The sequence below is a fragment of the Microcebus murinus genome, chromosome 1, assembly GCF_040939455.1.
Source record: "Microcebus murinus isolate Inina chromosome 1, M.murinus_Inina_mat1.0, whole genome shotgun sequence".
NCBI lineage: Eukaryota > Metazoa > Chordata > Mammalia > Primates > Cheirogaleidae > Microcebus > Microcebus murinus.
Window position 1 is genome coordinate 102,689,632 of NC_134104.1, and position 72,089 is coordinate 102,761,720.

At 37.6% G+C, this 72,089-nt stretch overlaps 1 protein-coding gene and 1 non-coding gene across 2 annotated transcripts; both read right to left on the reverse strand.

Moving 5' to 3' along the window:
• Positions 1 to 10,167: 10,167 nt before the first annotated feature.
• TIPARP (TCDD inducible poly(ADP-ribose) polymerase) lies at positions 10,168 to 42,664 on the reverse strand. Its single transcript, XM_012786935.2, has 6 exons — positions 42,439 to 42,664; positions 38,733 to 39,691; positions 22,664 to 22,832; positions 20,791 to 20,951; positions 12,899 to 13,177; positions 10,168 to 12,236 (listed from the first exon to the last, which is right to left on the reverse strand). Exons 2-6 carry the CDS (start codon positions 39,650 to 39,652, stop codon positions 11,789 to 11,791), a joined length of 1,977 nt encoding a protein of 658 aa, XP_012642389.1. The 5' UTR covers positions 39,653 to 39,691; positions 42,439 to 42,664; the 3' UTR covers positions 10,168 to 11,788.
• A 22,822-nt stretch (positions 42,665 to 65,486) lies between these two features.
• Positions 65,487 to 65,590, reverse strand: LOC142874947 (U6 spliceosomal RNA). The gene has a single exon (XR_012922533.1). It is a non-coding gene; the product is annotated as a U6 spliceosomal RNA (small nuclear RNA).
• Positions 65,591 to 72,089: the final 6,499 nt, after the last annotated feature.

The following is a 72,089-nucleotide window of genomic DNA, read 5'->3' on the forward strand; positions in this document are numbered from 1 at the left end:
CAATGGCAGGCCTGAGTAGTTGTGACAGAGACTGTATGTTCTGAAAAACCTAAAATATTTACAATCAAACTCATTGCAGAAAACATTTGCAAAACCTTGTCCTAAATAGTTTAATTTTTGAAAAATTTTATAAGATTAGGGGGAAGGAAGATTTTAATCACGAAAAAATCTTTATATCACACCTAGGTTTACTGGTTGGTTCATGACAAAGTTCTTAAAAGAATGGTAGAGTTTAAAGATGAGCTTTTTATTTTATGAAAACACACATCTCAAAGTTGCTGACTTGTTTTTTCTGATGACAAGTAGCTGACTCTGCTGACCTATAAGATATTTTTGGAAAAAAATAGAGATCCACAATTTAAACTGTCTTTTCAAGGTAAAAGGACATTTTTAAACAATGAGTGAGAAATGCTTATATATTTCACGAGAAACTCACTATGGAGGGAGTATTTTGAAAAATAATATTTTGATATGTTTTCATTTATGTGATTCTGTTTCTAAAAAACATTAAAGGTTATCACATAAAAATCTTCACATCTGCATTCTTAGAAAGACTTGAAAGAAGAATGTTCCTATTTAAAAACTATCTAAATGAAGAGTTTCATTGGAATTTAAAGCCATACATTAAAAATATAAAAGTACTCCTTCCTTATGGGGGTACAAACGTTGAGGTTACATATATGCCCATACCACCCCTCCCCCCTCGAGTATACTTCCTTTTAGTCACCCTGTCTGGTAGAAGGGGGATATTTTATTAGACCCAACTATGGCAGTAAAGAAATTGTTCTAGGCTGTGTAATAGGTAAGAAAGAGGTAAACAACTGTAACCTGTCCTGATTTCTAGACTAATAGTGTTTCCTCTCCAACAAATGGTACCTTTTCTCTCAACCCATCCACTATATCCCCAAAGTCTGAGAAAAACACTTGCAAAAAATTGCCAATGAGATATTAGAAATCACAGTGTGCATTCTAGATAAGCAAGAAATGATCTTGTTTATTTTTGCAACTTTTATAAGGGAACAGGATGGAAACTTACCGAGGTAATATTGTTGATAGTTGTGTTGATTTTGTTTTTATAATAAAGGTGTTACATGCTTCTAAAAAAAAAAAAGTACTCCTTCCTATTAGTCTGCAAGAATAACTGATTGACATCTGGAAATATGAATATATTTGCTAGCTCTTTCAATAGAAATCTTTCCTTGAAAAAGTTAAAAATAAGTATCATAATTTAGTAGGCTCAGCCAATGATGGACTTCTTCACTTTATATGTATCTTTGTGATGTTATTTTGTGTACATTCAATAATTTAAAAAACTAACATTTTAAAAGTCTTTTCATCTTTTATTTTATATTATTCACCTTTTGCTTATTCATTTTATTTCTATTTTTGTGTCTGCTTTATAATATATGTACTTTATTAGCAGGGAAGATTATATATATATATAATTTATGAATACATAAAAATACATTGGGGTGGACGCTCCTGAAGTTCTCAATGACAGGATTTATGTATTATCATAATGTTCAGAGACCAATGATTCAGAGTGTGAACTTGGAATTTAGCAGACATAGTTTAAATAGGGCTCTGTCACTTACTGGCTACATTTTCTTCATGAAAATAATTTATTGTATGCCTTATTGTCTTAACTATAAATTGAAATAAGGCACATAAGGCACTTAGTACAGAGCCTAGCACATATATAGTAAATGTTCAATAAATATCAGTAAATATTATTACTGTACCTAAATAGCTCCAAGTTCTCCAGCCTTCTAAGATTACCCTTTTTCTTTACTATTTCAATGAAATAACTCCTCCTCCTCCCATCCCACATATTTATGGGAAGACCAGTATATGTGCCTGAATTTTTGAGGAAAGTGCTGTCATAGTCTAGTCAAGCTGCTATAACAAATTACCATAGACTGGTGGCTTATAAACAAAAGAAATTTATTTCTCACAGTTCTGGAGGGTGGGAAATAAAATATCAAAGTGTTAGCAGATTTGGTGAGGGCCTACTTCCTAGTTCATAGACGGCCATAGTCCTTCTGTGTCCTCACATGGCAGAAGAGACAAAGGAGCTCTCTGGGGGCTCTTTTGGAAGGGTGCTAATCCCACTAATGAGTGCTCGGCCTTCATGACCTAATCACCTCCCAAAGGCCCTACCTCCAAATACCATCACACTGGGGATTAGGTTTCAACCCATGAATTTGGGGAGAGCATAAACATGCAGTCCCACAGCAGTGCTTTAATTCTTCTGGTAGTTACATTTTCCTGGTGGTTGCCTGACATCCCTCTCCTGGCTCAGTTCTCTTACCTGCAGGTTTCAGTTTAATCCTTTATCTGCATGATCCCAAGAGGGGCTGTTGTAAGACACTACTTATGACTGCGGATAACACAGAATAAATACAATTGAGAACTGGAAAGAACTTAAAATTTAGGCATCAGATAATACTCTTCTTAAGTTCATGGACTGCTGCCCATTGCTAGTGATGTCTTACTGATTCTGTCCAGCGTTGGGCCTGGCCTGTCTTCCTGCTATTGGCACTATTCATTCAGAAAACTTTCTGCTTTCTTAGATCTCCCCTGAATTCAAGGTCCAACTCCCAATTCTCAGACCACTACAGGCTACTCTGTTATCCTAGGACCCCTAAGTACAGCTGTAGACTAGGCGTTAAACTTCTCCAGGGGTGCCATTCACACTGACAAGTGAATAATTCTGCCTGGAGTTGTACATTAAGGTAGCCCTGATCCTTTTCATTAAGGGGGGGGGTGAATGCAAACACTTCATTTTCAAAATCAAGTAGCCTATTAACAGAGCTTCCTAAAGAAAAAAAAATCTGCCATAGGTGTGCAGTCTCTCTCTCTCAACAATTAATAGAAGTTTTAAAATGCACTGTTTTTCTGAACTGACTCCAAAGTTATCAGATTGAATTTTTAGGTAGATATCAAGATCAAAATTTTTGTAACTTCTTTACTCCTATACGAGTCTCCAAGATGGAGCTGGGATGATAAAAGATTACCCCCACTTTCTCTTTTTATATCAAGCCCTAGCAGTCTTTATTTCTTCCCCTTTCTACCACCACCACTACCAATAGCAATAATACTCTTGTCACCATCACCACCATCATGATCTACATGACCACCTTGACCATGAACATCACCATCCCTACTACCGCAATAACCATCACCACAGCACCATCTCCACCACCATTGTACAGTTGACCCTTGAACAACACAGGTTTGAACAGCACAGGTCCACTTATATGAAGATTTTCTTCTACCTCTGCTACCCTTGATACAGCAAGACCAACCTCTCATCTTCCTCCTCAGCCTACTTAATATGAAGATTACGAAGATGAAGAGCTTTACAATGATCCACTTCCACTTAATGAATAGTAAACATATTTCTTCTTCCTTATGATTTTCTTAATATTTTCTTTTCTCTTGCTTAAGAATACAGTATATAACATATAAAACATACAAAATATGTGTTACTCAACTGTCTGTTATCAGTAAGGCTCTGGTCAATAATAAGCTATTAGTTAAATTTTTGGGTAGTCAAAAGTTACATGTGGATCTTTGCACAGGGGATTGGTGCTCCTATTCCTCATGTTCTTCAAGAGTCAACTGTATTATCATCACTACCGTCATCAGCACAATGCCATCAACATAAAGGACCACAATCATCACTCACCCCAGTAATTGAGATCACCAACACCATAACTATCACTACCTCCTCATTGGCTTCTCTGAGGCCCTGTGGCAAGTCTATGAAAAGGTGCCAAAGCAATCTAGAGTTCTTTATCTTGGGAACTCTAGAAGCATGTTTGCCAGCTGTCTACTTCCAATTTTTTTCTTTTTCTAGTTTTTTTTTTTTTTTTTTTTTGCTCACCAGATGCCCTTTCCCCTCATTTCTGGAGAGAATGATAGAACTAAACCCACATCCTAGTTCTGATCTATTGTTTCCACACAGCCTAACTACAGGCTCTGACAGTGACCTCTCAGATTTGGCTCTGTTCCTGAGCCTTGTTAAGCATGTGGTCATGATTCGTTCTGTAATATTGTTTGTACCCCCTCCATCCTGTTGTCATTGTCTACAGAGAAAACAAACTCCCTGCTCTATTTCCTGGATCTAGCCCTATCCAGACAACTCTAACTCTAGAAAAAGGACAAGGCAATTATAAGTGACCCCTTCCCTTTATCAGCTCCTTTAGCTCCTTGGCTATCTTGGGACAGAAAACTCCAAAGTCATAAGTTTTCCATTCACTTGGCACCCCAGTAAGAGACTGGCCATCTGCCACTCTTGGAGCCAGTTGGCTTCCCATATACTCTACTCCCTGATGGTAGGTTTCTATTAAACCAGAACAGTGGGGATGGGATTGCCCTTCAACTAGAGGGTGTGTCAGTGCAAAATAGAAGTTTTCTCACAGTAGCTTCATGATCCACTACTACCCCCAGAGTGGAAAATATAACCATTGTAGTACATTGGCCACAAAGGCATAGCCTTCCTAAAGGCTTTTACTTTTCTTTTGAACTGTATAGGGTCTAATATAGGACACAGAGGGAAAGGAAATCATATGTTAAAAGGTAATAATGCTTTCCCTGGAGTTAGGAGCACCTCTATAGTAGGAACTAGAAGCAAAAATTTGAAACAGTACCTGTACATCTCAAGTAAAGCAAATAAACTAACTTTTGGGTTGATAATCCAGATTGAATGAGAGTGGTATATATTAATAGTATAAGTGGCAGCGAGCTATAGTGATTATAAATTCTGGAACCAAACTGCCTAGGTTTAAACTTGGTTCCTCTGTTTACTTATTGTGCGACCTTGGTTATGTTACTTAACCTCTTGGAGCCTTAATTTGTCCATCCGTAAAGTGGGGATAATAACAGTACACAAAGTTATAAGGCTTAAAATAGTTAATGAGTGAACAGTACTTGGAGCAGTGTTGGGCACCTATGAATTCTGTTATCCAAAAAATTGTTTCAGTTATGCCACTTGTCTTTAGATACAACCGTAACAGTAATGTTCTTGTGAGCCCATGTCTGGGTAAGAAAGAGCCCAAACATCTACTTGGTTGTGGAGGGTGCCTCTAGCCTTTTCTTCACACATTCTGAAGGACTTGTATAGGGCTATATATGGGACAGGGTCCTTAATTTGCCTGCTCTAAGAATCATCTGAAATGCTTGTCAAAATTCAGGTTTGAGAAAGGGTCCAGAATCTGTTTTTCACACACTCCCAGGTCATAAGGTGGCTCAGGGAAGTTGTGAACTGTTGCGCTAGAGCAGGAGTTGGCAAATAATGGCTCACAGGCCAAATTTTACAGTCCTTTCTTTTTCCCTTGCTAACAGAACCCCAATTTTGTCAGGTATGGGTGACCACTTGCTTAACGGATCACCCCCATGCCCTAGGGAGTGAATGTTGTTTAGTTCATAGCATTCATAATGATTCTGTCCTCCTGCCAGGGAGTGGTTTAGGCATGGTCTCATTATGCAACCCAGGACAGTTAGACATAAATGGAAGTCCGCTAGGGTGCTATTATAAGGTTTAGCTAACTCTTATAAGAAAAAAAAATACATAAGGATCATCCCTTTCTACATTTGGCTATTGCAGATGAGGAATTTGGTGCCGGAGTAGTCATCTTGCAATCATGAGGGGAAACCAAGAGAATCATACAGAATCCTTGGAAATGCTGCACCTTTGAATTACTCAATCTTGGAATAACCTCCTCTGGATTTCTGTTTTGCGAGAGAAAGAATTCATTATGATTTAAGACACTTTTATGTACCTCTACCAAAACTATCTTATCACCCTTGACCCTCTCCACAAGACTCTTTGGAGGAAGGTACAATAGAGAACAAAGCTTCCATCCTTCAAAGCAAAGCTCCAGGTGAGGTCTTCTAGTAAGAATTCCTGATTATGAACAATAAGAAGCTGCTTAGGGCTAGAGTTACTTTTAATAAGATTTGAGAAATTAACATCTCTACAAAAGACAACGTTCTTTAACAGGGGCTGAAGAAAACCCTGTACTTTGCTAAGCTTAAGAAAGCTACTTTATAACCTGGAACACAATGCCCTTTCAAGAAGGAATTCACTGGGTTCTAGAAACTAATCAATAAATGCTTTTCTAAATAGCTTGGTACCCTTCCATAGCTAAAAACAAAAGATGACCTAAAGGAAGCTTGAATCTGCATAGTAAATCTACTATTAGACAACCTTAATGTTAAAATTTTCCATCCTACATCTTTTTCATCAAGAAGTTTCCCTAATCAATTTGCCTTTTCCCCCATCTTTCATGAGACCCATTGGACTGGGCTAACTGTAGTGCTTGCCATTATTCAGCATTTAAATACCCTTTTGAAGAAACCTTATTTTACATGGTTTGTCTTTAGCATGTAGATACACCACTCTTGGAAAGCCACTGGTAGTTCACTCTATTGGAATTTCACATAACCTTTTAAATTTTCAACAAGCATTTGGAATTTTTCACATTTGGAGTGCTCTATTACTAATTGGGACAGTTCTCTGACGATTCTCTAATATCATTACTATTGTTTTCACTACTTGTGTTAGTTTCCTATTAATATTGGTACAAATTACCACAAGTGTAGTGACTTAAAACAACACAAATTTTTTCTTACAATTTTGGAGGTCAAAGTCCTAAAATCAAGGTGTTGGCAGGGTTGTGTTCCTTCTGGAGGTACTAAGGGAGAATGTTTCCTTACCGCTCTCTCCTAGCTTCAAGAGGCCACCTGCATTCATTCCTTGGCTCACAGCCTCAACCTCCATCTTCAAAGCCAGCAATATAACATTTTCCAATCTCTCTGACCTTCCTTTCCCCTCCTTATTAAGACCCCCATGATTACATTGGGCCCATTAGGATAATCCAGGATAACCCTCCTTTCTTAGGATTCTTAATTTAATCAGAATGTAAAGTCCTTCTTCCCATATAAGGTAATATATTGACAGGTTCTTATGATTAGGATACCTTTAGGGGCCATTATTCAGCCTACCACATTACTTCCTACTCCTGCTGCTGCTGCTACTACTATTGCCATTACTACCACTGGCTAAAATTTGGTTTTGTATGAGCTAGGCACCATACTAACTGCTTTACACTCCTTATCTCAATTGGTCCACAAGCCACATACTAAAATAGCGTAGAGAACAGCAGACAACCTTGTGACTAAGCCATTGCTTTCTGATAAGTAAATAACAGTAATTTATCACAAATTCACGTAATAATTCAGAATATTGTTGCATTCCCACTCCTGTCGAGCACTGACTTGCATTTGCCTACAAGCTAAGCCTGTGAACTTGTAACTTTAGAAAAATATAGTCATAAATCTATAGTCCTATGGGTAAAAATCTGCATTTAGAAGAAATCCGGCTACATTTATGAGTGATTGGAACTAAAGCTTATGAACACTGGGTCCAATTACCTTAGATCACTGAGACCAATGTTAATTAGAGATTTATGGTTGCTACCCCTAATGAAACAACTAATTGTACACACCTTAGAAACTATGGCTTAAACCCTTGACCAAGATAATATAAAATGCATAACTTTTCCTGACCTTTGTCAGGAAAGTGTGAGTTAATGCCCAAAAGCCATCACTCTGTGCAAAAAACAATTTATAAACTCATGGTTGCATAAGAATTTCTTATGATATTGAAGATTATCACATTACCATCTAGTTGAGAAGCACCTGTTTAGTGTACACTTCCCACTCAAATCTGTCAAATGCAGTCCTTAACATACTACATAATGCAGCTCTGATGTATCTAACGTGAGGCCCACCAAATGATGATTTGACACCTAAGACTTGATAAGCATTAGAAGTATTAGAAGCTCTTGAACACTAGCCTGAACCTACTGTTCAAGAGCCTGTTGTAGTATTCAATAGCATGTTGGCTGACTTCATTAAGGCTATTTTAAAGAGATATACCTAGTTATAAAAGGAAATTATTTAAACTTGAATATAGAAATAGTCTAGCCCAGTGGTTCCCAAACTACTATGAAACCCAACAGCATATGGGAATCATCATAAGGAATCCATTAATTCATGTAAGCACCAAATATAAATCTCTGTAGACTAAGTATTAATATACCCTACATATCAAATACAGATATATATGGTAATGATGAGTAATGTAAGTTTGCTTAAAAAGAATCATTGAATTCCTAGTTTTGGCCATTCTGCATTTTATAAATCATTAGATACTTAAGTACAATTAAGTACTATCATGAAGAATCTGTGAAATTCTGACATACTTAAAATGGCTGGGCAACACTCCCTCTAGCTTGAAGAATTTAATTTAGCAAGTGTTCATGAAACACTTCTAACACACAAACCTTTCCATTCATGTAAGATTAAAGCTTCAAAGAGCTCCTACCTGACCATTCCATACAAGAGTTAAGTCTTCCAAAACATATGTGAGGCAGTGAGTTAAGAAGTAAGACCAACTGATTAATGCTAATGAAACCTTTCAATAGCATGTTTTTCTTTCTACAATGATAGTTTATGAGTAAGGTAAGTTAAAGGTAGAAAGCACTGTTTAATTTCATTTCTCTAACTTTTCTGCTACAGAGTACTTAAATCAATAAACTAGACAGTAGTGTTTTAAAATCCCAACACTATTTTTTTCTAAGGAAAATGTATACGGTTTGTTTTTTCAGGCAGTGTCTTGCTCTGTTGCCCGGATTAGAGTGCCATGGTGTCTGCTTAGCTCACAGCAACCTCAAACTCCTGGGCTCAAGCAATCCTCCTGCGTCAGCCTCCCGAGTAGTTAGGACTACAAGTGTGGGCCACCACACCCAGGTAACTTTTTATATTTTTAGTTGCCTGGCTAATTTCTCTTTTTTAGTAGAGACAGGGTCTTGCTCTTGCTGAGGCTGGTCCTGAACTCCTGACCTGAAGCGATTCTCCCACCTTGGCCTCCCAGAGTGCTAGGATTACAGGCGTGAGCCACCATGCCTGGCCTATGGCTTTTAATTTTTAAGTAAATGCTGTTGTTTGTATAGCACTCTACAAAAAATTTTTGCATTGGCTTTCAAAGTTGAAATAGTCTTATTGCATATTCTTTTTAATTCAGATCTTATATAATAAAAATTTTTCTTTAAATTTTAGCATTTCAGGCCCTTGTGATTATTTTTAACTAAATAATTGTTTACTAAAACAGGTTTGTAACAAAAGGTACAAATGATTAGATTCCTAATTCCAAGGGATCCAGTATTTGTAAACTTTGCACACATAAAAAAAATCTTCCTGTCTACAGGATGACATGATACTGAAATATCTCAGAGAATCTATAGACTCTCTTTTCCTAGAAATCTTAACCATAGTTTAAAAGAATAAGTTCTAGCTTTCTGAAATGGTGTACATGACAGCTATAGGAAGAAAGCTACTGAATGTCTTTTAGTATTTTTTAAAATAGATGAAACTATTACAAATTTTAGACTGACTATATAGTTATTGCTTAATTAAAACAATATACTATTACAGGGATTTAAAAATCATTACACTAGGGGCAAAGAACTGTTAGAGATGCTCATATATACCAGATAACATCTAAGGTGCTTGATTGCTGACAAGAATTCTATAATTCCTTTTTATATTTCCTTCACACCTGTGACAACCTGCTCGTGTTTTTTCTCGATCTCTTTATGCTTGCTAATACAGTATCCCTTATTGGAAACAGTTGGGAGCAGAAATCTTTCAGATTTTGGACTTTTTCAGATTTTGGAATATTTGCACTATACTTACCTGTTCAGCACCCCTAATTCAAAAATCTGAAATCTGAAATGCTTCAATGAGCATGTCCTTTGAGCATCATGTTGGTGCTGAAAAAGTCTCAGATTTTGGAACATTTTAGATTTTCAGATTAGGGATACTCAATCTGTATGGTTAAAACTTGTCCCTTCCCTCCAAATACCCGCAAAATAAAATATTCACTCTACTCTTATGACGTGCAGTTGAATGCTAGATAATGTACGTTCTGTGGATTCCCTGGGTACTGAAGTTTAAGCAGTATGTTCTGGTTAGATCTGTTCAGTTAGTCATTCAATCATACATTCATCCACCCAACCAGCCACCATTTTATAGATTCTATTCATTAACTATGTGTTTAATTCAGTTATCTTAAATGGAACCAAAACAACACAAGTATTTTTTAAAGTATTACCATAACTTTTATTTTTGCTTAGTTTTATTAAAAAAATAAATATGTCATAAAGCTTTCTTTTTCTTTAGGGAGAAAAAAGGAACAAGTTTCATAAAATCAAATAAGCAATGGTATGATGTCTTAACTTGAAAAAGATTGGGAATCACTGCTTTACAAGTTATAATTGAATGAAAGAGCTGCAACAGCCACAGTTGGCCGTTTCATGACAATGGCGGCAAACAACAGGATCAACTAGGGCAAAATAAATAACTGTGTGGAAGCCCTGATAAGTGCTTAAACAGACTGATTCACTGAGACATCAGTATAGAAATATCTTGCTTTAAACAACACAGAAGTTCCTGAAAAGTTCTGTGCAAATGAAATAACCACAAACATACTAGGAGAGCTTGGTATCTGAAGGAATTCTACGGTGAATTCTTTTGTGAACAACCACTTCACTTTGTAAATCCAGGTATTTGCTTTGCTTAAGGAGAAGATACCTAGCTGCTACCTCTCTGAACTAAGGTGCAGCATATTCACATACTGGTACTCCAGGCTGGGCCAGTGGCACAATTTCCAAGTTTGTGTTTCTATTAAGTAAGTAGTGTAAGTAAGGTACATTCAGCCAGGAACCCCAGCCGCATCTGCCAAAGCAGGTATAGGGGTGGGATCACCATCTACCAATAATTCCAGCAAGTATTTTTGAGAATCTGCTTTGTGCAAAAGCATGGTAATAAACCTTATCATTCTGGCTGTAGATGTTCTTCCTTTCTATAAAACCATCAGTCATGGGCTAAGTCTGGAACCCCAACAGAAAGTAATTATTTCTAAATCCTCAAATCTGGCTTCAACCAAATTAGCTGTTCAATGCCTTCAAGTTAGTGTACGATAATGGAAGAGAATGAGTTTTCCAAAGCTGAAGGTTAACACAAGAATATAACTATAACTAGTTAGTGAAAAATTTTGCTGGTGACAAAATTTTTTCAAATTTTTTTTTTTTAACTTCCCCTAAATAGAGCTCTGAATTCTCAAACTTTACAGAACAGTTAAAGTCATTGAGGTTCTCTGGTTGGGTGATATATTTCAGTCCTGCTGATAGAAATAATTTCTTTCCACCTATCAGAATTTCGTGAACTTATCCCATACCAAAGCAGTGATGCTTTGGACAGGGAATAAGCATGGTAGTACCAGTTCCAGTCAGTTTTATGAATGTAAATAAATAAATATAATTCTCACTTTGCTCATACCCTCCATTCTGTCTGGCCAAACTTCTACCAAGCCCAAGTCATATTTAATTAGTTAGGCTGTTCAGCTTTTTGTGTGTTTTTTTAATGCTTCTAATAATGTTGCTGCCCACATGTACAGTGTGAATGAAAAGAGTTTGCAATCTGTAGTCTTTTCCACACTGAGTACACTAACAATAATTAGTAAATAAAGAATAAGTGGTTGTTTCAAAACTTGTATTTTTCTTAAAAAAAATTTACGCTTTCTAGCACTTTAAAAAATGGGTCTGAAAAGTGCCCTATTAATGTCCAATGCAGTTCCCCACCCAGTCCCACCCATTCAAAACCTGCTACAAATGCTGGATTGAGTTCATATCAAATAATTTAGCAGTACCAAGATTTTTCAAATGGAAACAGTGTTACTGACTTCTTCATATTGAATAACAAAATAAGGGTAACTCTGGTCATCATTGAAAATGACAAAAATCTGAGGCTCAAAGAAATTATCCACACAAGAGTCATAGAGGTCACTCGTGACACTGCCAGGATTGACTGGAGGGGGCCTTCTCATGCCATGACTGCCCATTGTGTATCTGCCGGTCAGCACTTTGGCCAGAAACATGAAATGGACTCCCTTGGAGGACTTCTTAGAAAAGTTATGAGAGTAGCTTGCCTTCTTTGCAAAATAACTGCCTTGTCCAAACATTGTAGCATGCTTTCCACAGACTCGAGGGTCAAAGTTGTGCTTACAGATTCCATCTACCACATCCTGGGATGTTCCATGAAATAAATGTCTCTCGTTTATTATTCTGTCACGGCCAAACATTTTCCTGTTCATATATTCCTTTTTCCTAATGCAAAAAGTGGGTAAGAAATACAGATGAAGGAAATACAGATCAATGTAACAGGCATGATGTAGTCATAAACTTATCTTTATGGTTTCAATGGGGTGGAAATATTAAAGTATCTATCAAGCGCAAAAGGCCATCAAAGATCATATTAAAAGTTTAAAATCTTTTCCACTGCAGAAAAGCCCTTTTCCTTCTTTCTCTTTCAACTTACTTTCTCTTTCATCCTAAATCTAGTTCTCATGTCTTGTCTTCCTTGGGATCGCTTGTCTAATTTCTCCAATTTGAGTGTCCCTTAATTCCGAGATTTCTCAAATCTGCAGGTATTCCCCTTTGTATTACATTAGTTTGCTGACCTGACAGGCAGCATAGTAGAGCAATTATGAGCAAGGTCTCTGTTGCTAGACTGCCTGAGTTCAAATTCTAGCACCATTATCTTATTAGCTGCATGACCTGTGGCAAGCAAGCAAAGATTTTTGTGACTGAGTCTCCTCCCTGTAAAATGCTGGAATAATTCTATTCATAGATCTGAGTATTATATGTAAATTAATATATGGAAAAATAAGAACATATTAAATTCTATGCAAGTGTTTACTATTATGTTCTGCATTTGACATTTAGCTACATTAAGAAAAGCTCTCAAGCTTTTTAGACCTCTGACTCACCTTTTGTATTTCTCCCAAAGAAACTGGTTTTGGACTCTCAATATTTGCAAAATTCTATATTTAAACTCAGGTACAGTCTTATGAAAAAGATTGTAAATGATCCGATAACTTTTGTCCTCTGCGGATACAGGCACTTGGATGAAGTCCTGAGATGGATGCATATAAATCCAAGTTTCAGGGTAAAAGTTTGCCGAGGTGACCCCATCTGGGCAGATGATTTGTGATGATGAAGTTGCTTCAAGAGGTGAAGGAGCCTGTGTGGGAACCCCACCAAGTGTCCTAAAATGGAGAGGAAGGAACATCAACGTAAAGTACTCAGAAATAAGTACATCTCACATTACAGTGATCTATAGAGCAGTGTCTAATATTATAATTTGTACAGCTTAAATGCTTATTTAAAAAATGAAATATGCTATTTAAGAAAAAAAAGTGTTAGAGCAAGCACATTCTGTACACAGATAACCTATTATTAGCTTCCTCCTGGCCTTCTTGCTGTCGAGAAAACTCTGGAATGTATTGCTGCAAGGCAAATAAGCAAGAGCCAATTCATAAATATCTCTACTTTTTGAATCCTAGATCCCTCTTTTACCTATGTAGTTAAAGAAACTTTGTTTCAAGGGAGGAGCAATAATCATTTATATGCCTTCTCTCTTCAATCTTTGGGGATACTAAGCAGAAAAGATGTCATCACTATAAGGCTATGTCGCGTGGGAGAGAAAGTAGGGCAGCCAGCAAAGAGGGAGCTTATAGGAGGAAAAATAAAAAAGGTTACTTTCATTTCTGTATAAAAACAAATAAAAATCATGGACCAGGCATTGAAAGCTGACAAATATTTGACATTTACTTCATTTCCCAAGATCACATATAATAACAAAACCACTGATACTATTCAATTTTTATAAATTTGGGTGTATTTAAAATGGAGCTAATTATTATAAACTCTAGACACCAGAATGCACATCCTTGAGCCTTTAAATTCACGTCTGTTATGAAGGATGAATTTAGATAAGCAGCAGCTTTGGTAAGTTACTTATTCCTGCCTGGTTAAATGCTTACATTTAAATTATATTTCTTGGCCATTTTCAAAATGGAAAAAAAGGGAAGCAGCAGAGAATAGGGAAATCCTGACCTTGAGACCCAGTTTTAGTACTAGGATACTATAACACTCATTGGCACAAAGTAGTCACAAGGAAGTAATAATGATGTCTGCCAAAATGGATTAGGAAACTGAAATTTTCAAAAGAGCTTTGTGTCACATAGGCGGTAACTGTGTGTGAACATGCATCTAATCTCCAAAGAACATATTTTATCATTGCCCTCATCCTAATCATAGCCACCTAATACCATGCACATAGTATGAGCTAGGCATTTTACACACAGTATCACTAATTGTCACAATAACTCTTTAAGATGGCATGGCTATTCCCACTTTTCCAATAAAGCAACTGAGGTTCAGAGAGATTAAATTTCTGTCCTGCTAGCAAAGAGAGACAGGATTTAAATACAGGCCCATCTAGGTAAGTTTCAAAACTCACACTCTTTCCATTTCTGTATATTTTACAATTTATACTTTTTTTAAAAAAAACAAGGTTAGAAAGTGATAGATGGGAATATCAGGATTCCAATCCAGGTTTACCTGACTCTCCCTCCTCCCCTTCCTCAAACAGCAATATCAAAGATTTTTACTTTCAAGAGATAGTCTGGAAAAAAAAAAAAAAGAGAGATAGTCTGATAAGAAGCTAAAAAGCTACGGAGGGGCAATTGCTTTCTCTCATCCCACGTCCCTTCAAGTGGCTGTGCTTTCAATTTAATGTGCCTCAAAGTCCCTTTGTGAGACAGAGTCCTGGGTGGGTGGATCCAGGCTTACTAAATCTCCAAGTTGTTTTTAAATTCAGGGGCAGATTTGAAGTGGTACTTGTTTCTCCAACCTTCACAATAGAAGGCACAACAGTTCTTGTCCTTTGGAGCATTTTCTCAGAGCCCTGACAGATTCCTTTGGAATCTCAGTACTGGTACATTTTTCTGGTCCAATGGTACATTTTTTACTGGTACATTTTTCTGAAGAGAGGCCCCACTTCTTTAATCAGATTCTCAAAGGTCTGTAACTCCTTAAAAAGCCATCACTAATTCTGGAGGAATGGCAGGGAGGTGGAGAATGTAAGTCTTTTTTTTTTTTTTTTTTAGCCCTTCCCTCTATCCCTGCTCTGCAAAGAAAAAGGCTAAGTTCCAACCCACCAGGTTTTCCATTGTTATCAGGGATTGAAGTTACTAACAAAGGCTCCTGGGTTGAGGAAGGAAGCTAAGATTCTCCCTAAACTCTCTGCCAAAAACAGGTTTTAGACTGCCTCACCCTGTACAGAAAACCTGGCACTGACAACAGATAAGATTCTGTTCCTTTTCTTCCTGACACTACTCCTGGCTAAGAACCAATTCTATAAAATGAAAGCTTCTAATATATCCTCTTTCCTTTTTAGCAGGGGATAGAGGTCTGTTATTTATTCACATGTGCTTGAAGATGAGCCTAGGTAAGTAAATCTTATCCATTCTAAGATGTTAAATTAGATTATATATATATGGTTAGCATCCCTTCCCACCCATACATGCTTACTTTTAACAAGCAAACATTCTAACTGCACTAAAACATAAAAATGCATATATACATATCTGTCTGGTGGACTTCAACATCCTATTTGCCATGGGTTAATATTAATATATATATTCCAAGTACAATTACAGTTGTGCCTTTATTTTTCGAGAATGCTGAGTTTATATTCAGCTCATGGGTATTCCAATGCCATACTGCATGTTTCATAGTGCTATACCAGCCTTCTTTAGATAGGCAAGTCGAGAGGTATTGAGCTAGTTGTTATTCAAGGATCTCTAAAGAATGGATCTTCAGAATCCAAGGTCACTTTTTATCACTCTCCTTCCCTCCTCATATCATTTGGAAAAATATTTCCTAACCCAACTTCAGTAATGAAATAGAAATTCATTTTATCCTTTTGAGAGGAGTCAAAGAAACTGTGTTATTAGGCCTTTCTTTGCATTGCCATGAGGTGATTATATGTGAGAAGTGTCCTTTTAGCTAAAAGAAATGAACCCTCAAACTCCTAAATCTGAGATTTGTTTGCTTATGCAGCCTTAGCTTGAGTATTCTAAGACTCCAGAGTAGGCTCCTTTTTATCAGCTCCATTATAAAGCAGGGAAAACCTTTTAAAAACAGCTGAATTTGCAGGAAATTCATGAATTAAGTCAGGCTCACCCCAACCCCCACCCTCAGCATTCCTAATTCTTTAAGATATTTTTGATTCCCTGAGAATTGTGGCTTCCTTGACACCTATGTTTTTCTTTGACCTTTGCATTTAAATAACACTTAAAAACAAACAAAACTTACTCCCTGGCTAAGGTCATGGGCAGGGGTCCTCAAACTTTTTAAACAGGGGGCCAGTTCACTGTCCCTCAGACTGTTGGAGGGCTGGACTATAGTTTTAAAAAAAACTATGAACAAATTCCTATGCACACTGCATATATCTTATTTTGAAGTAAAAAACCGGGCAAAACCACCTGCATGTGGCTCGTGGGCCATAGTTTGAGGACGCCTGGTCTATGGAATCTAACCTCTGAAACGTGCTTTTAGAAAACAATCCCCTTCCTTTTTCTTCTCATTAGGCCGGTGTGAGTATCATTCGGCTCCAGACTCTACAGTAGATAAGATGGCTGCATTTACCCATCCCACCTTAGTGAACTGGCTTTTTTCCTGCTCTTTTCTCATTTAAGTATTTGCCTAATCTGTTTAATTTGCTGACATCTTGCTTTATACCTCATTATTTGTTCCAAATTGGAAGACTAAAATAGAAAATTCTAAAAAGAAAAAGGGGCCGGGTACGGTGGTTCACACCTGTAATCCCAGCACTGTGGGAAGCCAAGGTAGGAGGATCGCTTGAAGCCAGGAGTTTCGAGACCAGCCTGGGCAACACAGCGAGACCCCATCTCTGCAAAAATAAATAAATAAAATTTTTAAAAAAGGAAAAACAGAAAAAGGAAGAGAAATTAGAATATTTCTATTCTCTTATAAACCTATATTATACACATAGGCAAACCTTATAGATATTACAGGTTCAATACCAGACCACTGCAATAAAGCAAATATCTCAATAAAGCAAGTCACACAAGTTTTTGGTTTCCCAGTGCACATAAAAGCTGTTTACACTATAAAGTTGTAATAGCATTAAAAAACCTATGTTTATACCTTAATTAAAAAATACTTTATTGCTAAAAAATGCTAATGATCATCTGAGTCTTCATCAAGTCGTAATTATTTTTTTGCCATAGGATGGTCTTGCCTGTATGTTGATGGTTGCTGACTTATCAGGGTGGTGGTTGCTGTGGCAATTTCTTAAAATAAGACAACAATGAAGTTTGCCACTTAAATTGACTCTTTCACAAAAGATTTCTCTGTAGCGTGTGATGCTGTTTGATAGCATTTTACCCACAATAGAACTTCTTTCAAAATTAGAGTCAATCCTCTCAAACACTTCTGCTGCTTTATCAATTAAGTTTATGTAATATTCTAAACCCTTTGTTGTCATTTCAACAATGTTCTAGCATCTTTACCAGCAATTGATTCCATCTCAAGAAACTTCTTCCTTGGCTCACCCATAAGAAGCAACTCCTAATCTGCTCAAGTTTTATCATGAGATTGCAGCAATTCAGTCATATCTTCAGGCTCCACATTTAATTCTAGTTGTCTTACTACTTCTACCATATCTGCAGTTACTTCTTCCCCCTCAAGTCTTCAATCCCTAAAACTAATCCAGGAGAACTGAAATCAGCTTTTTCTAAACTCCTATTAATGTTGATATTTTGACCTTCTCCCATGAATCACAAATGTTCTTAATGGCATATAGAATTATGAATCAATCCTTCCCTGAAGATTTTCAGTTCACCTTGCCCAGATCCATCAGAGGAATAACTATGGCAGCTATAGCCTTACAAAATATATTGTTGAAATAATAATACCTGAAAATCAAAATTACTCCTTGATCCATGGGCAGCAGAATGAATGTTTTGTTAGCAGGCATGAAATCTCCTTGCATATCTGTATTAGAGTTCCTTGGTAACCAGGTGCATTGTCAATGAGCAGGAATATTTTGAAAGGAATTTTTCTGAGCAGATCTCAACAGTAGGCATAAAATATTCTAAACTATGCTGTAAACAGATCTGCTGTCATCCAGGCTTTGTTGTTCCATTTCTTAGACTATAGGCAGAGTAGATTTAGCATAATTTAAGGATCCTAGAATTTCTGTAATGTGAGCATTGGCTTCAACTTAAAAGTCACCAGCTACATTAGTCCCTAACAAGAGAGTCAACCTCTCCTTTGAAACCAGGCATTGACTTCTCTCTAGCTATGAAAGTCCTAGATGGCATCTTCCTCCAAAAGAAGGCTGTTTCAACTGCACTGAAAATCTGTTTTTTAGTGTAGCCATCTTCATGAATTATCTTAGCCAGATCTTCTGGATAACTTGCTGCAGTTTGCATCTGCTGCTTTACCTTGTACTTTTCTATTATGGAGATAGCTTCTTTCCTTAAATTTCATGAACCAATCTCTGCTAGCTTCAAACTTCCCTTCTGCAGCTTCCTCACCTCTCTTGGCTTTCATAGAATTGAAGAGAGTTAGGCCCTTGTTCTGAATTAGGCTTTGGTTTAAGGCAACATTATGGCTGGTTTGACCTTCTAGCCAGACCACTCAAACTTTCTCCATATCAGCAATAAGGCAGTTTTACTTTATTATTTGTGTTCACTGGAGTAGTCCTTTTAATTTTCTTCAAGAACTTTTCCTTTGCATTCACAACTTGGCTAAGTATTTGGCAGAAGAGATCTATCTTTAGGGCCAGCTCAACTTTCAACATGTGTTCCTTACTAAGCTTTATCATTTCTAGCTTTTTGATTGATAATGAAAGAGGTGTGAGTCTTCCTTTCATGTGAACACCTTGAGGCTGTTGCAGGGGTATTAATTGGCCTAATTTCAATATTGTTGTGTCTTAGGGAAAACGGAGGCCCAAAGAGGGGGACAAAGACAGGGAAATGGCCAGTTAAGCAGTCAGAATACATATATCATTTATTAAGTTTGCCATCTCATATAGGTATGGTTTGTCGCACTCCAAAACACTTATAATAGTAATAAAGATCACTGATCACAGATTGCTACAGCAGATATAATGAAAAAGTTTGAAATATTGTGAAAATTACCAAAATGTGACACAGAGACACCAAGTAAACACATATTGTTGGAAAAATGGTGCTGACAGACTTGCTGAAAATAGGGTTGCCACAAACCTTCAAATTTATAAAAAAAAAACCCACAATATCTGTCAACTGCAATAAAGCAAAGCACAATAAAATGAGGCATGCCTGTGCAGTAAGACATTAATACTACTACTGCTTATATTATTTTTATAGTTCCTAATTTTAGAAAACAAATCCAAGTTTTAAAAGGAAAAAAAGAGAAGAGAGTATTCCATACCTGTCTTAGGATTGAAACCAACTTATCTTCACCATTCCTTAAAACTTTCCCAACAATGTAGTACTCAAATGAGCATTCTTACCCTCACACAGAAGCTACATCTTGCTTGATTGACTCAGCATGCCAAGCTGCTGGTCTCACTAATGAGTTCCATTGTCTCACCAGGAGGAAAATATATTCCTAACTACTGGATGCTGACACTATCTTCAGCTGGGCTAGTCAAATCACAGAAATGGTATTTTTATTAGTTCTAATTTTAAAAAACCTTAGAAGGTAAAATTTTTTACACTAACACTTGGAAGAAAATACACACTTAACCCAGACCAATATATATTTCTAAAATTGACCTTACTACAAATTTCTTTTGGATACCGATCATTTCAGAGACATTTATTTGTATTTTATTTTTAATGTTTCCCTTGCAATTCCAGAATTATAATCATGAAGATTCTATTATAATGACTTGGGAAAACATAGGTTTGGGCTTGAAATAAAAACAGAAGAAATATAAAAAGAGTAGGAAAATATAAAAACAGTATTTTCACCTCAAAGTAGAAGAGACCATTACGCTAGACCTCCAAGTTCATTAAACCAAGTAAACCTAGTATTTTCAATAGGAGGCTCTAAAAATGGGATATCTGACTAGAGTATATAGTAATTTCCTCAAAGATACTAACTTTAATGGTAATGTGCCCCACCTTTTAGTATCTATAAAGATATGCCAGTGGTTATCTGAGAGGGAAGGAAGAAATAGCTCCTGGAATGGAAGAGCTCACCTACAATTCAGAAGGGTGAGTTCGGTCTTAACCTTTTATTAAGAAACTGTATTCCTAGTAAGTATGACAAGTAATTTTAGTGAATATCACAAGATAATGTGCCTTACTTAGCAAATGAGAATATAAATATTTGAAAAGGTGACTTTTCCCTTCACATTCACTCAAGAATAAAGAACACTACCTTGTATAACCTTTCTTCACTTGCCCTGGCAGTTTACCTGGACTGGGAAGTAGTCCCATAACCCAGATTCATCTCCTTTTGAAGTCCATCTCATGGAAAGGGAAAAACTATTATATTTTCCATAAAGGAGGCAAATACAGACTCTGTGCCTCATTCCAGACACAATTACTTTTAGCTGTGGAAAAACGTTAACTCTGCTTTTCAGTTCAAAAAATCCCAGAAGATACTCTTAGTGTTAATTGTAGCTTATTGAACTCACTTGTTGAAGAATTAAATACAAAGAATAAGTCAGAATTTTACATTCTAGAGGTAATAACCAAGACAGCCTCTTAGTTTAAAATCTTCTCTCTGGTAATCAGTAGTGCATTTATATAAAAAACAGTAAAGAAGAGACTTTCCATTGGACACTTACTGTAAATAGGGAAGCAGTATAAAACAGGAGCGGAAAAGGGGTCTTCTTTTTATTTCTCTCCTGAAGAATGAATTATGGAGGATGTAGTGGTTATTCCACATCATAAATCGAACTTCTTTCAGACCCCGAGAGTTGGCTTCTTCTATCAGTCGAATGACAGACTACAGAGTAGAAAACAGAAAGAAAAAAGAGTTTTAAAAAAAGCAAGTTAATAATAATCACTATGAAATATGAAAATATAAAGGCAAAAATAGCTAATCACACTATTAACATCAGAGGAATTTCAATAAAGCACAGTGAGTCAAATTAATTCCTTTTATGTGTTAAATTTTCTTTCCCTCTAAAGATGCAGAGGGCCAGGCGTGGTGGCTCATGCCTGTAATCCTAGCACTCTGGGAGGCCTAGGCAGGAGGATGCTTGAGGTTAGGAGTTCAAAATCGGCCTGAGCGAGACCTCGTCTCTACCAAAAACAGAAAGAAATTAATTGACCAACAAAAATATATATACAAAAAATTAGCCAGGCATGGTGGCGCATGCCTGTAGTCACAGCTACTCAGAAGGATGAGGCAGAAGGATCGCTTGAGCCCAGCAGATTGAGGTTGCTGTGAGCTAGGCTGACGCCACGGCACTCACTCTAGCCTGAGCAACAAAGTGAGACTGTCTCAAAAATAAATAAAGATGCAGAGAGGAAGCTCCCTGTTCAGAAGAACATGGATTTCCACCTTATGAAACGTATGAGGCCCAGGGAATTACTCTATTATATTTTGAGCCCTAATGTTGTCCTAGAGATGTTGGGTTTTTTTTGGGGGGGCGGGAAAGGGAGGGTATATTTCTTGAGGGAATTTTCATAAGAGGAATTAAAGATGGTGGTATATAAAGTTCAAATAAACCAATTAAGTTCCAAACCCAAGAAACTTCTCAGAGGAAAAACATAGAACAGCCCAAGTATCCTGAGAATACATTTTGGATTGCCTCTTATTTTCTTTGGAAGGTAGATACTAGTGATTACTTAAAAGAGAGCAAGAAATTTTAGTTTAATATTGTATTTTATAGCAATTAACATACTAGGTTGTCTTCTTTTGCTACCGTCTTAAATCAAAGTAAGGTAGATAAGTTAGTTCTCCCTTTTTGTAAGGCTAGAAATGAATTTAATCAAATTGAAGAAATCTAATCTCCTTGGAATGTGAAATTAATCTCTGAAGTCCATTTTCAGGGTGTTTAAACTTGACTCAGGATTGTCATTCAGAGGCAAAGTAAACCATTATCATTTTAAAAATCTTGCTTTTTTGTGATTGATGAGCTATTCTTGCTATCTCAGGCTAAGGATGTAAGTGCACATATAACAAAATTTTAAATAACTGATTTGTCTGATCACAGCTCAATAAACATTTTCAGGTACTCCTTCCCAGGCCCTGAGAGTGACTGTTTTCATTAGGCTTCTGAAATGCTAAGAGTAACACATGATCCCACTCTCTATAAGCCCCGGAGACAGATAAAAACCCAAAGTTATATCAGTTCTCATCTCATTAAAATTATTTCCAAGGTGGCAACAGGTTTAAATATTTCATCTCTATAAGATAAGATTCTGAGGAAAGCATTTTATTTCTCTGATAATACTGATATTCTATTTATGGATTTCAAATGAATGGAAAAAAAAATTTTCAGAAAAACAGAGAAAAATTTTACTTGTATCAACAAGATGTAATTTTCTATTCCTAAGCTCTTTGATAATATTAGTAGTTCTGCCTAGTCATTGTTGGAAAAGTAGAACAAAGGAACAGAGAAAAAAATTTAAATATACTTTTTCAAAAACAAAAAAGTATATTTTAAAAGTTAACTTGCCAAAAGGAAAAAAAGAAAAACTTGTAAATACCTCAGGATACTCTCTCCATCCAAAGTGGTCCCTACAGAAGAATTTCCAGACTGTGTGGTAAATAGAGTTGACATTGCTAGAGGGTGGTGTGGACAGCCTTCGTAGTTGGTCAAATTCAGTTGTTTCATACACGTTCATGGCATTCAAATCTGCCCAAAATTCTTGTCCTCTGAAAAGACCCCCCCAAAAACCCTGTTAATATATTTACAAAATAAAAATATCTAAACATCTCACCAGACATTAAAAATATCTAGTATAGCTTATCACAGAAAACTTGCTTTAACTTGGAGTATAGGATATCACTGGTTATTTCCATAACATCCATTCCCTATGTGCCCTTTCTTACTAAGACCAAAATTCCCAGGCCATTGTGTTATGGTAGGATTGATTTAAACCCATACGCAGCACCACTGGCCTAACCCAGTCAACATAGTCCCAAACTCCATTCCACAGTGGGATAAGACACATTCTGGTCTCAGCCAATCAAGGAATCAGTTTTAGAATGAAGCTGATATAGAAACCAGACATAGAAACCAAAGAAAAGTTCTCTTGAAGCTTGCCCCTTTTTCAGAGGCATCAGTTTACCTGGGCCAATACAGGAATACACAGTATTGCCTGATGAAAGACAGAAAAAAAGAAAAGAAAGGAAAAATAAAATGACCTCAGACAGTGCCAGTACTAATCCACCCCAAATCAATAGTCTTTTATCCTGCGGGTGAAAAAATGTTGGCAAAACATGAAGAGAAAAATAGTTTGAATTATTATGAGGTTTATCTATGAGAATATTTTTGTCATTTTTTTTAACCTGGTCTATTGTTGCTAAAACAGCACCTTACAAACATCTTCATACTGTTGGGGGCAGAGGTGGGGAGGAATCCCAGTATATGAATCAGACTCATTTGTGGTCCAATTAAAACATTTGTTTCCTTTTCAATAGAAATTCATCTACTGTTTGAAACATATGATTATTTTAAGTAACTGGTATAATGTTCATTGTACTTTTCTCTCTTTCTCTTGTGTTACATGTTTGAAAATTTCCCTAAGAAAATATAAAAAATTAAATATATCATGAAATAACATCATATATGTTGCAGAGTAACTAGGTTCCTGAATACATTCCTCAATATTTCCCACCTTTTCCATCACAATGGATTTCTAAATGGATGTCTATTAACATGAGATACTCCAGATCCAGTGGCATTCAGAAAGACTGGTACATGTGAAATCCAGAGACTAGGACAGATTTTCCCAATAACTAACTTATTTCCTTGCTGTAAATTAGGATTTTGAAAAGGGTATTAGTTTTGCTCTATGGGTTTTGTTGGTTAGTGCAACATTTTCCAAACTCTGCTCTTGGAACACTTGTTTCAAGAACTGTTAATAAATATTCTATGCACAAAGGCTTCTGCAGTCAAATGTTTGAAAAATTGGTCATACAAAGTTAAACAACTTATTTCCTATAGCCTTTCTGCAGTCCTTTTAATACTAAGGTAGATACTGAAGTACCTTGAAGAGGTCTTTAAAAGATCCTTCTAAACCTATGACAGCACTTTCCCTTTCCCCCCACAAATACCAAGTAACACCCCTCAATACACCTCTGGCAAATGTCAGGGAAGAAAAATCTACTTCCCATCCTCCATCCTGATGTTTGCCAATTTGTGAATCAGGTTCTACTCTTTGAAAAAAATTCAAGTTATATACCCAATTGCTGGTGCCAAGCATATAACTTGTAAAAAGCAGTATGTTCTCTTAAAATTTCCAAAAGATCCTTCCCCCAAATCCAAATTTCTTGCTTAGAAAGAATACTAACTAGTAGTGGGATGTAGTCTTAAAAATAACATAATTTTAATTAGGCACGAAATAGGAATAAGACATAGTTTAAAATCACATTTGGCTTCTGTTTTGTTTAAAATGATTTATGGTAAATAGAAATATTTAATTCAAGAGGAAAAATGTTTCTGGGAAATCCTTGGGAAAAAACCCAGAAAATTAGAACTCCTATGCCTAAGTTAAACTTCATATCAAGTTGCTTTAAAGAATTTTCACTTAATTTTAGGAGATTCTGATGCTATGATTGGGAAGAGAAATAGATATAAACCTAGACTATTTCAAGTTTCTAAACATATTTTCCCCCCTTTAAGCTTGTCTCCCAACAACTGTTCCCAATTATGAGTTAACAAATCCTCAGTATTTCCTTTAAGGAGTTCTTAGAACAGCAGTCATTATGTTAACATGCATTATAATATAAACAGCTAATGCTTTTTGCCGTTTAAGTGTCAGATTTTATTCTGGACATCACTCTAGCAATTTCTGTTTAAGCCTTATTACTGAGACTTTATGGATAATGATTTGCATGAGAAAGACATCTACAACTGCAGCTCAGCTTCTGCTACATTCTCTGTGCATTTCAGTCCTTGGGGCATTATGAAATTTCTATGACAAATTCTAATTTACTACAATCAACTGTTCTTTGGATTGATGTATCAAAGTACTGTTTTAGCTCTATTTGATTTTCAATATGCTTTTCTAGACTTGACAGAGACAAAATAACAAATTTGAAAAACATTAAATTATCTTTTTATAAGATTAATTTTACCACCTGCTCTTCCTTAAACAGGGAATGCTTTAAAAATCCAAAGCCAAGAGTTTTTTTCCTCTACAATCTGCATCAGTATGAATGTGTATAAAACGGATGCCAAATGTTCAACATCCACCACTCTTCTTTATCAAACCATTGTTTCCTATTATCAGAAAGCAGTTATGAGTCATCTGTGTGTGATGGTGATGGTGGGCTGTATTAGGCAATACACAAAGAATTAAACAGATGTAGTCCCCATTTTTCCAGGAGCTTCAAGAGAGGAATAACTAACAAAACGTAGAACCAAAGAAGCAGGACATCTGCCTATCTAAATTCATCAGTGGCAAGTACATTCAGGAAATAAGAGGACAAAGAATAGACATGCAGCATTATAGAAGAGGAGGTTTAGGAGTTTAAATAATAGGAAATATTAGTAAAGAGTTTGTGTAAGGAAAAAGTCTCCAATACTTCCCTTCTAGAAGGGTGGAGACAGAAGGCAGTACAAGTAGTTGGAAAAGGAGACCTTTAAAACAGGGGTATATAAGAGATGAAGAAATGTGAACCAGGGGGTAACAGGCAATGTAAGTGATGTCAGGCCATGAGCTAAGGAGGTAAATTCTTAGAGCCTTAAAGTATAAGGGTGTGAATTTAGAGTATTGAGCAGATGAAGAAAAAGAGTCAAAGTAGTAAATACTAGCTGTGTGAAAACTGAGCAAGAGAGACAATGACAGAGACTTGGGACTTTGGGGAAGGGAGGAGTGTCTTTGTAAAAGCAGAGTACTATAATCCTTGTGGATGAGAACCCTATCTGGCCTAAGGGCATCCCTACTGAGGGATGGCCAGAAAGAAGTATGAGAGATAGCCACTGTGTTTCATAATTTATATTTTGCTAAACATTATCAAGTAGCTAGTAGATCCGTCAGTATTGTCTGATCAAAGATATAACCTTATCATGAGCCAGAAAAATAAAAAAACTTGTGAACAGGTTGTTGATTTTTGCTATAAAAAGAAGAATGAACTTTAACTGCTGAAATATTAACAATTCTGCTTCACATGTTTTGCCAACAAACACAACACCACACATACCAGTATAAGAATCCAGATACAAAACTAATTTAAAATTCTGAAAAGGACACTCATTCTCATAATTTAGATGCTTTGTAACAATGGTTCTCTTCTTAATAAGAATCTATACATACCAATTAAGCCAACATTTTCTGACACATATTAGCAATGCACAGAGCACCAACACCCACACTAAGTCAGAAAATATGCCCTACACATCATTTCCTCTATATTATAAACTTACTATTATCTTAGTATATTTCAGATACTAAAAAGAAAGTAAAAAAGAACTACAGCATGAGCAATAAACAGAGCTGGAATGAAAACCAAAACTAATATAGAAACAAATGCTAAATGAAATAGAAATTAGTAAGAACAGGATTTCTTTCTCAGATAAATAGCTTTTCAGTTTATGTATTTGGGAGCTTAGTAAAGAGCACAACCATTTTAGGCAATTTCTCTACTATAAAAGGTTTGAAACCAAGAAGGAAATGTGACAATAAAGGAAAAAGTAATCTTAAGTAGGCACATTGATTAGGTATGGGGTTTTGCATTGGGGATAAGAACATGAAAAAGACAAAATGCCACAGAGAACCAATCTAGTGGGGATAGTAAACCTTGTGGCAGTGTGAAATGTGGCACATAGGTGGTCTGGGAACAACTCAGAAGTAGATGGCCTACCTCTGCTGGGAAAGGTGTCAGGAAAAGCGGTCAAGGGAGGTATCCCAGAGTGGATGAAATGTGAGCCAAGTCCAGTCAGACAATGGGAGGCAAGACACCACATACAGATTGACTGCATGTGTAGAAGCTAAACAAGCAAGGCACGAGGAAAGGGTGCAAAGAAGCACATGCGGTTCATGTGGGAAGTCAGGGTGTATGTGTCTATGAGAGCTGATAAGGGATAAGACTGAACTGGATAGGCTGGCTGGGGCCAAATAATGAAGTGCTTTGTATGCTGGGTTAAGAGGTTAGGACTTGACTCATCAGTGGATTTTCAGTAAGCTCCAGTCTTGCCTCTATAAAGGTCACTTCACTAGTACTTGTATAGAATAATTTATTTATTTTGGCAGAGGAGGGTGGGGAAAGGTGGGGGAGAGGTAGCTACAAGCATTCGTTTGCTAAATATTTATTAACATATTTATCAATATTTATTATTCTATGATTAACCATCTACAGATTTTAGAACTGCACAAGACAAATGATGACAGAGGACTAAGGAAGCAAAGTAGGGATGATGTGAGAAGTATTTAAGAGTTAGAATCTAGCTACATGAAGGATGATTACGTGTGGATCAGAAGGAAGTAGAAAGAGTCCAGGATATGTTCCCATGTTTTTGATCTGGATGACTGGATCATGGTGCCATTAGAGACAGAAATTATAAGAGGTGGAACATATTTAAGTGGGAAGAGGATGTAAATAAAATATAATCTCAGACTTCAGCAAAGTCAATTCAAGTTTTCTGAACCCTACTCTGTACAGTTTTAACTAGATCAGATACACTTTGGAACCTTGGCTTCCTGCCTTTAAGAGTTAACTAGGTTTTGCAAGGATAAACCTGTGACCTCAAAACTAATTAACACCAACCCTAACTGGCTAGACAAACCACACATAATTAGTAGGCTCTCTTATTTTTATGATGTAAAGTGAAAATAACTCCCAAAGTGATGGTCATAATGATAGAAAGATAAAGATTAAATGCATTTGGGAGAGTATTTAGGATCTTCTGCTACTGGCTTGAAACAGGCATGACAGATGGGATATGTTTGCTGCTGCTAAAGAAATTTCACAGGCGCACAAAATATAGCTGGCTTTTGATACCTGGCTTTGATGTTTCCAGGAACTCATTTAGCAATGCTGAATATCTGGCAGCTTATATCCCTTCAAATATGTTACAAGGTGATGAGAATAAAGCCATGGCATTCACAACACCAACATTATTTTGTGAAAGTAGTGTAGTTATAAAACTTCAGAGAACTATATACTAGTAACTTGCTGCTTTAGCAGCACAGTAACTGTCATTTATTCTGTTCCTAATTAAGATTTGTGCTAACACTGCCTCAAGTAAATAGCATAGAACTGTTGGGTAAGGCAATAATACTTATGTATAAATGCTTACAATCAAAGCAGTATCTTTTAATAGTCACCAGAAGTTAAAATACTATACTTAATTTCTAAACTATGACATCAGTTATGATAACAACTGATTTTTCGTTTCATATCCAGAAGTAGCTATAGACACAGATATACTCACATATCAAAATTGAGAGTTTACATTATTATGCATATGGTGCTCAGTAGTTGTGCACAGACTAAGAACCAATTGTTGACTCTAAATTAAATCTACCCACCTCTAAAGAAATCCTGACCTAATGAAGGCAGAATTACCGAGGCTTAGATCAGTCTGTAAAACTATCAATATAAAACTTGGATCATGAACTTATCTAACGGTTCCAAATACTTCAAAAGAGTTTTGGGTAGGTAAAAATGTTCCCCATTTTAAGACACAATGCACTTCTTGGGATCAACTCTTCAAAAGTGATTATCAGGCAAAATTCTGTGTGTTCTCCTTTGGTCTCTCCTAAAACATCTTGGAAAAAGGTGAATTTCTGAGAAGGCAGCAAGTTAGTCCGACGGATGCTGTCTGGAATCATGTTTATCTGTGTGCCAAACCCCATGTTTGATTTACAAATTATTAGACATCTAATCTGTGGTCTTAAAGTCATTCTATAACTGATCATGGTGAATTGACAAAGAGAATAAGAGAAAGGAGAGGAAAGAGTGGCAGGTAAGTTAAACAAACCCATACCACAGCTTACTCTCAAAAAGTTCTGATACTAAGACATGATCATTTGAATACATCTACATGTTTGCTAAACCACTAATAAATAATACCATACACTGAAGTTCCCTGCCCCAATGCAACCACTAAAAGCAAATGATGACATTCACATAAAAAAAAAGAATCTACTAAAATACTGTTATGCTGACATTTTTTGTTTTGTATTACACAATACAGATCAAAACAAAAAACACAATAAAACTTCCCAGTAATATGCGGATAAAATCTTTCATAAATAAAAACTACACTTATGAGATCAGAAGATCTCACTGTTATCTATTTATGGAGGCATGGGGTTAAATTTTACACCCTGAAGGTACCAAAAATGTCACACTGCCTTAACTTTGATCCAAATTCAGTCACATGTCCTGAGAATCACAGACTCACAGAAGGTAACTATAAGTGAGACATACTTCTCAATCACAGCCTGACAACTGAAAACTTAAGTTATTGAAATTAAGTTAAGGAATTGAAACTTAGCTTTTATGAGAACAGCTGAGATAGAAAGCACAGACTAGTTTTTAAAAATTGTGTAGCATGCCTTATATACTGCATTAAATTATGCAATTACTGATTTTTATGAAGATGAGTACATATCCCTTCTGTTGAAGGAAATATTTTTAAAACTAAGGTTTCTATCTTACCTCAAAGTAGACAATAAAAAATGTCTGCCATGTGGTCAAGGCACAAATATTGGTTAGTTCAAATTTTTGGATACAAACTTGGTAGCATTTAAAGAGGGATAAAATAAATTTGTTCATAAAACTTTTCTACATAAAGTCAATACATATATGTAAATCCTAAAATTACTTAAAAGTTGCTTTCAAAAAACCTCAAACAATTTAGGACTTATTTATACATAAATAAAATATTAATTATAAATAATTATCATAAAATACTAATAATCCCTAATAAGATATAATCTATTAGCTTCATTGCTGTTCTGACTTTTAAATTATAAATGACTCCCTTAAAAAGGTTTTTATTCAGCATTTTCTTTTAGTTAGCCTTGGTTTTTCCCCCAATTAGTCCAGATGAACTAACTAATCAATAAAGAATTAGAAATATACTCACTGATGGCTTATGATGTATTTGGTGCTAAGAATCCAGAGATGAGTAAGCAGCTTTCAAGCAGACTAGAGATTTGAATGCATACAAACTACACAGAGAGTTCATCAACCTGATAGTTCTTTAAACAAATTTCTGGAAAAAAGATTTTCTACAGAAAAGATATTAAAAGTTTTTTATTGTCTAAATTTTGTAAATTATGACAGTCTTAAATATTATCAACAGTCTTAAATCAGTAACTTTTTCTGGGGGAGATGGCTTCTACAAAGCCCAGTTTCTCTGATAGGTTCAAATTAACTAATTTATCAATTAGTTAAGACAGTCTAAATTATTTTTTAGTAACAAATTAATTGTAGAACACTTTACACAATGCTTCTGATGTCTGGCAGCACTGGGATAATCCAAATGTCAGAAAGCAAGCAAGCAAATTTCCTTCTGTTTCACATATTCTCCCTAGATTCAAGGATGTCTTTCTTTCATTAGAATGAGTAATTAAACCCTAGAAGGCAAACCTGGTATTTCTCTTGTGCTTATTTTTACTCTCTAAATGCCTGGAAATGAAAGAGCTAAGCCAGGTGACAGTCAGAAACCAAACACCAACCACAGCAGGAAATTATTTAAGAGTATTTTGTGCTGTTTGCCCTCTCTACGCCCTGATCAGCTGCAGGAACTATGAAGATCACAGGGTGTAGACAAGATTCTGAAAGCAAATGAACTACTGAAAGCAAAGTTCACCCTTGGGCCCCAACTCATGCCATTCTTCACTGATTATTCAGTGCTGGTAAAAATTTAGACCAAAGAAGGTCCCCCAAACTCTATAGCTATACATCAAATGAGATGGCAGAGTTTAAGAAACCATTAATTAGTCCAAAAAGAAAAAAGCTAATGTAATAGAAATTCCTGTAAGTGTAGCCTAAATTAAACATTCTCCAATCATTATGAGAAGTGCAATGTTTCAACATAAGACTATTCACAAATCCTCCCTTATGCTCAGAAGCAACAGAACCAAAACAGGACTTCCATTTGCATAAAGAATACAAATTTACTGAACTCCTTCTCAGATAACTTAGTCATGGGACATTCTAATACATTTTTACACAATTTTTTGTGGTACATATTACTGGTTTCTGTAGAATGTGAAAGGGAACAGTCACTCTAACATTCTCACTCTTGTAAGTGCTTATCCTTTCATTGTGATGACCATGCAAAGGTTCTTTACTGGTCAAGTGGGTGTTACCAGTAAGTAAACATCACAGAGAAGATCAAGGAGACAGACACATTTTGTTGTGTGGAAACTGCAAATAGGAATGCTTAGTTGACCTCTTTTAATGCTTGTCTTAGCAACAGTAACTGGGTAGGGTCAGCGAGGAAAATTGGAAGTTTAATACATGATAGTTAAAAGTTTATTAATACCAACTTCTAAAATTGAGTTCCTGATCAGAATTGGTTGTATTTATCTCAAGTCTACAATACTGTTTTTGCACAGATTGAATATAAATCTTTACAAGATACCAAGTTGAATAAGTGCAATTTATGTAAAATCCTTAATTTTCAAAATGTATTTCAGAACGTACCACTTGTAATTTCAGATTCCTCGATTAACAAGAAATTATCTATATTAAAAATCTGAGGGCCAAGCACAGTGGCTCACGCCTGTAATCCTAGAGTTCTGGGAGGCCGAGGCGGTGGGATGGGAGGATGGTTCAAGGCCAACCAGCCTGAGCAAAAGCACGACCCTGTCTCTACTAAAAATAGAAAGAAATTAATTGGCCAACTAAAAATATATAGAAAAAATTAGATGGGCATGGTGGTACATGCTTATAGTCCCAGCTACTTAGGAGACTGAGGCAGGAGGATCACTTGAGCCCAGGAGTCTGAGGTTGCTGTGAGCTAGCTAGGCTGATGCCACGGCACTCTAGCCTGGGCAACAAAAGTGAGGCTTTGTCTCAAAAAGAAATTGAGGCTTTTATAGTTCATGTGTCAAACTGGGCTAGATTAGGTTTAACACTTTCAGGGAGAAATTTTAAATAGGGGAGAGTTTGTGTGCAGTGTAATTCCTGGTCCCCAGAAAGCACAGCCATGAATTTAATCTATAAATATAAAAATAAGCAATACTTAGTTTTGCTGAAGAAATTCCTTCACATCTACAATATGGCTTGTTTGCTCCTAGAAATGGTGAACTTCAGAAGTATTTTATTTCTTTGTACAGTTTGTGGTTATGGTACTACAAAGTAGAGCTCAACCCAAGATCTCAGGCCAGTACATAACAATTTTAAACCCAGAATGAAACAGAATATGGTTCCACCTTCAGCACTTTAAAGAAACAAAATCATTCACACATTATCTTAAGACTCCCAGACTTATAAAAGAGAAATTCTACTACTTTTACCAATTTTCTTTCACTTAGTGTTCAATTTGAATCAGCCTTATAGAAAGTTGTGCCAGAATAATCATCTTGCAATTCAAAATATATTTGTTTTTTCCTTTGCAAAAATGATATACACATGTACTTAGGTTTCCTTCCACAAAAGGAGGTCCTCATTTAAATGCAATCCAGAATCATCATCAAATCAAGGGATAAGAAATAAAAAAGGCCATAGGAATAGTCATAATCTCAAAAGGCTGGTTTTAGTAGCATTCCTTGAGCAGTCAATGCTTGAATGGTCCTTTAGAAAAATAGCCCCCAAACCCAGAATAAAACTGAGAATCACTGACCATATTAAAAATACAAAGAATTTATGAAATTTACCTTTGCTTTATGAAAGACTGTAAAACTAGAATCTAAAAATTCTAGTGCAAAAATAGGAAACAGATTTACAGGGACGCAGAGTTATCCTGTCAAAAGCAGCATTTTTGTTGCATGCCCATTATGTGTAGAGGCTTTTAAATGCTGAATGGAGTTATGACTACAGGCTGAGCATCCCTAATCCAAAAATCCAAGATGCTCCAACATCCAAAACTTTTGAGCCCCAAGATGATGCTCAGAGGAAATGCTCTTTGGAGCATTTCAGATTTTGGATTTTGGAGGTTTAACTGGTATAATTCAAATATTCCAAAATCTGAAAAAAACTTGAAATCTGAAATACGTCTAGTCCTGAAAACACTCTGGATAATACTCAATCTGTATTTCTTTTTTTTATTGTTGTTCGTATTTATAATAAAAGGGTTCTGTTTTCAAATTCAATGATAAAGGACATAATGTATAATGCAATTATTTTTAGGGACTGCCAGATAACCTTATAAGGCATTTCCTCCAACTGTCTAATTTAAAAGTTATAAATCTGTGCCTTTTTGGCAAGGTTCATTTTCATTACCATAAATACAACAGTAAAAAGCTGACCCCAACCTGAAGACAGGTGACAGATGCTTCAAAAAGTCTATTCTGTTTGTTGATAAAAACCCAGAAAGAGAATAAATGAATGATTGCCATTGATTACCATGATAGCTCTACACAGACCCAGTAACTCCTCTGGATTAGTATAGATAGAAGCCAATTAGTTTTATTTCATATGTAAATAGCAGCATAAAGAAGTACCAAAAAAAAAAAATTCACTGGATTGCTTTATCCTAAAGCACAAGGCACACATTTTAAAAGTCACTTCAAACATAGTTCTTGCTTATGGAACTCTCTCTTAGGCAGGAATTTTTAAAATAAATTCAAACTCATCCAGCTGTGTATATTCAAGAAATACCAAAAAGTCACAAGGCATAGTAAGTTTCAGCTGTTCTCCCCTCTCCAGTGTTATCAATAACACATAATGAGTTGGTTCATACATCATCACAGCTGTGCAGGCCAGAGTTAACTTGGCTAATTTAACTATTCCAGTAGAGTTCAGTTAGGAGCTTGTTCTAGTTAAGATAATTCACTCTGCAAGTCATATAGAATATAATACTATAGGCTTTTTATTATCATGAATACGCATTTCTCCTTGTCTTCTTACACAAGAGTTTCTGTGAAGTCATCTAATGGTATTGTCACTGGGACAAATTTAAAAAAAGACTTCTTACAGCAATTGGCAATTAAAATCACTCAGCAACTAAGATTATGACAATACTCTAGGCTTCAACCTTAAGCAAATGAAACTCCCTCTTATCAATAAGGATTAATTCCAAAAGAAGAGAAAAGAACACTGTCCTTTGAGAAAAATTAACCATAGATTCAGAGTTTGGAACTTTCTTTTTCAATTCCACCTTCTTTCGATACATTCAGAATTAGAAATAATCATTAGTCATATTTTCATCTGTAGCAACCTCCAAAAAAATAAGGTTTGCAGAGTATCTTTTCTTGATGAGTGGCAATAACCAGAAGACTACTCTGGATCACTTTAAAATGAATGTAATGTGAAACCAATGGTGATCTTGGATGCTTGAGAGAGATTTGCACAGCCTCCATAATTTCAATTATCCACAACAGTATTCCACACAGTGAGCGAGGCTCTTTTAAAACTGCTTAGTTCTGCTATTCAATATCATTATCTATTAAGGATGAGTGCCTACTGTTAGAGACTATGTTTTCTTAATCGAAAACACAACATTCAATGTTGTTTTCTCAACTGCATATTTGGAATTTGGAAATTCTCCAAGGCCCATCCCATGTACAGAAAAGAAGCCTCAGTATCTGTATCTAGGGAGTTCATACACACAACTCATATACAGTTGATGTTAACAATAAACATTTATAGATGTGCAAAAGCAGAATAACAAAGCAAAGTAGGATTATATCATAATTTCATTACAATGAACCAAGTAAGCATTTATTATTGAAATCCTTTTTAAATGTTTTTAGTATCTAAACATCATGACTAAAAATTTGGAAAGGACCTGTGAACTTATCTAGCTCAACTTCCTTTCCAACTCCATTCCTAAGAACAAAATGAACACTACATATCTAATTTAGATTTAGTTGGTAAATCCAATACACTTGCAAAGCAAAATCAAGAATTGTATCTGCACAGTTTGAAACTATGCTTTTGTCTCTCCTATGGACCCAGAACTATGAACTTTCTCCAACTTGCACAAAATGAAGATGTTATGGGTATGGAATATAATGATTTACCAAGTCATATAAACTAATGAAAACACAGGGATAAACAACTGTCATTCATTATTCACTATTCCTGAATCCAAAGACTGCCAGGTCTGACTTGGACATATACACAGCTGAACACACACTTCCTGGTTATATGCAATCTGAACAGATAGACCAGCTTTACAGGCCTGACCACAGAGATTAATAGCTTTAGCCAAATAATGTGGTAACCATGTGAACCTGGGCTGCTCCAGCTTGTTTGTGAATCTCTCAGCAAGGCTCAACATGCCGTTATCTGCATCTTGTTGCCAGGAAACACAACATCGCTTTGGAATACAAGGAAAACCAGGTTGCAATGACCACAGGTCAACTTCCCAAGAGCCTAATTTGTGACACTTAGCTATCTACAATATTGCAAAATTTTTTTCCTGTAGTCCTGAGAGAAGTTCACTTTACTAGTAATTTAACAGTTAATACTTTTTGCTATTTTATCAGGGCAGGGCCACTTATTACCACACTAACAATGTAGTGGCAGCAATAGTAATTATAATAATAACTTACTGATACTTTTTTTCTTCCAAGTCTCAGGTAAACATTAGTTTACTTCATTAAAACTGATATGGAAATCAAACACCCACTGCAACTACTTTATAACTGATCCAACAATGTATGCTTATGAGCCTTTCTTTATCTGTTTATTCTTCAGCAAAATAATCTTACCAAAGGATAAATACCCAATATGCTGCTGACCTAAGAGTTCTTCGATTTTTCTAGGATCAAAATGACTATTTTTCCTTGCTCACAGTAACAGAATGTAATGTGTTGGACAATAATCCTGCTAGTTTCTTCCTGACCAATTCAAACAGATAGAAACTTAATGTACCAAGATGCTGAAGTACTCAGCAGACTGAAAATTTGCTTCATAGTGAAGTGGAAGGCCACTGTTCTGCAGAGTTTTGCAATCTGGAGTTGGAAGGATTAGAGTGGCTTTGAGAGTATATAAAATTAATTACCCTTGACATAGCAATTAGAATTGCTAGCTTATGGGCAAGAGAGATTGTGGACAATACCTTATTAAGAAGATGTTTAAAATAAAATGTAAAACATTTTTCTTTCTTCCAAGGCTGTTTTAAAAATGTACTCAGTTTTATTGTAAGTTTTGCTACCCAAACAAGGTAGAATCTTTTCTTTTCTTTTTTTTTTTTTTTTTTGAGACACAGTCTCACTTTGTTGCCTGGGCTAGAGTGCCATGGCTTCAGCCTAGCTCACAGCAACCTCAAACTCCTAGGCTCAAGTGATCCTTCTGCCTCAGCCTCCTGAGTAGCTGGGACTACAGGCATGCACCACCATGCCCGGCTAATTTTTCTCTATATTTTTAGTTAGCCAATTAATTTCTTTCTATTTTTAGTAGAGACAGGCTCTCGCTCTTACTCAGGCTGGTTTCAAACTCCTGATCTTGAGTGATCCTCCAGCCTCAGCCTCCCAGAGAGCTAGGATTACAGGCGTGAGCCACCGCGACCGGCCAAGGTAGAATCTTGAATGCATTATATTCTCAAGATAATATATTTATAGCCAGGAAAACTACATTCTTGATATGACCTTACTTTTATCCCAGGGGATTCTCTATGTAATACCCTTGAACTTAGGCTTTATACTGTTTCTCTTCATGTTCCACACTTCCCCTTTGAAACACAAGATGCAAAGTTCTAGTTTCATGATTATTAAAGTATTAATAAGACATATGGACCTATGTACTATCTGAAATATTGAAGTACTGAAAGAAAACCACTCACCCAACACTAAAAGGGAGCAAGAGAAGTTAAAAAAAAAAAAATCAGATTTCTGTAATGCCAACAATGCTCTGGCACTAATCAGAACACAGAAGGCCAACATCAAAACTAACATAATAAAACAACTCAGAATTGGTTTATAGCCACCATTTGCTGACTCTCCAGACATCTGGGTACTGTAAACTATCTATGAACAAAGATGACTCTCAAGGAAGTTTCTCTGAGTTGGTACAGTCTGTATTTTCCCCCACATATAGGTCATATCTTTCAGTACTATACCCGGCCATTCATTATCTGTGAAGCTGTCAGGTTGCCTTCATGGTTTCCCAAGTCAGGTAGCAAGGAAAGAAGTGCTCTTCTCTTCCATATAATTTTAATCCTCACTCTTGGTCACACATAAATAGCTATTAAGTATTATGTAAACATTTTAACTCCTCTTACATTATAGGAGAAATAGAGATTAATGCTTACTATATAGCCCTTTTTGTACTAGCAACTTTACATGTGGCAACTATCATTTTCATTTTAAAGTTCAATTAAAGAAGAATTAGGATGTGGAAATATCAGTTCCCTGTCAGTAAATATTGCTTATAGACATCCATACTAAGAGAACTGAGTTTATATATATATATATATATATATATATATATGTATATATATATATATATATTGCATATCAAAAGTCGAGAATAGTTTTTTTTGTGTGTGAATAAACATATCCATCAACATAAATCCTCCCTTCACTCATTGTTAAAACTTCCAGGTTTAAAAAAATACTCTGGGCTGGGCGTGGTGGCTCACACCTGAAATCCTAGCACTCTGGGAGGCTGAGGCGGGAGGATGAATCAAGGTCAGGAGTTCAAAACCAGCCTGAGGAAGAGCAAGACCCCATCTCTACTATAAACAGAAAGAAATCAGCTGGACAACTTAAAATATATAGAAAAAATTAGCAGGGCATGGTGGCGCATGCCTATAGTCCCAGCTACTCGGGAGGCTGAGGCAGGAGGATCGCTTGAGCCCAGGAGTTTGAGGTTGCTGTGAGCTAGGCTTAAGCCACAGCACTCTAGCCTGGGCAACAGAGTGAGACTCTGTTTAAAAAAAAAAAAAAAATACTCTGAATTGTGGAACTATTTATTTTATCTATAAGATAAATTTAATAGTAAAAAGCTTCAAGGAAACTAATAAAAGATTGAAGAGTATAGGAGAAACTTGTGAATCACTCACAAAAAAAAGTGTTTAAACCATTTAAAATGAAAAGGGCCACAAAAATCTCCCAACAATATTACTTTCTTTTAAGAAATAGCAGCTACTCAATATTCAAAACTTTAAATTTAGACAAATTAGGTATTCATTATGTTATACTAATATTCACCACGGACTTTCTTTTAAAAAGCTCTCCTATGTGATTAATATTTGATTCACAATAGTCAATGTACGTGCAACTTCTCAGTCACACACATATTGAACAGAGTGACATCTGAATTGTTCAAATCATAAAACCTTCATTGTTTGGTTGGGTAAATAGCCTGCATTCAACCACCATGAAAAATCAGGATAGCGTAAAGCCCAAAGAATAACAGTGGAAAAAAGAATAAAACCTGTTACTACTGAAAGAAACTACTCCACACTAAGCTTTTAGCTTCTTTACCTTCTCTACAACATTTAAAAAGTTTTACAAGTTGTTATAAATAAATACATACCCATACTTCATTCTCATTCTATCATTTTCTGGGTTACAGTAAAATCTTTCCAAGTGCTCCTGAGAATCATTGGATACACTCTGCCACTTTTGAGTAGTTGTCCTTTTTATCTGCCAATGATATGGCAAGACTGTGTGGTGCTTCAAACAATCCCTGCCATAAATACAAGTGCCTTGCAGAAAGTCCATGCAGATTTCAATTCCATTTTCTTGGTGAGTGTGGTACTGTAGCTGGTTCACCAGCTCAAACACGAGGTCAAGGGAAGCCTCCTCACTTTTGTCCTGGAAGAGCTCAGTACTCAACTTATCACTGGTGTCCAAAATGTACTGGATTGTAAAATTGCTATCTTGGAAAACCCCTGGAACATAATCCATGACTTTGTCTATGCAGTCAGGGCTAGTAGGAACATCACCTGACACTGGGTGCAAAAGGTCAGTCTGGAAGTGCCCTGGTGTAGAATCTGCCACTGTCCCACTGATGGTTTCTGGTGAAAAGCTGTGATCCTGGATTGGAACCACTTGTTCTGGAGCATCGGTGGAAGGATGGGCTTCTGGTATCTGGCCCCCAACATTTGTTCCATCAGGAATCAGGACAGACATATTGTTTTCTGCTGGTGGGCACGATGTATTGATTTCCAGGGTTTTTTTCACCATAGGTTCGTGTAAGCTGTTCTCATCTGCACTCTGGTTCCTAGATCTAAAAACCCCATCAAGTGAGCCAGATTCTAATAAAGTATTTAATATTGGCCTCAAAGACCTCAGGGTTCCAGTTCCCAATCTTTTCTGATCCTGCTTTTTCTTAAAACAAGTCTTCAATGGAGTGATCTTCTCAGAAAGTCTCATTTGGCATGAAAAGTCATCAGGAGGAGAGCGAGGCTGCACTACACAGTCTGGCTCAGATTCTGTGGTTTCCATTTCCATGATGTGGATTAGCTCCAATTGCTCCTCAGTCTAAAAATCCTACCAGGAAAGGAAGGAAGATGATCATTTACACACTGACAACAACTGGATCACATTCATTCATTAAAAATGTTTTGTTTTGGTCTGTGATAGAGGCCCTAAAATCACTTCCTCTTATACTATATTTAGCCTCTCCAGGTCAATTTTAAATTTTATTCAGAAATCAAGGCTCTAAAGTAACCAACAATATTCAAAAGCCTACAGCAGATAAAGGTAGGGGAGAGAGAGAGTCTTTCGATAGGCCTTTGGCCCTTATTTGTGGACTTAACATATGAGTCTATAATTTTGCTAGGCTATGAATTTTTACTAAGGCTAGAGTAGGGTAAGAGATAGGAGGTAGAAATAACTGTGTCTAGATGATGACAGCAGGGAAGCCACATCTCTACTCAGCTTTGTGGTTCTCTTCACAGTTATTTATGTACCACCTGTCTCGTAAGTTGACAAAAACTTAAGTTTCTTTGTGGGGAAAAAAAATTTCAACAAATGAAGGTTAAACTTCAAAGTTAAATAGTGAGTGAATTTGGGGTGTAAGAATATACACAGGAAACAGGGCTCTCAATTGAAATATATGAGAGAAAGCCAGGAGGAGCCTGTTAAGCATTCTTATATTCAGAAAGTTCTAACATATTCCTGAAGAATATTAAGGGTCTACTTTTGAAATCCCCAGAAACATTACCACTACAGAAGGAACACCAGGCTGGGTGTGTTTAGCAACAGAAGCCACATCAGCAACACCCACTGCACACTGTGTTAGAAACCAAACACAACTTCATAACACAGAAAGGGCCTCTAAGTCCGAGTCTTCAAAAGTTATGTATATGCATTTTTAAAGAGGCAAATGAAGGTATATATAGAAAATTAACACGAGAATATAAAACACACTCCAAATTTCAGATTCCTAATGAAATACTGAAAGAGATTTTAAAAAGCGCTTTCTTTCAAGAATCAGACCCCTTGAAAAAAATTGAAACTTAAAAATATTTACTCAGATTGTGCCAGGTGAGAAACAGACAGAGAAGCAATTAACCCTTTTCTCTCTTGTCCAACAAACCAAAAGAGATCCTTGAAGCAAGAGGACATGACTTAATCAAGTATGCATTCTAGATGCCCAGTACAGTGCCTAGCACAATGCACACTGCAGGTGTTCCACAAATATTACTGAAGGCACATATTATATGTTTAGTTCTTTGTTGTTTATGGGTCAAAGTCAACAAAAAAAGATAAAACTGAGTGCCTCCCCCAAAATATTAAAGATACAACTGGAGAAAGTCATAAATCTATGTGTAAAAAGTGCACAATCACTCAGGAAAATAAAATACAAAGCATAGCATATAGCAAAGTGTTAGTGTATATGTAAGCACAAAAGGAAAAGGTAGAAAAAGGAGAGTTCACTTTGAGCTGGCATTGTTAGGGAAAGCTTCACGAAGAAGGAGAGACCTGACATAAGACATAAATCAAGTGGAAAGCAGCCAAGCCAGGAGTTATTATTCATCATTCAGTGCTATTGCCTCAAGGCAGAATTGGCACAGATTGTGGTATTCCCTCTCCACCACACCAAACCGGCCTATGCCTTCCCCCACGCACATACACACCAACCACTCCTATCATAGCTTATTAAGGCAAAACAGACACTAAACCAAATTTACTTATACGTGTGTGTACATACACACGAGAACACGCAACTTTTCCTATTATTATTGCCTTTCATCAAACTCGGAAACAAAACTGGGAGGAAGAAGCAGAGAACTAGAGAAGTGGCTAAACCACTAGAACCTACTTCCCTAATTAGTTTGCATAACAGAAAAATAAAGATTGGAAGGACACTTCCTCCGGTCCCTCGCTGCAGGCGACCCACTGCTAGATCGCTCACCTAGGGACTCCGGGGACCTCCGACACTCCTGGACCATCGCACATTCCAAGGAAACCGCCCGCTCCACACTCAGCGACCCGGGTCCGAGAGACGCCTCCTGCCGGCCGCGACGGTTTACGCAGCTCCGAACCCCGGGCCGCGCCAAGAGCGGCCGAGGCGCCGCCGGGCCGGACAATTCCGGGTATTCCCGGGCATCCCTGGCCCCTCCGCAGGCGCCGGGACGCCCCTCAAACCCACGGTCCAGCCTTCTCCTGACCAGCGACCCCCGGCTTCCCACTCGCGGCTCTACATTTCTTCTTCACCTCCTCAGGAGCGTCCGGCGGGTCTCGGAGGCTCGCAGAACCGAGCCGCGAAGCGCCGGGGAAAGGCGGCGGGCGCTCCTCGCGGCGGCCGGGAGGAAGGCGAGGACTTGTGCGCCCTCAAAGTTAACGTGAAAACAGCCTGCAAACTTCTCGGCTGCAGCCCAGAACGCGGGGCCGGCCGGAAGTCTCCCGCAACTGCCGTGCCCTCCTCCCGGGTCTGCGAAGGGCTGCTCCGCGCCTCAGGAGCGCCTGGGGTCTGCTCCGGGGGAGGCCGCATAGACGCGCCCCCGCCCTGACGAAGAGGGAAGGGGCAGACGCCAGCGACCCCAGCTAAGTCCTTCAGCGTCTTGCTCTGACTTATACACCTGCCGCAGGCTCTAAGTGACTAAGGAGTGTACACTAATCCCCTATTGATGGGATCCAGGTGAATTTGGTACAAAACGCAGTCTAAAAATCAATCGCCCTGATCTGCAAGACCCGGCACACTCCCTGTGCGGGGCCGGCACCGCGAGGCAGGCTCCCGCCACCCCGGCGAGGGTCCCTCGGCCCCTCAGCGCCCACTCGGAGCCGTTTACCTGAACGAGAGCCTGAGAGACCGGATCACAGGAGTCGCGTTGCGGGCAGCGTCCGCGCCGGGGCTCGGCGCCGAGGGAGGGCGCTGGCGTCTAGGGGTCGCAGGCCGGCGCCGCGGCTAGCCGCGCACGGGCCATTCTGCCGCCGCGAGCGCAGAAAGCCTCAACCGCGCTCCAGGTACAGCTAGCTCGCCTGTCACCTCGAGCTCTGCTTTAAGTGGCTTCCGGTCGCCTCCTCCCTACGGCCCCGTCTCGGAGGCGGAGCCTGGGCGCCAGGGGGTGGGGTGGGGTGAGGAGGCCGGGCGCTCAGTGGGTGCCGGGAAGGAGCCCCACCCCCTCGCGCGCGTGCGCGCTCGCTCTCGGGGAGGCGCGCGGGGTGTGCGTGCGGTGGCCTGGTGCTCCCGCGAGGGGGCGTGTCCTCTCGCGGACGGCCGGTCCCCGGGGGTCCGCGTCTACGCGCGTCTGGGAGCGCGCGGTTGTGAGAAAGGGAAGCGTGCGCGGCGTGGGGCGGGCTCCATCTGCCTGCGGACAGATGGAGGGTCACTTTGTTCCGAAGAGACCCAGGCACTCGAGGCAGGTTGTGAAACGGAACGACCCGTTTTCGGTGCGGTTGGCTTTGTTTATCTGCCTCCTTCCAGGCGCCTCCAGCCCTTGACGCCGCCGGTCCCTGAGAGAAGGCAAACGGCTGCCTCCGCCGCTGCCGCCAGACGGGGTCGCCTGCCCCGCGCCAGACGGGCAGGACAGTGCTCACCTGGCCGGCGCCTCTGTATCCGGCCGCGTAGGCCGCCTTGCTGAAGGGAAACATAGCTTAGGGGTTTGATGATAGAAACGCGTATATATGGGATGTAAAGACCACAGACACCGTAGTGACTAATGTATTCATTCAGCAAATATATCAGAGCGCCTGTTACGTGCCTGGCATGTACTAGTCTTAGGGCTACAACCTCAATCAGCCCAGAGCTCATACCTGTCCTTGTGGAGCTCGCAGAGCACCATGTACTCACCTCTAAAATATATACCACATGTGAAATAGACATATTTTCTGGAATGTAAAATACCTTGAATTCTCCATATGTTGAATAGATTTTCAGTGGCTCATGTAATCCCTACATATGGTGGGGGGAGGTGCTGGTAATTCTGGACATAGAAGCCTGTAAAAATAGAGGAGAGGCGACAGTAATAGACATTGTGGTCCTAAGCCTTTATTGAACATTGTAAACCAGACTAGGCGAGCACATCAGCAAAGAATAGGTTAAGGGTGGTATCTCCCAAGGAGGCTTATCATTTCAAATATCATCAAGGCAGGGCCATTAAACTAAGGTGAGAATGATATGGGGGTGGAATCAGGAGACAATAGGTAAAAGACAAGAATCTTTACATTTAAAAAATTATATTGAGACAAGATCTTGGTCTGTGTCTACTCACACATAGAATTGCCTAGAAGTAAATACTTGAGTTTAAATCTACCATCTTACTGTTCGCTTCTATTTGTCTCATCTGTTTTATGTTCCTTTCTTTTTTGTGGGGGGAGACAGTCTAGCTCTGTTGCCTGGGCTAGAATACAGTGGCTGATCATAGCTCACTGCAACCTCAAACTCCTGAGCTCAAGCGATCCTCCTGCCTCAGTCTCCCTAGTAGCTGGAACTAAAGGCGCCCACTACCACACCTTGCTAATTTTTCTACTTTTAGTAGAGACAGGGTCTTGCTCTTGCTCAGGCTGGTTTCCAACTCCTGGCCTCAAGCAATCCTCCTGCCTCGGCAAGTGCTAGAATTACCAGCATGAGCCACCACACCTGGCCTTAGAGTATTTTTTAATTCCGTTCTCTTCCAACAATTATCTGTTATACATTCTTTATTCTTTTAGTAGCGTTTCAGTTATTTATTGCTATGTATGTACATAGCAATACCACCCCAAATACATACCACCCCAAAATATAATGACAAAATAATTCTTTTATTTGCTCATGATTCCAGATTCTGTATCTCAGTTGTTCAGTCAAGGCATAGCAGAGATGGCTCACTTCTGCTGCATGATATTTGGAGCTTCAGTTAGGGCGGATCAGATGGATGGGGCCTGGCTGGGATGGCTCGACTAGGGCCCTATATCTTGGGACTTAAGGATGTAGATGGAATTTCATGACAACATGAAGGTAAAGATGATGTGGAAAATATGAAGATGGAAGCCACAAGTTAAGGATGCTGATGCAGAAAGATAGAAGGCTGTTGGCTGCATGGCTTCTCCACGTGGCTAATTTAGGCTTCCTCACAACATGGTAATCTTAAAGTTACAAGAGGGAACATTCCAAGGGGACAAGCTTCAATGTGTAAGCCTTTATTTGCATCATAACTACTAGCATGTTACTAGCCAAAGCAAGTACGTGGCCAAGCTCAGAGTCAATATGATACGGTATTACACAAGACTGGATATTGGGAGTTGTGGTTCATTAGAAGGTTCCTTAGGGGCAACCCTAGGGGCATATCACTTTAATGCAACCAGGGAATAATGAAAAGTTTACTTCCACAGGGTAGCTCTTTGGGGTTCCACCTTAAAATCTTTCCTCTTCAGGTCCTGGACTCTTTACCTCCCACCCACTCCCCTTGAGGCAGTCAAAAAATCTAGTTAGTTTCTCAACCCTCTCCACTACTGCTTTCAAGTGTTAATTGCCTCAAAGGGGAAAATGGCACCAAATTCTGGACTCCACACTCTTGGATTTAGGCTCCTCAGACTGCCAAGTTTTATTGTTGCAGAAAAGGTATCCTTCACACTGTTTACAATCAGATGTGGCCCATCTTTTTTTGAAGGAGAGGTGGAAATGTACCTAGCTGAAAAATTCATTTCCCTATATCCCATGCAGTTATGGTGGCCATGGGATATAGTTCCTTTCCTAATATAGAGCTACCCCTTTCATTTATTCCTTTTTCCTTCTAGACTACTAACATAAGGATGTAGATAGAATCTCATGACAAAAATGAAGTTGAACATGATGTGAAAAATATGAAGATGGAAGCCACAAGCTAAGGATGCTGGGGCAGAAAGAGAAGGAACCTGGGTTGTTCATGATATCTTGAAGCTGCTGCAGCAGTCCTAGACTGGCTACCTCTGGACTTATTATGTCTAAAAAAACCTCCCCAATTTTGTTAAACTGTTTTCTGTTATGTGTAACTGAACATGTTCTTGGCTAATACATAAACTATCATAAGTTATTTCCTAACTAGTCTTCTAACTTATAGGCTTTAACAAGTAACGTGACTTGGTATGTTAGAAATACAAGAACTGTCACAAAGCAATATATCAATTTTTACAATATTTCCTGCTAGTTCCATAGATATACCAGATTATCATAAGATTTAAAAACATGTTTATTTATTAAAGAAAAAATGGGAAGTAGAGAGAAGAAATAACACCAGTGGTTGAACCTTCTAAAGTTTCATTCTAACATTATATAGTTAACAGATATGGTTCAACAGATATATTCAGTCTTATTTAAAGTTTTTTTTCTATCATTATAACATTACTGACTTTTTCTAACATTATAACATAACTAACAGGGCCAGGCGCGGTGGCTCACGCCTGTAATCCTAGCACTCTGGAGGCCGAGGCGGGAGGATCGCTCAAAGTCAGGATTTGGAAACCAGCCTGGGCAAGAGCTTGAGACCCCTGTCTCTACTAAAAATAGAAAGAAATTAATTGGCCAACTAAAAATAAATAAATAGGCCGGGCGCGGTGGCTCACACCTGTAATCCCAGCACTCTGGGAGGCCGAGGTGGAAGGATTGCTTGAGCTCAGGAGTTCGAGACCAGCCTGAGCTGGAGACCCCATCTCTACTATAAATAGAAAGAAATTAGCCAAACAACTAAAAATAGAAAAAAATTAGCTGGGCATGGTGGCACGTGCCTGTAGTCCCAGCTGAGGCAGGAGGATCGCTTGAGCCCAGGAGTTTGAGGTTGCTGTGAGCTAGGCTGATGCCACAGCACTCCAGCTTGGGCAACACAGTGAGACTCTGTCTCAAAAAATAAATAAATAAATAAATTTAAAGAAATAAAAAAACATTACTGTACTTTCATATTATTTTACCTAACATTATATCATAAACAGCTTTCCATGTTAACATAGTCTTTTAAATAAATAGCTGGGGTTGTGTGTGTGTTTTTTTTTTTAGAGAGACAGGGTCTTGCTATGTTGCCCAGGTTGGAGTGCAGTGGCACAATCATAGCTCAGTGAAGCCTCAAACTCCTGGGCTTAAGTGGTCCTCCTACCTCAACTTCCCAGGTAACTGGGAGTATAGGTACATGCTACCATGTCTAGCTAATTTTTTTAAAATGTTTTTGTACAGATGGGATCTTACTGTATTGCCCAGGCTAGTCTTGAACTCCTGGCCTCAGGGATCCCTCTGCCTCGGCCTCCCAAAGTACTGGGATTATAGGTGTGAGCCACCATACCTGGCCTCAAAGAACTGTTTAATATTCCAAATAACTAGAATATATTTTGCTTATCTGGTTCATTGTCATTGAAGATGTCAGTTCACTTTTTTTTTCATAATTTATTCACTGAGCATCTGCTATTATACATTCAAGTCACTGGATTAAGCCGGGTGTGGTGGTTCAAGCCTGTAATTCCAGCTACTCTGGAGGCTAAGGCAGGAGGATCACTTGAGCCTAGAAATTCAAGGTTACAGTGAGCCCTGCACTTCAGCCCAGGTGACAGAGTGAGGCTGTGTCTCTTTTAAAAAAAAAAAAGTCACTGGATTAAATATTATAAATATACATATATAAATAAAGATGTGGCTCCTCCCTGAATACTCTTCAAAACTACAAAAGACCACATACATTATACATTTAATATATACAGCATATATGTGTATACTTCTTATATATATGGCCCTAAGCCATTTTATTCTTTTTAAATACACCTATAAGATAAAAATATTTTAATTTCCAAATAATCTATTTATTGCTAATTTCTGTTATTCTTGTCTGCTGGATTTTGCTTAGCATGACTGATCAGTTCAGCAAAATGCTTCCAATGAATAATTTATTAATATATAATAAAAGCCAGTCTGAGACTACAATGAGCTATGATAGAGCTACTTCAGCCTGGGTCACAGAGCAAGACCTTGTTTCTCTAAAAAAAAAAAAAAAAAAAAAAAGCTAAGACTTGTTACATTAATTTCAAGTGACCCAAGGCCTCCAGTTTTCATTTTCATTAACAGTAAATGATATCAAGTGTAAATATCATATACTGCTGCTTTCTATTTTCATAATTATTAGTTAATTCCCCAACATCCTTCTGGTAAAAAAGCAATCATTTTTGGTTACTACACCAAGAAGAAAACAGTGACTCACATAATTCAGAGGGCACAGTGGAAGACCTGAGATTTGAAAACAGAGGATTTGTCTTTTAGCAATACTGTACTGAGATTATGTGGGGAATCCAACCAGCTTGCATAAATGGCAGATTGGGAAGTTCTTATCTATGAGTGCTAAGTCTGAGCTATAATGTGTATGTAAGGGTAATTTATTCTTTAACTCAAAAGTTCATATATGCATATATCTAATATGTCTAAAGTGAAAGAAAAGTCAAACTGTTATTAGGCAACTGAATTACTGCTGTTTTTAATCATGTAGAATCTATTACTGAAAATACTGTCTTGATGTTGTTACTAATGAGCCAACTCCTGGAGCTAACCTAAAGATCTTTTATTTCCCTGAGAGGGAGTTTTTGTACTCTTGGGATTCTAGAGCTAGGTAAGATTTTGGCTGTAATTTATTTACCTCAAGTCGGGTTTTAAATATGGTGTTGGTGGAAGAAGATTGGAAAATGCTACTGGAAAATGTGTCAGAGCAACTAAAGGTAGGGAATTTAATCAGCATGAATTAAGGATAAATTAATTCAATGTTCAGAAGTAGGTTGGTTTAGAGCTTGTCATGAACATGCTTTGATAAATGTAAACTTAAAATTCATGTTTTCACAAAGTGATGTAATATTCACTTTGCAGACTATTTCCAAGTTTAAAAAATATTTGTGAGTTATAATCATCTCTCTCTTGAAACTCATTTTTTTCCTCTGCCTGTCATGAGGTAGCAGAGCACCTCTGGGAAAGGTGAGGGTACAAGGCCTAGGAGAAAATGAAACAGACAAAGCATGGATAGGATGTAAGTTCTAAAATGCTTAAGCAAGATCACATACTATTCTGGTTGGCTAAGATTTGCATTTGTAAATTTCCTAATTGTCTGCTGGACTGTTCTTGTTTTCACACAATCCGTAACAGCCAAGTAGGCTCTTTAATCCCCTTAAGCTTTAAACCTATTGAGTAATTCTCACAACACATACTGAAAGTGCTGTCTGATCTAACTGGTTTGGTGCCTATGTGAGATGATTCCCTCAAAGACATCCCCAAATGTTTTCCTGGTCATTCATTCAATTGATTCAACACACATTTATCTAGCACTAGTTATGCAATGGTGACTAAGACAGTTTCCATTCTCTGTCAGTTTCTTGTGGTAAAGGCTGTGAACTGGCCACCCAGAATCACCCAGGAAAGTCTGCTGCAGATTCCCCAGCCCCACCCTAGGCCTCCTGAATCAGCATCTCAAAGAACAGGCCAGAGGATTCTGTACTTTGAAGAAATTCCCTAGGTACTACTGCTTTAAGAGCTCATAGTCTTTTAAAACACTTGGGGATAGGAAGGTGGCTTAGGCTTGCAGCCAAATAGGAAAACAATAAAAACACCATAATGTGTCAAGTACCCAAATAGAAATATACATACAAGGTGCTAAGTATATAGTCAGCTCTCAGTTTCCGAGGGTTCTGCCCATCCATGGATTCAACCAACTATGGATCAAAAATATTTTGGGGGAAACAATAAAAAATAACAATACAGCAATAATAAATAACACAAATAAAAAATACAGTATAACAACTACTTACATAACATCTACACTGTGTTAAGTAGTATAAGTAGCGATGATTTAAAATATACATGTGTGTAGGTTATATGCAAATACCATACCATTTTATAAAAGGGACTTGAGTATTCATGGATTTTGGTATCCTGGGGGCTCCTGGAACTAATTTCCTGAGAATACCAAGGGATCAGTGTACAGTGAGGGGGAAGTAACCCTAAGTGTATTGTCAGAGGAGAGGATTACTGGTAACAGATTTCTTAAAGTATCTAGTAGTATTATTGCTTAGAATGTTAAGAAACTCAGTTGTTACTACTTGGAGTACCTCTAAAATTTAATAGGAAAAACCCTCAAAAATTAGAAACCTCTTCAGTGAAACCTTTACTTCTGATCTGGCAGAAAAAAAATGTAAAAACTCTACTTTGACAAAAAGTCAATTCCCAAGTAAAATTAAAGATCTTGATAATCACATGAAGAGATCATGGAGTTAACAGCACTTCTACCTGTGTGAATTTAGCTGAAGGATATAATTAGAGTTTATGTGCACAGGTTTGGTTACAAAGCTCTTCCCTAAAGCAAATAAATTGTGTCTGAGTGCACATTTTAATCCAGGCCCAGACCCAGTTCTCTGTGGAACAACTTTCCTTTTCCTGCTTCTCATACTGTCATGAAACATTCTGGGCCATAAATAGTTCCCATTTTTGTTGTTCGGGCTCAACAAATACTCTATGGTAAAGATATTTTTTCCCAGCACTGGCCAGCCACACTGCCCAGGCTCATGTACACAGCATACATTTTCATGTTGATGTCCAAATTCTGTATGGTGATTTTGGCAGACTTGACATCCTAATCATTCACTTAGGAGAGATTGTTCTGATGCTTACCTGCCTTTCATCTTTGATTCCTCTGCTACACAGGTAGCTCTTAACCACAGGTTTTTAAATTGGCCTGTACATGAGAATCACTTGATTCCCTTCGAATATATAAATATCTCTCTCTATATATATATATAGATATATTTCACTCTCTACACAAGAGCAATCAAATCAGAGTTTCTCAGGTGGGGGCTGTGCATTGAATAGAAACTGTGTCTTATTTGTCTTCTCCTCAGTTCCTCCTAGAGCCCTTGACATATATCAGGTAATCAATAACCCCTTTTATTTATTCAACACATATTTATTGAGCATTTGTGTTCTAGATACTTTTAAGTGCTAGGGATACAGCAGAGAATAAAATTAATGGTCAACTCTTATCAACATTCTAATGGGAGGAGACAGGTGGTATCAGGTGGCAATGAAAGCTATAAAATGAACATGGTAAGGATAGGACAACCACATACTTTATTAAACAAGGACACTTTGAGAATAATCATTCACAATTATGTCAGGATGAAACCAGGACTGTCCTGGATAAACCAAGACGTGTGGTCACTCCACATAAGATGTTAGAGAGTGCTGTGGGAAAGGGAATGAGGAGCTTTAAAAAAAAAATGATGTACTGTTCAGGGAAGACCTCTCTAAAAAGGGAACATTTAAGCAGAAGCCTCAGGAAAATAAGGGAGCATATCATGAGGATGTTAAGGTAAGAGCATTCCAGGTAGATAGAACAGCACATGCAAGGCCTCTGAGTATGGGCAACTTTGGCGCATTAGAGGGAAATCACAGAAGCAGGTTTGATTGGAGTGGAATGAACAGAAGAGTGCTGCTGAAGAGGTTGAAGAGGTGGCCAGAGGTCAGATCTCATAGGATCTTTAAGCCCATGGTAAGGACTTTAAATTTCACCTTGAGACAGAAATCTATATAATTTATGTTTTAAAAGGATCACTCTGGCGGCTGTGTGTAGAAGAGCCTTATATGATGGAAAGAGTGAAAGCGGGAAGATTAGTTGATAGTGGAGGCAAGAGATTATGGTGGCTTGGATTGTGACAATGGTAAGAAGTAGTTAGATTCCAGACACATGCTGGGGGTAGAGCTGAGGGGGTTTGCTGTTGAACTGAATATGGAGCATGAGGAAAGCTGGAGACCCAGGGATGACTCCTCAGTTTTTAGCTTGAGCAACTGGGAGAAGGGGGTCCTGGTGAAGATTGTGGGAGGAAAAGACTTTTGGGAGCAAAGAGAAACAAGAATGTAGTTTTGGACAAGTTAAGATTGAGACCCAGTAGGTATCCAAGTGGAAAGGTTGGTAGACAATTGCATAATGAAGTCTAGAGTTTAGAGGAGACATTGGAGCTGCTGTCCCCATTTCTAAAGCTACATAGCAAACACATGGGTTCCTTCATTTGCCATGTAGGTTAATTAGGAAGTCTTAAAAGTGTGTCTTTTAAAAGAGGAGGAGTGGGCTGTATTCTGCATTTGCAGAGGAGGGAGATTTATTTTCACTAAGTCTGGAAGTGGGGTGTTGCCAAGTAGTGTGTCCAGCAGAGGCAAATTGTAATCCCTATAAACAAGAGCTCATTTAAAGTTCCCATTACCCAACTGTGACCTGATGACTCCATTCGGGGAAGTTGACTGAATAAGAAATGACTTTGAGGCTAAAGAAGTGAAACAGTTGACATTTATACAAGTCTAAAGAAAGAAAAACAGCCAGATCAAGCATATTAAAATATGAAAATAATAAATTGGTAGAGGCTCATGCAAGTTTCTAGTAATGTAAGCCTAAATTTGGCCTTAAAACCAAAACTTACAGTATCAATTAGAGTTCTCATTATTTATTATCTTCTTGCCTACAGACTTTAAAGACAAAAGCAGCTGTCTTTTATTTTCCAATGCAAAACAGATGGAAATTTACTATACCAAGAACATCTATATTAAGCAAAAGAAAATATTTGCAATGTTATATACTGCATGCATTATTTTGACTTCATCACCTGGCTAAGTCTCTAGCCTTTTTTTTTCTTTACTTTCTAAAGCGTTAGCTAAATTAGAAATCAAGGATCTGAATGGCTTTTTCTCAATTATTAGTGTGTTTACATTGAAACTAAGGTAACCTCTTGATTTGAAAGTTTTGCAAAGTCACCAAAAGACAATGTTTCTTTGGTTAAAAATAACTCTCTCTTGAAATGAAATCAATGTGAACATGAGAGAAATGGAAACCGAAACTGTTTTATCAGACTTCAAAGTTAAAAGCCAGAACATTTTGGCTGCATCGACAGAACCCTGAGTACAGACCTGTTGGGGGAAATAAATGGGATAGTAGCACAGATAAGTGACTCTGAAAAGAACTTGTCGATTGACATCTTTTTTATTCGTTCCTCTATTTTGTTGAATGTCTGTGACAAGTAGTTGCTGGGAATGCATTGGTGAGCAAAATGGACATGATCCCTATCTTCATGTAGTATATAGAAGAAGACATATTACTCAAATAACCACTCAAATCAACATATAATTATAAACTTTAAGAAGCACTTTGAAGAGGTGCAGGGTGCCATGACTGAGACTGACCTAGACTGGGGGAACCATGGAAGACTTTCCTGGTGAAGAAACATTTGGCTGAGCTCTGATGATTAAGTAAGCATCAACTAGATCAAAGGGAGATGGGTGGAAGCAGTTAATAGTGGTCAGGGATAGAACGGCAAGTGTAAAGCCAGAATTGTGAAGCTGCAGTGTTCAAAAGAGAGCCAGAGTGTCTGGAAAATAGAAAGTGAGAGGGAGAGTGGCTGGAGTTGATTTGAGAATGTAGACCTTCAGGCCTAATTAAGGATTCTAAAGAAAAATGAAAGTTATTGAAGTATTTTAATGAGAAAAACAATATGACCATATTTTGTTTGTTAAGTCAGTCTATAAAAAACCACTCAACATTTCTAATCATCAAAGAAATGCAAATCAAAACCACAATGAGATATCGCTTAACTCTAGTGAGAATGGCTTTTATCAAAAAGTCCCAAAAAAACAAATATTGGTGTGGATGCAGAGAGATAGTAACACTCATACACTACTGGTACACTAATGTAACAAATATTGGTGTGGATGCAGAGAGATAGTAACACTCATTCACCAGTAATGTATGAGTGTTACTATCTCTCTGCATCCACACCAATGGACTGCAAGCTAATACAATCTCTATAGAAAGTAGTATGGAGAGATCTCAAAGAACTAAAATAGAACTACCGTTTGATCCAGGAATTCCACTACTCAATATTTACCCAAAGGAAAAAAAAAGACATTCTATAAAAAATCTGCACTCAAATGTTCATAGCAGGATAATTCATAATTGCAAAGATGTGGAAACAACCCAAGTGCCCATGAATACATGAGTGGGTTAACAAAATGTGGTATATGTATACCATGGAGTACTACTCAGCCATAAAAAACAATAGTGAACTAATGCCTCTTGTATTATCCTGGATGGAGCTGGAGCCCATTCTTCGAAGTGAAGTATCAGAAGAATGGAAGAAAAACAAGTATCACATGTACTCACTACTAAATTGGTACTAATTGATGAACACTTATGTGTCCATATGGAAGTAACATTCATCGGGTGTTGGGCAAGAAGGAGGTGGGGAGAAGGGGATAGGTAAATTCACACCTAAAGGGTATGATGTGCACTATCTTGGGGATGGGCACACTTGTAGCTCTGACTCAAGTGATACAAAAGCAATATATGTACCCGGAAGCATTTGTACCTCATAATATTCTGAAAAAACAAAACAAAACACATATACACAAAACAAAAACAAAAACAAAAGGTCAATCTATAGTAAGGGGAACTTTCACTTCCAGTAATGGATTAGGTGATTCAGGCTAACACTCCTAACCAAGAACAACCACAACAATTGGACAAAATATTTTTAAAATCACTCTGAGGCCAGGCGCGGTGGCTCACGCCTGTAATCCTAGCACTCTGGGAGGCCGAGGCAGGCGGATTGCTCAAGGTCAGGAGTTCAAAACCAGCCTGAGTGAGACCCCGTCTCTACCATAAAAATAGAAAGAAACTAATTGGCCAACTAATATATATAATGTAAAAATTAGCCGGGCATGGTGGCGCATGCCTGTAGTCCCAGCTACTCGGGAGGCTGAGGCAGCAGGATCGCTTGAGCCCAGGAGTTTGAGGTTGCTGTGAGCTAGGCTGACGCCACGGCACTCACTCTAGCCTAGGCAACAAAGCAAGACTCTGTCTCAAAAAAAATAAAAAATAAAAAAAATAAAATAAAATCACTCTGAGAGCTAACATGATAATGAACAAGATCTAGAGAAGAAAACTTGGAGAGGTGAGAAGAGCATTTAGAACCACTTTTCCCAAGAGGTGGCTGAGAAGCTTAACAGAATTTTTGATAGACTAGCAGGGATAGGAATATAAAACTGAAATTCGAGGAAGCTCAAGGACAGTGAGGATTACATTGGAAGTAAGGGTAAACTAGAAATAAGCCAAACTCCAATTGGATTGAATTAAGGTGATGTAGTATTGCTATTGGCCTTAAACTCTTGCCAAAAGCAAATGTAAATACTCTTTGGAGAAAGATAGCATTTTTCTTGGTATCAAATTATGCAATAATCCAAATGCATATATGCAAATATCTAGCCCTCAATGAAAAATGACCAGTAAGCATTCACAAACTGATGGGACAAATTATTGGCTTCTAAGCATGTGGTAAACAGATTGAAGGTCCTCCTACTGGCCAAAATAGGGCAATTTGAATGATAAAAAGAATAACGATGGTAACTCATTATAAAATTGCAAATTAAAAGGAAATCCATAAGTCTATAAAAATACTCAAAAAGGGGGTAGAGAGAGTACAAAAAGGAGGGAAATCTCTTCTTTTTTTTTTTTTTTTTTTTTTTTTTTTTTTTTTTTTTTGAGACAGAGTCTCACTTTGTTGTCCAGGCTAGAGTGAGTGCCATGGCATCAGCCTAGCTCACAGCAACCTCAAACTCCTGGGCTCGAGTGATCCTTCTGCCTCAGCCTCCCGAGTAGCTGGGACTACAGGCATGCGCCACTATGCCCGGCTAATTTTTTTTTTTATATATATATATATATATATATCAGTTGGCCAATTAATTTCTTTCTGTTTATAGTAGAGACGGGGTCTCGCTCTTGCTCAGGCTGGTTTTGAACTCCTGACCTTGAGCAATCCGCCCGCCTCGGCCTCCCAAGAGCTAGGATTACAGGCGTGAGCCACAGCGCCCGGCCGGGAAATCTCTTCTTTATGGAAGAATGCTAACTAATAAATGTGGACAGATTAATAGAATTAGAAAATCACAATTTTGTAATCACCAAAATAATAATTGATAATTAAAGGAATATCAATGGATGCTATTATAATAATACCAGGTGAGAGGTTAGAAAATATACACATAATCTCCAAGTATCTTCTTGTGCATTACTCATTAATAACAGAAAGAGTTAATCTGATGATAGAGAAATCTGACACACAATCTTAACCAAATGATCAAACTTAAAATGACTATTGATGGGACTAAGGAACATTATGTGCCTTCTGATATTGATGAACAGAGGGGGACAAACCATCATCTATGTAGTATTGCTGCCAAAAATATTTAATCTAAACCAAAGAATGAGGGAGCAATCAGACAAATCCAAATAGTGGGATAATCTACAGAACTCTAAAAATTCAATGTCATGAGAGGAATAAAATGCAGTGGAACTATTCTAGATTAAAGGAAACAGAAGACTATGTCTAATCTTTATTTAGATACTGGACATTTAAAAATGCTATAAAAGCTATTATTCAGATAACTGGTGAAATTTGCATATGTATTGAATATTAGCTATATTACATCAATGTTAAATTTCTTGAGTGTGTAATCATAGGAGAATGTCCTTGTTCTTAAAAAATAGACATACATATTGAAATATTTAGGAGATGAAGTATTTAATTTTATATGTACTTTCAAATGGTTCAGGAATTTCTATGTCTATATTTACCAATATATTTATAGATATAGATATAGATGCATATGCATGCAGTCCTTTCTTTGCAGGACCATAAAAATTATATGGTGATCCAGGATCATAAAAATGGCCATACAAGCTGAAACTGTGTAAAGGGATCTTAATAAACAGTGGGGAAAATTACAATTGCTCTGTGATCTTTAAAAATTTTTATCAAAACATTAAGAACTCTCTTATAATCAATTACAAATGCAGAAAAATGGAAAAAACAGAAAACCTAATTTTTATTTAGTACATTATAATTTAAAACATTAGAAACACTAAGGATTAAACTGTTTTATTTCTTTGTTAAAAACTTACCAAGAGTAGTTTGAACAGTGCTGCTTCTTCTGATCATATAATTTATCATATGGATCAAGCATCTTTTCTATGCCTTTGCAAATTGTCATATTGCTTTCTAAGTCTGAATTAGCTTGCATTATTTTATCTTTTGCACTTTCAATGTTGTGTTGTGCCACAACAAGTAAGATGTGCAACATTTGGGGGATGGACACGCTTGAAGCTCTTACTCGAGGGGGAGGGGGCCATGGGCAATATATGTAACCTTAACACAAGTACCCCCATAATATGCTAAAATTTAAAAAAAATGTGGTGTTGTGAAATAGCTCCAAAGATATTTTCTAATTCTATCAACTTTTCTACATTTCTGTGAAGTTTTTTGGCAATATCACTTCCTCTGGGACATCTTCATCTTTATTGTCACCACCACTTTCTTTATCAATGTGCATAAGCTAGCTCACTTTCCTTAAGTTCCCCTGACTGCATAGGTAGAGCCTTTCTAATAGTAGCAGTGTCAACATTTCTGTAGTCAGCTACGTGTTCTATAACTCCATCTATGCTCGGTTTCACTTCCAGCATTATCACTTTTTATTATATTTCTTTTCTGCATTTCCATCTTTCTTGACCAATTTCCTCTTCCAAATATCCATTTTTATAAAATATGTGTGACTTTATCACTGGGAGACAACTTTGCTACTTGTATTAATTAATGAACCGAACAACAGATATGTAGTGACCAATCACTGACAGATTTTAAAAGAAGTGCCATAATCGGTCACTGTTAATTATGTAGTGATTTGCATACTGAAGTTCTAGCCATGAAGTTTGTACTTCATGCAATAACAGTTAGCATAGCATAGTAACTGAAATTTGAATCATGTAGTTAGGTAACTGCCTTCGTGTGTGTGTGTATGTGTATGTATATGCATGTGTGTGTATATATAGTTGTATGTGTGTGAATCTAGATAAAGGGTATATAGACGGCCCATTGTACTATTCTTGCAGATTTTCTGTAAATTTCAAATTTATCATAATAAAAGTTGGGGTGGTGAAAAGGAAGCAGATCATAAGGAGATAAGAGTGCAATAGAAAATCTAGAGAAACAATAGGCAATAAAAACAGACCAACAGGGAATCCAGAGACTAGAAAAGCTATGAAATCAAACTGCCTAGATTTGAAACTCACTTTAAGTCACAAGCCATATAATCTTGGGCAAGTTATTTAATCTCTCTGGACCTGTTTTCTCTTACAAAATAGTGCTAAAAATACTACCTACTTCATAGGGTAATATAGATAAATGAGTTGCATATATGAAGTACTTAGAATAATAGTGGTATATAGTATTTATAAGTGTTCAGGTTTGTTTAGATGGGGAGACTTTAATATCTTTGCATACTGATGATAAGAATTCAGAAGAGAGAGGTTGAAGATAAAAGAAAGGATAAGTAATGATATGTGCTTTGGTTCTTAAGAAGGTGTTGGGAGGGAGGGATGCAAAGAAGAAACAGAGGAGTTGGTCTTGCACCAAAAAAGAGCATCTCTATTTTAACAGGAGGGAAAAATAATAGGATGGGCAAGAGTGTCAGTTTGGTAGTAAATTTGCTAGAGAGAAGGAGTTATAGTGAAATGACTTCAGTATTGTCCAAGGAGTAAAAGATGAGGTATTTTCTGAGAGTGATCGACATAGTAGGTGATTAGAAATTGAGACAAGTGTAGAAGACTTGAGATGGCCCTTGCAGAGAGAAGAGAGCCAGTTGGCCAAAGAACTATAACAGGATTGTTGACAGTATTGATGGTCCAGAGTAGGTGACCTTAAAATTATAGTCACATCAGCCTGCTCTTTTGTGTTTCTTAGCTGTGGTACTCAGCCGCCTTGGTGCAGACATAGAAAACGTGGGCTGTTGAGTTCATCCAGGATTGAGGTTATTCCAGATTGATGTGAGGAAAAGATAAAGAGACAAGGGAATTTATGGTATTGGCAAGGGAATTACTGAAAGGATGGACCATGAAATCTAACCTGGGAGGGAATTAGAAGCAGGAGAGGGCTAGTGATGAGAGAGAAAGTAAAGGAGAGGGAGAATGGGGGAAGGCCTTTGTAATGATCCTAGTGAGAAGTGTTTAATAAGCAAGCTAACTATTTCCTAAATTACAGAGCAATGTGCTATGTGAACAGGATGTTCAATTAGGGCTCTTTCTGTTTTAGCCTGAGAGGAAAACAATAGGTGCCAAAGTAAGGAGCTATTCACCTAAGCAGATACTTGCAATGGGAGGGTTAAAGTGGTTTGTGACCCTTAATCCATCAGCCACCTGGTGTATGTACAGGTATTGGAGCTGAAAAATTGAGAGATATGTTTTCTTTAGAGAATTTTTCAAGCGCCTTGGCTTTTTCTCCCCCTCTGTCCTGGGGGAAGGGAGTGGTGCTCCGCGCTCCTTAACTCAAATAAGAATATTTAATGGAAACTACCTGATGGGTTTCGAATGTGCCTTCAGAGTTTGAAGAGCATTAAGGACTGGTAAGAATAGCTCTGAGCAAGTCTCCCAGGGTGGGGAGGGTGCGGGCTGGGGGAGGAAAGGGGTGGGGCCATTGGGAGTGAGCTGCACACACCCAGCAGTGGAGCAAGAGCCGGACTGTTTCTCCTGGGCCAACTGTGGGCTTGTGGAGGAGCCAGCCTGAGGCTGTCTCAGATTCCAAAACTGGCAGGGTCATATGCCCACAGTGGAGAGAGTGGCCTCCAGATGGCCAGGGGGGCTAAGGAAGGAATTGTAGGGGGCCAGCAGGAGGAGAGGCCTTGCCTCCATCATGGGAGCATAGGTGGATGTTCTAAGGAGAGTATCACCCCAAAATTCACAAAAATACCCAGGGAAAGAAAGAGTGAGCAACAGGACTCTGTCATACCCGAGGCTGCCGTGGTTGATTGTGTCTGTGCCCAGGGAGTGGGACGTTGACAGCCTCTCCTCCTTCTTCCTGATCCAATCCTGGAGGATACAGAGATAGTCGAACTAGGGGTAAGATTAAGGAGAGAGAGCAAAGAGAGGAAAGAGAAGCAGCCATCTGTACTCTCCTCCCCCATAGGCTTTCCAGCCTGCTTCACTAATGAGATGGGGAAGGGGAAGTTTAAATTTTATGAGTGTGGTTCAAATTTTATTAAACATTTTAATTATTGAACTGAGACTATTCTTCTGACTGAAGAGTTACCAAGAGAATTTTTATGACCTGAAAATATTCAGGAAAGTTAGTGGTCTGCCCTAGGGACAAGGAAAAAAAAAAAAACACAACCCAAAAACCCAACTAGTCTATAAAGGAGGCAGAAAAGAGAAAAGAGTAATCAGGAGGAAAAAATAACTCATGTTATAATTCTGCTCTGTAGAATGCAGCTCATTTGCTATAATACTGGTTATACCTGATTAGTGAAGTAGTGATGACAAGGTCCAGAGTGTGGCTGTGGGAGTGGCCAGCTCTGATGGGACGGACTGAAAGGTCGCTGAGGGTGAAAGGGTCAAGGGATAAGAGGGCTTGGTGATGGCAGAGTCATCGCTGTAGATAGTGAAGTTTTCTACCATGCTGGCAAAGGTCGGGGTTGAAAGACTGCAAGCCATGTGCCCACGGCCAGCGGTTATCAAACGCTGGAGAATATTAGAATCACCTAGAAAGCCATTAGAAGATACCAAGGCCCCAATTTGTGAAAGTAGGGTAGGGCCTGGGCTTCTATGTATTTTCACCAAGTTCTCAGGTGACCTGGAATACACAAGAAAAATCTAAGAACTAATGCCCAATATTTAATGGAGAGAAGTAGCTGGTTGATTGGTACATAATAATGCCTACCAGAAGAAAGTGAGAGAGGGTAGTTTAGTCAAATTGCAGGAGCTCCGAGGAAGCGATTTTTTTGTTCTATGAGTGTAAGGAAGTAGTAGTCTGAAAACAGTAATGGGGACCACTAGCCTCCCAACCTGTTATCCATAATTGTTGCTTTTCTTTTCTTTCTTTCTTTTTCTCTGTGAATATGAGTGTCATGGGTTGCATTGTGTCTCCCCTCAAAACAATATGTTGAAATCCTGACCTCTAGTACCTCAGAATGTGACCTTATTGGGAAATAGGACCATGATAATTTGGAAATAGACACAATTAGTTAAGATGAGGGCATACTGGAGTAGGGTGGACCACTAATCCAATATAATTAATGTCCTTATAAAATGGCCACATGCAGACACAGAGACATACAGGGAGAATGCCATGTGATGATGAAAGCAGAGATTAGAGTTATGCAGCTGTGAGCCAAGTAATGCCAAAGGTTGCTGGCAAACCACCAGAGCTATAAAGAGGCAAAGGAGGATTCCTCTATGGGTTTCAGAATAACCATGGCCCTGTTGACACCTTGATTTTGAACTTCTAACCTCCAGAACTGTGTGAGGCAGTAAATTTGCCTTGTTTTAAGACACCAAATTTGTAGTACTTTGTTACAGTAACCCAAGCAAACTAATACAATAAAGTTGAGATATTCCTTTTTTGGTTTAATACAAACCATCTCTCTTATATTCTGCCTATGTTGTGTCCTTGTTTCCTTTGCAATGAACTTCCAGTCTCTCTCAGGACCGAGAAAACATGTGTAAGTCAGTGAATGCCATTAGAACAACAAGAAAAAGAAAAGTTCACTCCTTCCCCACATGCTGAAGCTGAAAACACAATATACTTTAAGTGTTCTTGACGGAGTAGTCAGCCCCCACACTGGCATCTGCACTTATTATTGACAAATGAGTCAGTTCATACGAGACTGGTAGCTTATTTGAGTAGGTGTATGTTAAAGTTATTTTGAAAAAAGGAAAAGAATCCTGTAAAATATACCCGTATGCTACTCTCACAAAAAAGCACTTCCCATGAGGAATCAGAAAAGTTTTCATAAAATACATAATGCGTTCCACTTCCCAAAATCCTCCCAACTCCTCTCACTTTCATAATTTCTCTCTTCTTCCCAATGTTGAAGGAAAGTTTTGTGCCACAGAATGACCCAAGAAACCACACTAACTGACCCCAAGAAAAATTAAGTTCCTGCTCTATTTAGCAAAGGCTACAGAAACCAAGCAGAAATGAGATGCAACTCAGAGCAGGGACAGAGAAACACAGCACATCTCACTCAGCTTCCTCCAGTGGTCCCAAAGAGGGTACACACATGCCTCTGGCACATCAGAACAAGATATACCTTGTGGTCCAGAAATGCTATTTCCAGAAATTTAGCTTACAGGGGAAAAAAAAAACACAATCAAAGAGTGAGGTAAAGGACTAAGGTGGTTTGTAGATTCTAGAGCGAGGATAGAGTCAGTGGTTGCTAGCTGAGCTGAGTAGTCCAGGATTTGTGTCTAGAAGAGAAGTTATGTAATAAATGTCCTCTTTGGTGTCAGGACCTTGAGCATGGACTATAGGAGGAGACAGGGTATGTCAAAAGGGCTTCCAGGCTGGACTTGTCTCTTGACCTCTGGTACATTACACATCTGGTCTCCCTTCTACTTCTTTGGCTGTTTCTTCTCTATTTCTTTGCAGTCTCCTTCTCTTCAACCAACATCTACAATCTGAAGTTCCTCTAACATTTCTTTAAATGCCATCAATACATGCTGGTAAACCATATCTCTAGTAGGCTTCAGACTTGTAAACGTAATTATTAGCTTGACATCTCTCTCTTGATGTCTCTCAGGCATCTCAAATGTAACATGCCCTCAATCAAACTCTTGATTCCCTTCAAAGCCTCCCAGCCCTGTCCTTCCCAAGTCTTCCTAGCTCAGTAAATGGTACCCTATCTCATTCAAGCCAGACACTCCTCCCTTTCCCTTTCCCTTATCTCCCATATCCAATTTATCTGTAAGTTCTATGATCCCACTTTCACAATAAATCTCAAAGCTGTCTACTTCTCTTTACTTCCCTTCCACCACGTTGGTTTAGGTCAACACCTAGATTCCAGCAATGACCTCCAAACTGATTTCTCTGATATGCTTTTTGCTATCTTCAGTCCAACTCCTGCCCCAATATCTTCACCAAGAACAGCCAGAGAGTAATGTATAAAGAACGTACTGGGGCCCACAAGGCGATGCATGACTTGGCTTTTGCTACTCTCTCCAAGCTCATCTCATCCTGTTCTCTTCTTCGCCCACGGAGGTTAAACTGCTGTCCTTTTAGTTCCTGGGACCAGCCTGGCTTTTTCTCGCCTCAGGGCTTTGCATAGACTGTACCCTTTTCCTTGAACGCTCTCTGCCTAGTCCTTTTATATATATTCCCCTCACCTAATTGTACTTGACATTTGGTGCAGTGACTGACACATAGTAGGCTTTCAGTAAGTATCTATTTTTTTGTTTTTTTAAGGAGAAGGAAAGAGGAGTAATTTGCCAGTAAATGAGGAGGGTGGCAGACTCCCACCTCAAAGTACCAGCATCCGAGTACCTGTTGAGTGAGTGCAACAAATGGTTCTGACTGGAAAAGTCCACCACCAACCCATTGTTCAGTGAGGAGGTGCTCCTTTTCCTTAAAGATTCTACGATTTCACTGGGCAGATAAAAAAACCAAAGTATTGAAAGAACAATATTTAAATAGAGTGAGACAATTTAAGTACTTTCAGAAGAAGGTAAGATATAGATCATGAATAAATAATAAATACTCAGGCAACAGCAGTACAGAAGATGATTAATTGCCAAATGATTAGTATAGATTCACAGTTGCCAACATTTTCATCACCAAGGATTTGTTTCATTGTGCTTTTCCCAGAGGGATCTCATATTTTCAAAAACATTTGCCTGCTAAACAAACTACATTTACCATTCAATAATTACTTTCCATTTTTAGTTATATGTTATCCTTAATTAGACATATATTATATAATCCCTAATTAGGGAATTTAATCAACATGTTATAAAAAATGCAAGCCAAAAGCAGGTCCAGGTAGCTTTGTTTTAGTATCAGTAGAATTTTCACTGAGCTTTTTGAAATATTTAAGATATCTTGGCAACTCCCACCTGGTATTCCATTCAAAGCTTTAGGCTATGTACTTTATAAAGAAAATAATATACATAGTTTATTTATCTTTTTTTTTTCTTGAAAGTCTCCCTGTGGCTCTTTGCAGACTAGTAACTGTAAATGAATCAGATTCCTTAGGAGAAAGAGAAACTTTTATCATAGTGGTATTTTGAAAACAAGGTAATCGAGGTTTTGATAGTCTACCAGAGCCAAAAGACATAGCAGATGGTTCTATGTCATGGCAGATGCCACCATGGAATCTAACACACGTCCTCTTTTCTCTAATGGTTGCCATGCAGCAATACATTGAGAAATGAAGAGGAAGAAAGGAACAAAACTTTCCTTTTTAGTGGAACTAATGGGTATCTTTTTATTCTGCCTTTAGGGTCAGAAGTAACAGTATATACTAGTCAAAACTAATTTGATCACTGAAACTGTTTGTTCTTCCTGTGTGCTGGTAATGTAATTTTAATCATTTCAGATACCATGTGTTCTCAAGAAGCAGTTTCCATTCAAGGGAAGAAGACATACGTAAATATTTCATATACATGAGATTAACACTTATCCATGTCCTTTAAGAGTGTCTGAAATAATCAAACTAATGATATTTTTCAAGCTGTCCCTTTGGGAGCATTTCCTAAAAACTGACCATTATCAACAAATCAGTGTTTCTGTAGAGATATTCAAGATATGCAAGCAAACCATGTTACATAAATTCTGAAGAAGAGAGATGTTAATCTTATAGTTATTGAGCAACTTAACACCGGAACTCAAGATATTTCAATTCATAATTTTGCTAGCAGGTGCAGAATCTTCTATACTTTTATAGCTTTTGTGTGGGAAGCAAGCTGTAGTGGAGTTGGTGGCAAAATTATCTTAGTAGGCAAATGCTTGATAGATCAAGCATTTTTGGTACTTAATGCATCTCAAGATGGATTCAAATTTCACTTTTTTTTCTTCCTGTCAAGATGTTCACAAACACCCCCATCTTAAGACTTTAAAGGACTTTACAAATGAATATTATTTTCCTCCAATTTTAGCCATAGACAAGATGTAACAACTATATTGACTCTTCTGTAGTTATATAGTCTCTGCCAAGCTGGAATACAAAAATTGAAGGGTTTTTTTCATTAGATATATGTAAAATTTTTGGTTAATTTGGTAAAATATATAAACATGAAATATACTATTTTAATAATTTTAAATATACAATTCAGTAGCATTAGCAACATTCCTAATATTGTGCAACCATCCACCACTATTTCCAAAACTTTTTAATCACCCCAAACAGAAACTCTATCATTAGATATATTTTTATGCAACATTTTGGATAAGTGTCTATTGATTAATTAACTAGTTTACCCACTAAACAAATATTTATCAAGCATATTCCATGTGTATAACCCCGTGCTAGAAACTAGAGGTGAACAATGTGAGATGAATAAGAGAGAACAGTGGAGTGGCCCATTTTCATACATTTGTGCCTATGAGTGGTCATTGACCAACTAAAATACCAGTGATAATATTAATACTTCCTATCACAGTGTTTTATATATATTAGTTCATTTAATCCTTGCAACCAACTCCATAAGGCCGGTGCTACTATTATTATTCTGATGCTACAGGTAATTAAACTGAGAGAAAAGGAAGGATAAGTAGCTTGCTCAATGTCATACAACTCATGAGAGGGGAGCCAGGTTTCCAACATAGGCTGACAGGCTCACAGTTAGTGCCCTTAACCACTATCTACAACTTTAAAAATATTTTCTTTATTAAGGTATAATTTACCTATAATAAAATGTACCAAATTTAAGTTATGGCTCAATGACTATAACGATGCTATAACCACAATCAAGAAAAATACATTTTCATACCTTAAAATGTTCCCTTGTATTTTTTTTTCTATTTTTTTTGAGAAATGAGGGATGTTTTATGGAGTTCTTACACATTGGCTCTGAAAGTGTTTCAAAATATGGAACGCTTCACAAATTTACATGTCTTCCTTGTGCTGGGGCCATGCTAATCTTCCCTGTATCCTTCCAATTTTAGTACCGTGTTTCCCTGAAAATAAGACCTACCCATAAAATAAACCCTAGCAGGATTTCTAAGCATTTGCGCAATATAAGCCCTACCCCGAAAATAAGACCTAGTGATGGGCGTGGCTACACAGCAAATCTGCACAACCCATGCATTTTGTTGTGGAGCGCTAAAGAAGACAAGCAGCCCTTCTCATCTGCCCCATGAGAGCTCTAGTGCTCGACATGAGAGATCGGGGCCAATTGTTCTAAAGGAAATAGAGTCACAAGAAATTCAGGATGGAATTTGGGGTTGGAGAGTTATGATGATGTTCCAGAAGAAGATGACTTAACTATATTTGAATAAATGTAGATTGTTGTACCATACTTAAAAAAAATAACACATCCCTGAAAAGAAGCCCCAGGGTGTCTTCTTGAGGAAAAATAAATATAAGACCCTGTCTTATTTTTGGGGAAACATGGTGTATGTGCTGCCGAAGCGAGCACCCTCGTATGCTTTTATAGTCCATGCTTCCTGACCCCTAGTCTTAGCAGTCACTAATCTGCTTAATTATAGATTAGATTTTCCTTCTAGAACTTCATATAAATAGATTCATACAGTGCTATTTTTATCCCACTTAGTTTCTTTTGTCCAGTATACAATTGTTGAGATCACTCATGTTGCATGTGTTTGTAGTTCCTTTTAATAGCTGAGTAATATTCCACTGTAATGGATAAATCTCAATTTGTTTATCAGTTCATCCATTGATAGACATTTTCGTTGTTTGCATCTTTGACTACTATGAGGAAAGCTTCTGTAAACATTCATGTATGGATATATGCAGATATACATTTTAATTTATTTTGGATAAATACGTCTGAATGGAATTGTTGGGTTATATGGTAAATGTGTGTTTCACTTTTTAAGAAACTGCCAAGTTATTTTCCAAAGCAGCTGTAGTGTTTTATGGTTCCACCAGCAATGTATGAGAGTTCCAGTTGTTCTACATTCTCATCAAGAGTATTTGGATATTTCAGTCTTTTTAATTTTGGCTTTTTTAATAGATACATAGTGGTGACTCAGTGTGGTTTTAATTTGCTCTTCCTTGAAGACTAATGATATTGAGCCTCTTTTCATGTGTTTGCTTATCATCTCCTTTGGTAAAATATCTGTTCAAAACATTTTCCCCCTGTTTCATTAAATTTTTTTATCTTTTTACTATTAACTAGTTACCAGTGTAGTTGGGTTTTTAAAAATATATTCTGGATATCAGTCTTTTATCAAATGTGTATTTTGCAAATACTTTCTCTCAATTCATGGTTTTTCTGTTCATTTTCTTATTTTTGTCTTTCTAAGAGCAGAGATTTTTCATTTTATGAAGTTCAATTTATCATTCTTTAATGATTTGTTCTTATTTTTGTTCTAAGAAAACTTTCCCTATCCCAAATTCACAAAGATTTTCTCCCATGTTTTCTCATCTAGTCTTTTACAATTAAGTACGATGTTAGTTGCAGGCTTTTTAAGATATTCTTTATCAGGTTGAAGAAGTTCCCTGCTGTTCCTCATTTGCTGACTATATTACAAATGAAAGATTTATCAAATGCTCTTTCTGTATATATTGAGAGGATCATATGGCAGCTTCCTTTATTCTGTTTATATATTAAATAGTAAGTTACATTGATCAATTTTTAAATTTCAAATCAACCTTATTTTCCTGAAAAACCTCACTGGATAATGATAAAGTAGTCTTTTAAATACTGCTGGATATGATTTGCTAACATTTTCTAAAGATCTTTGAATATATGTTCATGAAATATATTGGTCAGGGGTTTCTTTTTCTTGTAATGTTTATCAGGTTTTGATATTAGAATAGTGCTGGCATCACAAAATCAGTTGAAAAATATGCCCACTCTATTTTGTGAAGGACTTTGTGTAGAATTGATATTATTTTTTTCCTTAAATATTTGATGAAATTCACCACTGAAGCTATCTGGGCCTGGAGTAAAGCCCAGATTAGGACTTCAATTTCTTAAATAAATATCATGAATTCAATTTCTTTAATTTTGAAGCTAATGAAGTTTTCTATTCCTTCCTGACTCATAGTTGATTGTTTATGTCTTTCAAGGAATTTGTTCATTTCATTTGTCAAATTTATTATCAAAGGTATTCATATTCCTTTATTATTTATAGAATCTGTAGTAATGTCCCCTCTTTAGTTGGTATCTTCTTTTTAATCAGTCCAACTGTAGACATCAATTTTATTGAACTTTTCAAAGAACTAGCTTTTGGTTTCATCGATTTTCTCTTTTGTGTGTTCTATTTTATTGATTTCTGCTCTTATCTTTGTTATTGTCTTCTTTATGCTTACTTTGATTTGTCTTTTTATTGCTTCTTCTTTTTTTTTTTTTTTTGAGACAGAGTCTCACTCTGTTGCCTGGGCTAGAGTGCTGTGGCGTCAGCCTAGCTCACAGCAACCTCAAACTCCTGGGCTCTAGCAATCCTCCTGCCTCAGCCTCTGAGTAGCTGGGACTACAGGTATGCGCCACCATGCCCAGCTAATTTTTCTATATATTTTTAGTTGGCCAATTAATTTCTTTCTATTTTTATTCTAGACGGAATCTCACTCCTGCTTAGGTTGGTCTTGAACTGAACTCCTGAGCTCAAACAATCCACCTGCCTTGGCCTCCAGAGTGCTAGGATTACAGGTGTGAGCCACCACACCCGGCCTTTTTTATTGCTTCTTAAGTTGAAGGTTTTGGTTGTTGATTTGGACCTTTCTTCTTTCCTAATATAAGCATTTGCAGGTATAAATTTTGATATGTTTTATTTTTATTTTCATTCTTTCCAAGGTGTTTTCTAATTTACTTTGTGTTTCTTTTTTGCTGTGTAGGATATTTATAAGTGCATGGTGTAATTTCCAAATATTTAGGAATATTCCAGATATCTTTCTGTTATTGATTTCTAATTAAATTTCTTTGTGGTCAGAGGACATATTTTGAATGATTTAAATTTATTGAGAACTTGCTTAAGGGCCCAGAATATTGTCTATCTTGACAATTGTTCTGTGTGTATGTGAAAAGAATATTTATTCTGCTATTGTTGGGCAGAGTAGCCTACAAATGTCAATTAGATCATGTTGGTTGACAGTGTTATTCAAGTTTACTATGTCCTTACTGATCTGCTGTCTACCTGTTGTATTGATTATTCAGAGAGAAGTATTGAAATCTCTGACTATAACTGTGGATTTTTGTCTATTTTTCCTTTGCAGTCCTATTAGTTTTCACTTCATATATTTTGCACCTGTTATTAGGTGTCATTAAAGATACTCCACTCTGGCTGATCAGAAGTCAAATGTCTTCCAGGCTTATGTGAGCACTGGAATTGTTTGGTTTAGAATTCCCCAGTTATTCTGTAATGAAGCTTCACTGAAATTTCCTCCTATGTCTTCATGATTATTTATTCAGTAACAATCTCAAAAGCAATCCTATCCAATTTTCTGAAACTATTTTTCTTTATGGTACTCTCCTTTCGGAAACTCTGCTCTTCCAATGCCAGCTGTCCCCACCTTCTGAAATTATAGTATCTGCCTCTTCAACTCAGCAAGACAGCCATACTCTTCTTGGCCATGAGGCACCACCATCCAAAAAATGCCTCAGGCAGAAAGCTAGGACTACTGCAGGGCTCATCTCATTTATCTCCCTTGTCTTAGAGTTCAGAGTCCTACACTACCTGTTGTTGTTCAATGACTGCAAACAGTTGTTCATACATTTTGCTTAGTGTGGGAAGGTAGGTCTAGATCTACTTATTCCATCATAGTCAGAAACAGGATTCAGTAACTTTTGAAAGAAGGCTACAGTACTGCAATATTCACTTATTATACCTTACTTAAACTAGGGAGAATTAAAAAAAACAAATCCATTGTAAAATACTGGGAAAATATAGATTTTAAGAGTTTTAGGAACTCTGAAAAACAGTTTAATTTATAACCCTGACATTAAGGACTGATTATTTCATTTGAAGTAAGCCAGAGCTAATATTTCTAATGATTCTAATGGTTCTGGCAAGCTTTGGGGACTTTAGGCAGTGCTCATCTATTTATTCACGTTTTACATATATTTCACATCAGTTATGATCCACTTTATAACTTAGTGTGTATTCATTCATCGTCTTTCTCCATGGATAATAGATGTAAAGTGGGAGTATACTACATGCTAGATATTTGTGTTGTGAGTATGTTCAGAAAAAGCTGGTCAAGCTTTCATACATTAGTTATAGATAAACAATAGAATCTTCAAGAACTTTCTTTTCTATCCTATTTCTGCTAAAGATGACTTCTTCCCAGTGTCTGGTCCTGCCATCACCTGGAACAAAACTTCTCAAAGTTTTTAATCTACTTCTTTCCTTAATTTTTACTTTACTCCATGAGGCAGAGTTAGGATTTATAGTAGCAGGATAAAGAGGGGAAAAGGGAATAATCGTGACTAATATTAGCATCTAACATTAAGCTCTTACAATATGTCATATATCGTGTTCATCAGTCGGTACAGGCTAGGTTTATTGTGAGAACAAGCAATATCAAAAGCTTAGTGGCTTATAACTTTTAATAACAAAGGTTTCTTTTTTGCTAATGTTACATGTTCACTGCATGTTGGCTCTGACTCTAGTCTACATCTTTACCATGGGACTTGGAGTAATGGAGCAACTGCTATCTGGAACATCTGGTCATTATGGGAGAGGGAAAAGAGAGCACAGCAAACTGTGTATAGGCTCCTAAATCTTCTTCCTCAAAGTGTCACCTCCACTCGTACTTTATCGGTTAGATCAATGGCCTAGGCTGACATCAGTGGGATTGGCCGGTCTAATGCTCCCTCAGGAAGGAATATTGAATTATCTGTGAACAATAAAATAGTCTGCTAAGCAAAATTGTGCTAAGCATTCACACATTTTCTCCTTTAAGCTTCATAACAGCCTTCTAGAAATAGGTATTATTATTGTTCCATGTTACAGATAAATAAAGTAAGGCTCAGAGAGCCTTGGATTTAACCTGGTAAAAATCAAACAATACCAAATGGTAGGGCCTGGACCCAGTTTATCTGATCCCAGTGTAATTATGTCATACTGCCATAAGAAGAGAAAAGGAAAAGAAAAGAGTAGAGGAGTTTGGAAGGAGTGAAGCAGGGGTAAGAGAGACATTAAAAACAACTGTAAACTATTTCCTATGGAAATCAGATGCAGTGATCAGAAAGCAGTAAGAAGTGGATGGGAAAGGTCAGAGAGAGGAGAAACTTCTCCTACTTCCCAGTCCACCCTTCACCTGTCCATCCTGCACCATGGGCTCTAACCTCATGTCATCCCAAGAAAACCCAGCTCCTGCCTCTCCACATTCCGAAGGACCTAACCCTGTCATCTATCTTTAGGTTCCCCAAAGTCCCAATCTATTTTAATTGATTGTTCTACTCATACTGTGCAATTAAAAAAAAAAAAAAGAGTTGCTACATGAATTTAGTGTTGACAAAGATATTTCTGTCATGTATGCCTGGCATACATGTCATAAAAATCCCAACACTTGATAATTTTCTATCATTTTCTTTGGAAACATGTATGCCAATGATTTGTGCTTGCCCTTTGAACTAAAACCAATATCCAAAGTATTCTGAAGCAATTCTGTGAGAACTGGAGGTGGATATAGCTCATTAACATAACTTTAGAATTACATTAAAAAAGAAAAAGAAACTGGAAAATATCATTAGCATTAATGAAAAGGCTTAAAAATCTATGTTATATAAAATGCTCCTACAGAAATATAGATACTTATGAGTAAATGAGCTGGGGAAAGAAATTGATACTTCATTCAAGAGGAAATAACCAGTAAACAAATACATGGAAAGGAGTTCAACCTCACTAATGGTAAAAGAAATGCAAATTAAAAAAACAAAGAGGATTATTTTATACTTATTAAAGTGGCATGCAACTCTTTAAATATCACTACTTGATTATGGTTTTTTTTTTTCAGTGAAATTATTATAATCTTAAAGTACTGGTGTTGCTCCTTGTGGAGAACGGTGTGGTAACATATAACAAGGTTATATGGGTTACAAGTCATACTCCTGAAGCCTATATTTTCCTGAAAATGGATGCTGAGTTTATCTAGCATTCTAGAGTGGTGCTGTGGCTACTGGATAAATCTCGGGTAGAGAAATGTCTATGTCTGATGGAAAAGGTGGGAGGCAGTGGGTGGGGCCCTCAAAGTCCCTCAGTCACTAGATGAAATAAAAACCTCATGTTAGCTGGGTGTAGTGGCTCACGCCTGTAATCCTAGCACTCTGGAGGCCAAGGCGGGTGGATTGCTCGAGGTCAGGAGTTCAAAACCAGCCTGAGCAATAGCGAGACCCCATCTCTACTATAAAATAGAAATAAATTAATTGGCCAACTAATATATATATATAGAAAAAATTAGCCGGGCATGGTGGCGCATGCCTGTAGTCCCAGCTACTCGGGAGGCTGAGGCAGGAGGATTGCTTGAGCCCAGGAGATTGAGGTTGCTGTGAGCTAG

Excerpts from the sequence above, each read along its gene's own strand:
- TIPARP (XM_012786935.2), bottom strand. The coding sequence starts at position 39,652 with ATGGAAATGGAAACCACAGAATCTGAGCCAGACTGTGTAGTGCAGCCT. Across the intron at positions 22,833-38,732 it reads AGAATGAGAATGAAGTATGG|AGGACAAGAATTTTGGGCAG; the intron begins GTATGTATTTAT and ends GGGTCTTTTCAG. Across the intron at positions 12,237-12,898 it reads CTTTGGGAGAAATACAAAAG|GAAAAAGGAATATATGAACA; the intron begins GTGAGTCAGAGG and ends TTTTTGCATTAG.